The sequence below is a fragment of the Pseudophryne corroboree genome, chromosome 6 (genome assembly GCF_028390025.1).
Source record: "Pseudophryne corroboree isolate aPseCor3 chromosome 6, aPseCor3.hap2, whole genome shotgun sequence".
NCBI lineage: Eukaryota > Metazoa > Chordata > Amphibia > Anura > Myobatrachidae > Pseudophryne > Pseudophryne corroboree.
In genome coordinates, this window is record NC_086449.1 from 66,906,297 (window position 1) to 66,978,385 (window position 72,089).

The 72,089-nt window shown below is 45.6% G+C and overlaps 2 pseudogenes; both read left to right on the forward strand.

The window, feature by feature from the left end:
* Positions 1–25,879: 25,879 nt before the first annotated feature.
* On the forward strand, positions 25,880–25,998 carry LOC134936922 (5S ribosomal RNA; annotated as a pseudogene).
* A 5,265-nt stretch (positions 25,999–31,263) lies between these two features.
* Positions 31,264–31,382, forward strand: LOC134936923 (5S ribosomal RNA; annotated as a pseudogene).
* Positions 31,383–72,089: the final 40,707 nt, after the last annotated feature.

The window sequence follows — 72,089 nt, forward strand, 5'->3', positions numbered from 1 at the left end:
AGCGCTCTGTCAGCGGTTTTCATTCCGGGAGTGGACAACTGGGAAGCAGACTTCCTCAGCAGACACGATCTCCATCCAGGAGAGTGGGGACTTCATCAAGAAGTTTTTGCAGAGATAACAAGTCATTGGGGACTTTCTCAAATAGACATGGTAGCGTCATGCCTCAACAAGAAGCTTCAGAGGTATTGTGCTAGGTCAAGGGACCCTAAGGCAGTAGCGGTGGACGCCCTAGTGACACCATGGATGTTTCAGTCTGTGTTTGTGTTCCCTCCTCTTCCTCTCATCGCAAAAATATTGAGAATCATAAGACGACAAAGAGTGCAGACGATACTCATTGTTCCAGATTGGCCTGGTATTCAGATCTTCAGGAAATGCTTACAGAAGATCCGTGGCCACTTCCTCTCAGGGAGGATCTGTTACAGCAGGGGCCCTGCGTGTTCCAAGACTTACCGTGGTTACGTTTGACGGCATGGCGGTTGAACGCCGAATCCTAGCTGGGAAAGGTATTCCGGAAGAAGTCATCCCTACTCTGATAAAGGCTAGGAAGGAGGTGACGGCGAAATATTATCACCGTATCTGGAGGAAGTATGTATCTTGGTGTGAAGCCAAGAATGCTCCTATGGAATATTTCCATCTGGGCCATTTTCTCCACTTTCTACAGACAGGAGTGGATATGGGCCTGAAGTTAGGGCCGAAATCTGTACCTTAATGGAGCCTATCTGTATTCTTTCAGAAGGAATTGGCTTCTCTCCCAGAAGTCCAGACTTTTGTAAAAGGAGTGCTGCACATCCAGCCTCCTTTTGTGCCCCCATTGGCACCATGGGACCTTAACGTGGTGTTGCGGTTCCTAAATTCTCACTGGTTTGAACCTCTTCAAACGGTTGAATTAAAATTTCTTATTTGGAAGGTGGTCATGTTATTGGCCTTGGCATCTGCTAGGCGGGTGTCCGAATTGGCGGCCTTGTCTCACAAGAGCCCCTATTCGATTTTCCATGTGGATAGGGCAGAGTTGAGGACTCGTCCTCAATTTTTGCCTAAGGTGGTTTCTTCATTACAATTGAACCAACCTATTGTGGTGCCTGTGGCTACGGCTGACTTGGAGGACTCCAAGTCTCTGGATGTAGTCAGGGCCTTAAAAATTTATGTAGCCAGGACGGCTCGGGTTAGGAAAACATAAGCACTGTTTGTCCTGTATGCAGCCAACAAAGTTGGCGCTCCTGCTTCAAAGCAGACTATTGCTCGCTGGATCTGTAACACGATTCAGCAGGCTCATTCTATGGCTGGATTGCCGTTACCAAATTCTGTAAAGGCCCATTCCACTAGGAAGGTGGGCTCTTCTTGGGCGACTGCCCGAGGCGTCTCGGCTCTACAGCTTTGCCGAGCAGCTACTTGGTCGGGTTCAAACACTTTTGCAAAGTTCTATAAGTTTGATACCCTGGCTGAGGAGGACCTCGCGTTTGCTCAATCGGTGCTGCAGAGTCATCCGCACTCTCGCGCCCGGTTGGGAGCTTTGGTATAAACCCCATGGTCCTTACGGAGTCCCCAGCATCCTCTAGGACGTAAGAGAAAATAAGATTTTAAACCTACCGGTAAATCTTTTTCTCCTAGTCCGTAGAGGATGCTGGGTGCCCGTCCCAGTGCGGACTAAATCTGCAAGGCTTGAATATAGTTGTTGCTTACATAAGGGTTATGTTACAGTTGAGATCAGTCTTTGACTGATACTGTTTTGTTCCTACTGTTAACTGGTTGCATATATTCCATGTTATACGGTGTGGATGGTGGGGGCTGGTATGAATCTTGCCCTTAGATCAACAAAATCCTTTCCTCGTATTGTCCATCTCCTCTGGGCACAGTTTCTCTAACTGAGGTCTGGGGGAGGGGCATGGAGGGAGGAGCCTGTGCACACCCATTCTAAAAGTTCTTTGTAGTGTCCATGTCTCCTGCGGAGCCCGTCTATACCCCATGGTCCTTACGGAGTCCCCAGCATCCTCTACGGACTAGGAGAAAAAGATTTACTGGTAGGTTTAAAATCTTATTATATGTAACAAATGTCTCAAATTCTATTACCAGATAGGTTCAAGTATTGTTACAGTTATTAATCAGTGTGCTGGAGGGATACCAGGCTGGAAAAAGTACTCCCCTTTCTGTTTGCTGTGACCCTCCCATTTCAAGCACCTGATCAGACGATAAAAATACAGACTATGGTTTTTACGATAGAAGTAAGAAGGTCATTAGCCTGGTGGCTTCAGACATCCCATCTGAACAAGGAAAGACCCTTTTGGATATCAGATTGGGAAATTCTGACAACGGATGCCAGTCTCCAGGGCTGGGGAGCTGTGTCAGGGCAATGGACCAAGGAAGAAGGTTGCCTGCCAATAAATATATTGGAACGTCAGGCCATATACTTGGCACTGATTTAGGCAAAGGACATCCTTGGGGGAAAACCAGTTCAGATCCACTCGGACAATGCGACGGCAGTAGCGTACCTCAACCATCAAGGAGGAACTCGCAGCCAAAAAGCTATGGAGGTAAGTCACACACTAAGGTGGGCAGAACTTCATCACCCAGCCTTGTCCGCAGTGTTTGTTCTGGGAGTCCTAAACTGGGAAGGGGATTTTCTCAGTCGACACGCCATTCAGGAAAGCGAATGGGCTCTACATCCAGAGGTCTTCCAGACCCTATTCGACAGGTGGGGGTTGCCAGAAATTGACCTCATGGCGTCCCGTCAGAACAATGTACTCGCATATAGGGCAAGAACATAGGATCCCAGAGTGATCTTTATGGATGCCCTGTCGGTGAGATGGGACTTTCATCTGGCCTATGTTTCCTCCAATCACCTTATTACCCAGGGTGGTGAGAAAGATAAAGCAAGGAAGGGGCGCCGTGATACTAATAGCTCCGGTTTGGCCCAGAAGACATTGGCACATGGATCTGCAGAGGATGTTGATGAATGCTCCATTCTTTCTCCCTCAACGTCCAGTTCCACAGTCACAGGGTCCTTGCTATCACAGACATCTGGATCGACTGTCTCTAACGGTGTGGATCTTGAGACCTCTATCCTGAAGTCGAGGATTCTCACAACAGGTAATTCAGACAACACTCAGAGCAAGGAAACCCTCCTCAGCTTGCATTTATCACCGAATAATCACTAACACTCCTTTCCCTCTCTCTGATCACAACCTGATCACCTTCACAATCTCTTCTATTACTTTAAATTCTAGGACACTAAAACCAAGCAAGCCTCCTCTAACCCGCAGAAATACTAACAATATACATTTTCAACAACTTTCCACTTCTCTGCAACAACTGCTCTCACCAATCTCGACATTTACTACACCTGACACTGCTGTATCACACCTGCACCAGACCCTAGAGAGTGCCCTTGATGAAGTGGCTCCAGCTACCCATCACACTCCACGTAGGCTTAGATGCCAACCATGGCACTCTAAATCAACAAGACACCTACAAAAACTGTCACGTAAAGTAGAACGTCAGTGGCGGAAATCTCAGAATCCAAGTGACTTTCTCACATATAAGACTACCTACCACTCCTATCGTCAGGCCCTGGACACTGCCAAACAAACATATTTCCAATCTCTCATCTCTTATCATGCCAACAACCCCAAGCGACTTTTTAATACATTTAAATCACTTCTTTACCCTCCCTCACCTCCCCCTCTAGCTACTATCCGTGCACAAGAACTTGCTTCCTACTTCAAGGTTAAGATTGATAAAATCCGAGATGAAATGGTATGCTCTAACTCAGCCAGTGACCTGCTCAATTCCCTACCTGAACCCTCTGGCACTTTCTCTTCATTTGATCCCACAAGTGAAGATGAAGTATCAACACTCTTTTCATCCTCCTACTCCACTCCCTCTCCTCTTGATCCTATACCCTCACAGATCAGTAAAACTTTGTCTCCTGTGCTTATCCCAACCTTAACTAAAATCTGTAATCTCTCTCTCTCTACTGGTATCTTTCCCTCTCTGTTTAAACATGCAGTCATTACTCCCATTCTAAAAAAACACAACTCTGACCCAAACACACTCTCTAACTACCGTCCCATTTCTCAGCTACCCAGTCCCTCCAAGCTACTTGAGAGGCTTGCCTACACTCGCCTTACACACTTTCTTAACTCGCACAACTTATTGGATCCACTTCAGTCAGGCTTTCGTGCCCAACACTCCACAGAGACGGCACTGACCAAAGTAGTGAATGATCTAGTCACTGCTAGATCAAAAGGCCATTACACACTACTTATTCTTCTAGATCTCTCTGCTGCTTTTGACACTGTTGACCACTCTCTTCTCATACAAACACTACAATCCCTAGGTCTTCAGGACACTGCCCTTTCTTGGTTCTCATCCTACCTATCTAATCGCTCTTTCAGTGTTCACTTCTCTGATTCTACCTCCTCTTCTCTACCTCTATCAGTTGGAGTACCGCAAGGCTCAGTCTTAGGTCCTCTGCTTTTCTCAATCTATACCTCCTCTCTTGGTAAACTAATCAGCTCCTTTGGATTTCAGTATCATTTGTATGCTGATGATACTCAAATCTACCTATCCTCCCCAGATTTGTCACCACCAGTATTGGCTCGTGTCACTGGATGCCTGTCTGCCATTTCATCTTGGATGTCATCTCGCCACCTCAAACTCAACATTTCCAAAACCGAATTAATTATTTTCCCACCAGCTAAGAGTAGTTACCAACCTGATATCTCTATAACTGTTGACAATGCAACTATCCACCCCACCCCACAAGCTCGTTGCCTAGGTGTCACCCTTGACTCTGAACTGTCCTTTGTTCCACACATTCAATCTGTCTCTAAATCATGTTACATGCACCTTAAAAACATATCCAAAATACGCCCTTATCTTACACAAGACACTGCAAAAACTCTAATCCATGCACTCATCATCTCCCGCATTGATTATTGTAATAGTCTCCTTACTGGTCTTCCCAAACATAGGCTATCACCACTTCAATCCATTTTAAATGCAGCTGCGAGGCTAATCTTCCTCGCCAGACGTTCTTCATCTGCTGATCCGCTCTGTCAGTCCCTCCATTGGTTACCGGTATTCTACCGTGTCAAATATAAAATACTTTTACTTACATACAAGGCTATTAACCAAACTGCACCATCATACATCTCCTCACTCATCTCAAAATATCTCCCTACCAGACCTCTCCGCTCTGCACAAGATCTGCGTCTCTCATCCACATGCATTACCTGTTCCCACTCAAAATTACAGGACTTTACCCGGGCTTCATCCACTCTGTGGAATGCACTCCCACGCACAATAAGACTCTCCTCTAGTCTCCAAACCTTTAAACGTTCTCTGAAAACTCATCTCTTCAGACAAGCCTACCAAATTTCAGACCCACACACATAACCTTCACAGCTTCCCTATCAAGTTACATCCCCTCTGTACAGTCCACATAAACTCACATTTTGTCTTCCAACATTGCTGGGTGATCATATCATATAAGAACCTAGCAACCTGGGGAACCATTATGTGACAGGTAGCATCTATCCTTGTGTATCAATGCCTATTTCCCTATAGATTGTAAGCTTGCGAGCAGGGCCTTCCTACCTCTGTCTGTCTGTCTTTGCCCAGTTTTGTTCTATAATTGTTGTTCTAATTGTAAAGCGCAACGGAATATGCTGCGCTATATAAGAAACTGCTAATAAATAATAAAATAATAAATGAATATGGCAAGCCTATATTCAGTGGTGCAGTGAACGGAATGCTGACCCTAGGTCTTTCAGAGTTTCCAGGGTCTTAGCATTCCTTCAGACAGGAATGGATAAAGGTGGCTTCCTTGAGAGTTCAAGTGTCAGCATTGACAGTATTGTTCCAGAATAAAATTGCCAACATACAGGATGTGCACTCTTTTTTTCCAGGGAATGATGCGCATTCAACCTCCTTTTGTTCCTCCTACAGTGCCTTGGGACTTAAGTTTAGTCTTAAAGGCCCTACAAGTTGCCCAATTTGAACCACTTAATAGAGTGGATCTTAAATGGTTGACAGTTAAAGTTCTATTTCTACTGGCCATGGCGTCGGCCAGAAGAGTGTCAGATTTAGGGGCATTGTTATGTAGCCCTCCATTTCTGATTTTTTTTTATCCAGATAGAGCAGTTCTCAGAACTAGATCTGGGCATCTTCCTAAGTCGGTGTCTAAATTCCACCTTAACAAAGAAATTGTAGTCCCGGCTTTCCAGGTACCGGACCTTTCTGCGGGAGATGCATCGCTGGATGTGGTCCATGCCTTAAGGTTCATACCAGTGCCATCAGAAAGACAGATTATCTCTTCGTTCTCTACGGATTTCACAAGAGAGGATGGCCTGCTGATAAGCAGACACTGGCAAGGTGGCTTCGGATGACGATTTGAGAAGCATATGGTCAAGCTGATCTCCCTGTTCTAGCTAATATGTCTGCTCACTCTACTCATAAGGTAGGTCCATCATGGGCAGCACAACGTGCTGCTTCAGCAGTACAGATATGTAAGGCAGCCACATGGTCTTCCATTAACACATTCATTAGACATTATGCCATGGATACCTTTGCCTCTCAGGACACTGAATTTGGGCAAAGGGTTCTCCTGTCTAATCAGGAGCGTCCCGACCACTAAATTGCTTTGGGAAATCCCATTGTTAACCTGTGGACCCTGCCGTTATGGTAAGAACTTATTGTTGATAACGGTATTTCTCCTAAGTTCACAGGATCCACAGGGATCCCACCCTGACACACCTGATTTTGAGGATCCTTTTACTCACCAACCTCTTCCTTCTTGTACGGAAGGGTGTGCATGTGTGTTCTTCTCGCCTGATTAGGGCTATCTATGATGCTCCTGCCTTGAGCTTTGGGAAAACAATTGATTTGCCTGAGCCAAGAGGCGGGGATATATGGACGGGCCCGTTGCATGCTGGGAGGCCGAAAAGCTTTGACCGATTGGTGCAAATCCAATGTCGCTTCATCATATCCCAATGTTATCCTGTGGACTTATCAACGGTAAGTTCTTACCATAACGTATATATTACTGCTGAAGACAGTTCGCTGATGTCATGAAATTACACTGATGGTACTACTGTACAGGGTGATAAAGCTAAATATTTATCTTATATAATACCCTTTATGAGGTCTAAGAACACTGTACGCTATCTACGTATGAAGTACCGTAAGGGTACGCACGTTGCGTAACAATCGCTTAGCCGTAGTCGAGACGCTCAAGCGTCACGTTCGCTCACGGCCAAGAGATCACGGGCAGGCACGCTATTGGCTGCTGACTAACTTAATGATTCGCTATAGCGTAGCGGACGCTCGGGACCACGAGGAGATCACCAGCGGCGCTGACGCTCACAATGTTAAACTTTTGTATCTAAACCATAAACAGTGTATTGTGCAGTAAAACCTTAGTGTAATGATAGAGTGTAAATGCAACACAGTATAACCTTATTACCTTTAAAGCTGTTCTAGCGTCACCGACGCTCTGAGAATACTTAACACTATAAGAAATACACAGATACCGTGCTCAGGGTCCAACGCCTAATATATATATTATGAATGATATACTTGCAAAAGAATTAATACAAATACAAATCATACACTACAATATAACATAGACTACCTAACCAGATAACTACACAGGAAATACAATACAATTACTATTTAAGGGAAAATAAGAGAGAAAGAGGAGAAGAGAGAGAGAGAGAGAGAGAGAGAGAGAAATTGGCCCACAATAACAAGAAGATCAATATAGTTGCGGAGAAACACTTACGCACAAGGGGAAACGATCGCATGCGCCTCGATATCCAGCTCCCGATTATCAGCAATGAGAACCGTTGAAGAGAGTGAACTGGATATGGTCGGCCTGCCTATTTATGCCCCACACACAATACAATTCAATGGTCCCTACAATCTCATTGTTCATTGGACACAGGAATTCGGCTTCGCATTATAACAAAAGGTCATAGGTTGATTCATACAGGTGGGCTGTGACTGCTTCCAACTGTTCAGGTGGGTGGGATACTGGGTTTCCCGCCGCATGACTAAATAAGAACAAATAATAGTAAATGGACATAAACTTCTTATGTCCATAACTATTCGCACGAGCGATTAATCCGCTCCAAACCAACACCGGAATATTGCTAATTAAATACTCTTCCGATGGGTACTAAACACCACTGTATGACCCCTGTTAGACCCTTCGTACAATACAAAGAGGGATCTCTCTGTTCAGGAACATGCTATGTTAACCAAACTTTCAGAATCTATCAAAGGGACCATGATCTACAAAATACATTATATAGTGAAAATATGTAATGATTGAGTCGCACGCTACGATCACATAAACTCTACCGTAAATACGCATACCGTGCGCCTGCGGGTGCCCGCGACTGTGAGTATGCGCACGTACGGGAGAGCTCACGCATGCGCAGCACGGACCTGTGTGAGGTGCAAATATGGTAGTGTGCATAGAGATATTTTTCTGACTTTGACAGTCCACCCTTTGGCAGTCAACATTAACTGCCACCTTCTAAAACATTTCAAAAAGAGAAAAATATATGTCAGGGGTTAATACATTTACATGGTTGGGTAGGGTAGAAGAGGAGAAGGTAGGAAAAGGGTATGACCTAGTGAGATAGCAGAAGCATGTGTGTATGAATCCGTGCTTGGGGGTCATGTATCATCGTGCCGTACGTGTGGTACATCAAGCTTCGAGGTATTGCGAAGTATACATTTGAATTCCTTCTTATCCCGTGGTACGGGTCTGTGGATGGGCTGTCAAACTTTACCGAGCTCTTTTCGGCTTTGGTTGTAACAAAATGGGGGAGCACATTTTAGTTGATGATACATGAATGGGGGAGATATGTGATTGCTGATATCTGTGCCTGTATTCCCTATCGACTATGTGTGTCATTACCTGAGGGTTGTAGAAATGAAGAAAAGACATAATTACGGTAAGTACGGTGGTATTCTATGTCAGGTAAATGTACATTCGTCGATTGAGGTCTTGTTTGGTGTCTGTTGAATGCAGTCTTCTTTGTGCTTTTGCCCATAAGGTGCGAGCAAAAGCTGTCAATGTCCATAGATTTACAAAAGTGTTGGGCTAGCGTAATTTTAAAATTTCTAGGGAAACTGGGGATCCATGGCATAGTTCATCAAAAATCTGTGTATCAGGTTGTCAAAACTTCTTCTTTAATCCATCTGTTGTCTGTATATCGGCTCATCAAATTCCTCGTCCAAGTGGGTCTTTTTACCTTGGAGGAAACGGAAAAACAGGTGAAAGAAACGGACCGTAGAAATCGCATTTTCATCACATCATTGTTTCTACATTTGGGTCATAAATCAAGTCCATTGGAATTACAGTTTCCTCACTCCTTAAACTCATTACCCTAGTACGACGATTGCACCTCATTAAAGCCTGACCGCATCTAAATATCAAACCAATCGTTATGATAACACCTAAGATACATAGGAGAAACTTCCCAACATCCATTATGACTCCTTGAGCCCAGTCTCCTAAACCAGAGAACCAATTTCGCGGGTTCAACCATGACACCCAACCAGTCAGCTCATTACCTACAGCAGCAAGAGTGAGATTGTGTCTCCTGCGAAATTCCCACTTCAGTTGGAGAATATCGTCCATCTTTTGGTCTATGACCTCGACCGGGTCCTCGGTGCTATTCGTAATATATGTGCAACATTTCACGCCGTATTGTGTTGCCAGTGTGACACAATATCCGCCTGTCACTGCTGTGAGGTAATTAAGAACCATTCTATGCTGTACCAGTTCTGTTTTATAAGCCTGAAGTTCTCTTCCAGTATACCTAAACGTGTCATCATACATTTCAGTGATATTATCTAACAAATTGGCGAGCGCAGATATGTATTTATAATTCAACACTCCTCTAGCGGTGCGAGTGATATCTAACGCGATTAGAAACTGAATCCCGGTGGATTCATGGATCATGTCAGAGGCCGGATGCTCTGTTCTTTCTATCAGGTGCCGTTTAACTACGTGCTCGTAATGGGTGTGAGTATAAGGAGTTTGGGCAACACGGTGTATGTCTTTCATTTTGTCATGTGATACAGTCATTTCTTCAGGCAGTACTTTTCCAATATAACACAATCCTTCAGAGTTTGGGGCAAGCCACTTATACGCCTTTCTCCCGCATATGAAATATGCATCATCGGGGAGAACATATGGGACGGAGTAGGACATAACCATATTACACACCTTCCATGTGAAATCTCCTAACCATAATTCTTCCATCTGCTTAGTACACGTATCAGGTTGTACGATATGTGCACAGTATCCTGGTGATACCTCTCCAACTCTCGTAATCCTATTTCCTAAGGTATACCTATACCGGAAAGATTTTCCTCTACTGGCTATGTGGCGTATAAGCTCTGTATCTGTAGGCATTCTATCTGCTCTATGTGAAAAGGTCATGGTTTGATTACTCCATGACACTTCCCAATTTCCCGGCTTTCGGGGATTGGAGATGTTAAAGCATAATAGGGACCTATCCACATGGTATTGGTGGAGCTTCAAACTAGGAGGGCTGGAGATATTAAACCTCCTGTCCACCGGTCTCCCACCACTTAACTCAAGTACCTCCCCTAACGTTAAAGGAAATGGTACTAGCCCTGATTTGCTATGACCTTGAGGTACTTGAGAGCATACCCAACAATCTGTTTTATTTAACACACTACCCACTAAGGAGTGATAGTCACTCAATGGATGCCGGTCCATATGGATATTAAAACTGGATTGGCATTTCTTTATGCACCCATCCTCAATGACATTGTTACAGAGCCGACAGATACAGTTTTCTTCAGCTAACAATCCTTCACAATTCCTTCTATGGTCAATGCTATCGGATCGTTTCCTGATACTCGCCTTTGCTTGTTGATTATGTTGTTCTTGGAAAACTACGCCTCCATCTCTGTCATCAGAACCCATTCCAGAACCTCTCTCGACCTCCATGGTACTCTCGCCGGAACAGACTGCTCTGGTCAACATCATGGTCAACAGGAAAATCCGGATCACAGTCTCTTGGGGCAAGTCCATCTTGTAGGAGGAAACGGAGAAGAATGAGAAGGGGGAAAAAAAATAATTTGAGGGAGAGGGGATGGGAAGTTGGAGAAAAACAATAAAAGGGAACAGGGGATCGACAACTGCTTTTGGTCTTGTGATTTTCAATGCTCAGGTGCCGCCTCAATCCTCCTGGAACAGACACTCCAGTGATACAACCTCTACCGTCTGTTCCTTATCACGGGACCTCGCTGGATCAGCAACCTTTTTACAGTGGGACGAATGAACCCAAGTCTCTCTCTCAGCAACCTTCAATGCTGTAGTGCTAGTCAATAAGACCTGGTATGGTCCTTCCCATCTGTCAATAAGGCAACCTGAGCGTAGAAAATTCCGTATCATTACATAATCCCTAGGTTCAATGTCATGACAATTACTATCTGGTAAATCAGGAATCACCAACTTCAGATTATCATTTTGATTCCTTAACTGTTTACTCATGTTAATCAAGTATTTTACAGTCACTTCATTGTTACACTTCAAATCATCCTGAGGGTTAATCATAACATGCGGTTGTCGACCAAACAAGATTTCAAAGGGAGACAGATTAAGAGGGGACCTGGGAGTGGTTCTGATGCTGTACAGTACAATGGGTAAAGCTTCTCAATCCTGTCTCTGCCATCACTTACTTATTTTTAATAGTGCTGTTCACACTCTTTCGCACTCGCCTGTGGACGGTATGGAGTGTGCAGCTTGCTATCAATTCCCATCAGTTTACACATTCCTTGAAAGACATCACCTGTAAAATGGGTACCCCTATCACTTTCGATAATTCTAGGGATACCATATCTACATACAAATTCCTGCACAATTTTCTTAGCAGTAAACATAGCGGTATTTGTGGCCGCTGGAAATGCTTCGACCCAATTTAAGAAAACATCTATACAAACAAGTACATATTTCAAATTTCGACAAGGGGGTAATTGAATAAAGTCAATCTGTATTACCTGGAAAGGGCCGCCTGCAGGTGGGATATGAGATGGTTCTGTAGGTATTGCCTTTCCGATGTTCTTTCTCAGACAGGTAAGGCATGACATTGCCCTTTTACTCGCATGAGATGAAAATCATGGGGCACACCAATATGCTCTTACCAACTTGCACATCCCTTCCTTGCCCAGATGAGTCAGCCCGTGAGCTGCCTCAGCTAAACATGGAAGGTATGCTCTGGGGGCCACTGGTTTACCGTGTCCATCCGTCCAGAGTCCTGAGGACTCCTGGCCATATCCTTTTGCCTTCCAGACTGCCTTTTCCTGTGTGGAACACAAATTTTGCATCTCACACAACTTCTGTGTGTTGATGGTATTAAATACCATCAGTTGTGTGGTGTCTGTCTGTCTGGGTGTACCAGCTGCTAACTTAGCAGCTTCATCTGCTCGGCTGTTACCAAGTGATACTGGGTCTTGGCTATATGTGTGTGCTTTACACTTGATAACAGCCACTCTGTCGGGTTCCTGTATCGCTGTTAGAAGCCTTTTTATGTGAGCTGCATGCGCTACCGGTGTACCAGCTGCCGTCATGAAATTTCTGAGGCGCCATAGGGCTCCGAAATCATGGACTACCCCGAATGCGTATCTAGAATCGGTGTAGATATTGGCTGATTTGCCCTTAGCCAATTTACATGCTCTGGTTAGGGCGACCAGTTCAGCAACCTGGGCTGAGTGAGGTGGGCCTAGCGGTTCCGCTTCTATGGTGCCTTGGTCATCTACGACTGCGTATCCAGTACACAAGTCTCCCGAGTCTGACTGTCTATGACAACTACCGTCCGTGTAGAACGTAAGTTCTACATCTTCCAGTGGGTTGTCACTGATGTCAGGCCTTGCAGTAAAATTTTGGGTCAAATATTCCATACAATCATGTGTGTCTTCCTTTGTATTAAATTCTCCTTCCCCACCACTCTCATCCTCCACCCTTTGTGCCTGTCCAGGCACACCTGGGAGATATGTTGCAGGATTTAATGCACTGCATCTCCTTATGGTGATGCAGTGCATGTGGTGTATGAATTGTGAGGTTGTGACCTAGCACGACGTCTTCGCTTTTCGTTACTAGCAATGCTATCGCAGCAACGCTTCGCAAGCATGTGGGGAGGGATCGCGCTACCGTATCTAGCTGAGCGCTGTAATATGCTACCGGCCTGCTGGCATCACCGTGCTTTTGGGTTAGTACGCCTGCCGCGCAACCAGCACTTTCTGTTCCGTATAGTTCAAAGGGTTTCCCATAGTCTGGCATACCTAATGCTGGTGCCTGCGTTAGGCACTGTTTAAGTCTCTCAAATGCGGTCTCAGACTCGTCTGTATGCGAAATCCGATCAGGTTTGTTTGAGGAGACCATCTCCTGCAAGGGTAACGCTAGAATGGAAAACCCTGGGATCCAGTTACGGCAATACCCACACATTCCTAAAAATGTTCTGATCTGTTGCTGGGTTTGTGGCAGAGTCATGTCTCTAATTGCTTGAATTCTATCAGCGGTCAGGTGTCTCAGTCCTTGTGTTAGACAGTGTCCCAAATATTTTACCTTAGTTTGGCATAATTGCAACTTGTCTTTGGAAACCTTGTGTCCTGTGTCTGAAAGATGAAACAGGAGCTGTTTCGTATCCTTCAGGGATGTTTCCAATGAATCAGAACACAGTAGTAGATCATCCACGTACTGTATTAATACTGATCCACTCACTGGTTGGAAAGACTGTAAAGAATCATGCAAAGCCTGAGAAAATATACTTGGGCTATCTATGAATCCTTGTGGTAATCGAGTCCATGTGTATTGGACTCCTCTGTATGTAAATGCAAACAAATATTGACTGTCAGGGTGCAGAGGTACCGAAAAGAAAGCGGAGCAGAGGTCAATAACAGTGAAAAATTTCGCAGTGGGAGGGATTTGCATTAGGATGACAGCTGGATTTGGCACTACGGGGAACTGACTCTCAACTATTTTGTTAATCCCCCTTAGATCCTGCACTAGCCGGTAACCCCTCCCCCCACTCTTTTTAACAGGGAAGATGGGACTATTGGCAGTGCTGGACGTTCTTACCAGAATGCCCTGTTGTAGCAAGCGCTCTATTACGGGATACACTCCTAACTCCACCTCTGGCTTCAGAGGGTACTGTGGGATTTTTGGAGCTATCCTACCATCTTTTACTTGTACAACTACCGGAGCTACGTTTGCCATTAATCCAGTGTCCTGTCCATCTTTAGTCCAAAGTGACTCTGGTATCTGAGATGTCATTTCTTCTACTTGGGAGGGAGTCCTATTTATCATAATGGTATGTGACATTAATTTTGACGGGGAGTCTAACATGTCTCGCACTTCCTGAGCGTGATTCTCAGGTATGTCCAAGAATACACCTTCAGGAGTACAATAAATGACGCACCCCATTTTACACAGTAAGTCTCTTCCCAGGAGATTAGTCGGTGCCGATGCAGCCAGCAAAAAGGAATGCTTGGTATGTAAAGGCCCTATTGTAATCTCGGCTGGTTTGCTAACAGGGTAGTGCTGGACTACTCCCGTTACCCCTATGGCTGGAATTGTCTTACCAGTGGTTCTCATGCCCACTGTCGAATTTATCACTGATTTGGCCGCCCCTGTGTCTACAAGAAAGTTTAATGATTTACCAGCTATATTGATTGCAATTTCTGGTTCACTTCCAAGGCTTGCAATCAATTTTACTGGCTGCAGATTACAGGTATGGCCACACCCCTATTGGGTATGGTGACCTCCCTGAATCCCGCTGGCAGCAACTACTTGTGATGGAGTTAATTGGGAGCTACCAGAGGCTTGCCAGTCTCTGTTCGGGGGATATCTTTTTGTTTCCCCTGTATGTGGCTCATAACTCCGTTTCTGCGGACCCTGATCCCAATGTCGTGTGTCGTGTCGTTGTCTAGGGGGTTGGTATGAGTTTCGTGAATTCTTCACTCTACAATCTCGTGCCATGTGTCCCTGTTTATGACAAGAATAACAAGTAACCACATTTGACTTACCCACAGGGTTTGGTGATATAAACAAAGGCTGCCTTGTGGTCAGGGCCTGTATACTTACTGCCATTAACTTATCACCTTGTTGTTCCCTGTGTCTGGTGATGTTCCTATCGTGATCAATAGCAGCCTCTCTCAAAGTAGCCACAGACAGACCTCGCCAACATGGTTGTGTGGTCTGTACCCTAGTCTTCAATGACTCTTTTAAACCATCCATCAGTACCGATACTGCTACTTCTCGATGGTTTATGTTTGTTTTAATGTCCTCTATGCCTGTGTATTTTGCCATTTCTGATAATGCTCTGTGAAAATACTCTGCAGCTGTTTCTGACTCCTTCTGTTTAATGGAGAATATTTTGTTCCATTTAACTACGGCTGGGAAATACTCCTTTAGCTGTAAACTTATTCTTTTTACATTGTCTTTGTTGTACACTTCTGTAAGAGGTACATCCTGATCTAATCCACAGTCAGCTAAAAATTGAGCTGCGTCGACATTGGAGGGTAAACATGCTCTCAGCAATATCTGCCAGTCTTTATTGTTGGGCTCTACCGTGTTACCTAGGTCTCTGATGTATTTTTGGCTGGCAACTAAGTCTTTTCTAGGGTCAAGGAATTCAGACACTATGGTCCTTAATTCCATTCGGGAAAATGGGCTGTACATGGCAATGTTCCTAACAGGAGTGACTCCTGAAGTGTCTGTTTTCCCATTTGGAACTACTATTACCTTAACAGGATTAACTCTAACAACCTCATTCTGTGTAGATTCTACAGGCTGTGGTGAAATAGTTTCAGCATAGTGTATGGTGCCGTACTTACCCGTTGATACGACCTCACCTATCCCTCCGCTAGGGGCCTTTGTTACTAATCTCGGGGGTGGAGCTGTGCCTACTGTGGTCTATGCTATGGTGGCTGCTAGAGAGAGCGCTGAAATTGTTGCCGATTCGTCCTCTTGATCACACTCCTGAGGAAAGTTCAAAACAGGGTACAACTTGCACGGGTTAATACTTGCATTGGTTAATTGGTTAACATTATCTTTAACATTTACACAGTTGCTAAGTGTTTGTTTGTTACACCTTAATGCGTCATTCTCCACAACCAATTTTTCTCCTGATATATATGGTGGCGGTGGGGCCGTGGCTATCAGTTTTCTGATCGAGCCAGATCCCGCCGCCTGAGCCAATCCTCTCTGTATGTCACCCTCCTGTTGCCACAACTGTAAATAATCATAATGCTTGATTCGTCTCTTTGCTGATTTAATGAGACATATCCTTCTCCTTAAATTCGTTAACACTTCTGTGCTGAAGCTACCTACTCTTGGGAATTTCTCCCCGTCATGTACCGTCATTCTCTCCCATTCATCACATAAAGCTTCTGTGTGACTTCCGTATTTCTCACACATTACGTACCTTGCCGACCCGACTGGTCGGTTCACTGAATCAACCCGAACCGAGGTTGATCGCCCCCTACCTGAACAAGTGGCCCCCATTGTTCGAAGGTGTTGCTTTATTCAGCCAACCCTTACGCAAACCAAAATGTTCAAAATAGGCTGACGGTGGCGGTTTACCGAGTACCCCACTCACTCGCCCACGCCGACCAATACGACCTGATCACACCGATATGGTGCTGGCGTACTCGACCCAGGGCCCCTGCGACCTGAACCTCTATTTACTGGAACCTGTGAGGGTGATCCGAAGAACACTTACTCTTTCCAGTAACTATTGGTTGTTGGATAGTTCCTGAGTGAGCAGCGAACCTCCCTTAAAATAAAAAAAATTACACAAATCACGTTAGAATGTACAAATAGCGTTTATGACCTTCGTACACAAATAGTACCGGTCAGGTTTACTAATGTACACAATTACGTGCGGTACAATCGTTCAGCACATAAGCAACTAATCTTATGTACGGAGCAACCAGTGGAATCGAAAATTACGGCTGCGAATTCCTTCAGCCAGAGCTTGTATGGCCTATATGGGTGTTGCACCAACCCTTTCTTGGTGTTGTGCCTGTGGACTGTATAGCGGACTTCCTTGTCTGCTGTACCTGAACCTGCTGGTCTGCTATGACCTCCTGGTCTGTTACAGTATGACCTCCTGGTCTGCTACACTCTAATGCTCAAATTGTATGTTTTAACCAGGGATGCCTCCCTAGCCACCATGTACGTCACTTACACGCATGTACCTCACGAGAACTCGACTTTTCTTGTGGTTCAACCTCAAAAATTGTAAAAACAAACACTCACTCACCACATATACACTTTTGTTTCTATTTCTATTTCTGCGCAGAAATTTTCTTTAGACCAGATGTGTTACCAATTAGGAGACGGATCTGTTAATTTAAATTTCGAATGTTAAAATAGATTTGCGCGATTTATCGCCTTGCGTTATTTACCGCGTTGCGCTATTTATCGCGTTGAAAAAATTTAACACTTGTGATTTGAGTTACGTGGGCGTACCCGTACGCTCCGTTGCGTAATATACGCTGCGTGCGTCGGCCCTTGGGTTGCGTACGCAAGTCTCAGTCCTTTGTTAGAGACACGTGTACGCAAAGCAAAGATCCACCGTAACACAATTTATACGTTTATCAATGTAGATGATCCTTTATCATCTACCACGCACCACACTGACTTCGCCTTGTCTCTCAGGCACAGCTGTGTTTGTCTATACTTTAACTATATTACCTTTTTACTCTTAAACTATGAAATAGCGGCAACTCTCTCTTAGCACGTTTATCAACTATAAAACTGGCAAACAGGAGAGTGATATACGAAAATACACAAATGAAAAAAAGAAATGCAGATATATATGTGTGCGTGCGTGTGTACGCAAGACAGAAAAATAAACAGTTTTAAAAGGACACTATCGTTTTGTTCTTACCTCCGGTCCCGGATTCCTTCAGCACCCTTTACTAAGAGAAGCTGACGCTTATCCAAACAGCACTACGAGGAATATGATCTCCCGCCCTTTGCTGCTGGATAATGTCTGCTGAAATTACCTAGTGCAGATGTGTGAAGGACAGGACGAGCCCGCAATTGATAAAGCTAAATATTTATCTTATATAATACCCTTTATGAGGTCTAAGAACACTGTACGCTATCTACGTATGAAGTACCGTAAGGGTACGCACGTTGCGTAACAATCGCTTAGCCGTAGTCGAGACGCTCAAGCGTCACGTTCGCTCACGGCCAAGAGATCACGGGCAGGCACGCTACTGGCTGCTGACTAACTTAATGATTCGCTATAGCGTAGCGGACGCTCGGGACCACGAGGAGATCACCAGCGGCGCTGACGCTCACAATGTTAAACTTTTGTATCTAAACCATAAACAGTGTATTGTGCAGTAAAACCTTAGTGTAATGATAGAGTGTAAATGCAACACAGTATAACCTTATTACCTTTAAAGCTGTTCTAGCGTCACCGACGCTCTGAGAATACTTAACACTATAAGAAATACACAGATACCGTGCTCAGGGTCCAACGCCTAATATATATATTATGAATGATATACTTGCAAAAGAATTAATACAAATACAAATCATACACTACAATATAACATAGACTACCTAACCAGATAACTACACAGGAAATACAATACAATTACTATTTAAGGGAAAATAAGAGAGAAAGAGGAGAAGAGAGAGAGAGAGAGAGAGAGAAATTGGCCCACAATAACAAGAAGATCAATATAGTTGCGGAGAAACACTTACGCACAAGGGGAAACGATCGCATGCGCCTCGATATCCAGCTCCCGATTATCAGCAATGAGAACCGTTGGAGAGTGAACTGGATATGGTCGGCCTGCCTATTTATGCCCCACACACAATACAATTCAATGGTCCCTACAATCTCATTGTTCATTGGACACAGGAATTCGGCTTCGCATTATAACAAAAGGTCATAGGTTGATTCATACAGGTGGGCTGTGACTGCTTCCAACTGTTCAGGTGGGTGGGATACTGGGTTTCCCGCCGCATGACTAAATAAGAACAAATAATAGTAAATGGACATAAACTTCTTATGTCCATAACTATTCGCACGAGCGATTAATCCGCTCCAAACCAACACCGGAATATTGCTAATTAAATACTCTTCCGATGGGTACTAAACACCACTGTATGACCCCTGTTAGACCCTTCGTACAATACAAAGAGGGATCTCTCTGTTCAGGAACATGCTATGTTAACCAAACTTTCAGAATCTATCAAAGGGACCATGATCTACAAAATACATTATATAGTGAAAATATGTAATGATTGAGTCGCACGCTACGATCACATAAACTCTACCGTAAATACGCATACCGTGCGCCTGCGGGTGCCCGCGACTGTGAGTATGCGCACGTACGGGAGAGCGCACGCATGCGCAGCACGGACCTGTGTGAGGTGCAAATATGGTAGTGTGCATAGAGATATTTTTCTGACTTTGACAAGGGACAGACATATCACCTATACATTTTATCATTTGAAAAAAAGCTTGATGTATTTAGCACTCAAATTAGTAGTTCTCTAACAAAAGATAAAAACCTTTTGATATATTTACATATATATATATGTATATATACACAGATTGTTATTTGAAAACAATTATCCACGTATCTCAATAGAAGGCATGGACTGCTACATTATAACAACATACTAATTCATGAACTGCTCAGATATTAACAAAAGTTGTGAAAAAAGCTACTAAATACACTGCAAGATAAGGCTTTGTTATTGCTACTTACCTTATGTTGAGATACGTGGATAATTTATGGACTCTAGTAATGCATGATTCACCTGATTATTAATCGAAACAGCTGAATATATAGAAACTGTTCATGTAGTAAAACAAATGCACGGATACAGTTCCATCTTTTTAAAGGATCTAAGAGGAGCTTTTATTTTATTGTGTTTATGTATTTTATGTGATACTGGCCAGTATCAACACTGTGTATGTGGATTATTTGTCTGTATATTAAAATCAACAACAGATTGAATAAGCGCATTCTCGTTGTTTTATCATTTTTTGGCTTTGGTATATAAGGGGTTATAACCAATTACCTTTGAGAATTGCCGATTTCAATTCTGATCAATCACAGCGCCAGGAGAGCTAGGTTGAAGTATTTAAAGTTAAATTTTAATTATCAGTTGAATAATACCACAGTGCCCTGCAAAAGAGAGTTCTTTCTACTGTACTTCTGTTTTTGATAATACACTACCATAGTCCCTAAAGCTTCTCGGTGGGGCCTAAACAACTCTTGGCCATACAGTTTCAATTTTCCAGCCATATTGAGGTTTTACCTTTCTCTCATGCTTCCCATATTTGTGTTTCCAGTATGTGTGTCAGTACCAATATAAGAATATAGGCAGTATCTGAAATAAGTTTTATAGTGGTGACATTTTTCTTTTAATATCCCCTGGACACCATTATACCTAGCAGATCCTACGTCAGTGGTAAGGAACCATCTCACAGTTGCTCCACCTAATGAGAAGAGAAGGTGGTGTTACAGGAAATACAAGTTTCACCACCTCCATAGGACATCTTGAAGCACTGTGTATAAAACTGCACATCTCACATCATTACAAATATAACAAGGGATCCATAAAAGTCTCCTTCCTCTGGTATTGATAGAGGATTAGAAATTCCATCCAGAAACGTACCAAACTGGTTGTATATGCACACCCCAGGGCAAGGAATCCAACCAATGCAATAGCGGAAATCTAAATTGCAGTGTAAAAATAAAGCAGCCAGTATTTACCCTGCACAGAAACAAAATAACCCACCCAAATCTAACTCTATCTGCAAATGTTATATCTGCCCCCCTGCAGTGCACATGGTTTTGCCCAATTGCTAACAAACTTGCTGTTGCGAACAACTCAGAATTACCCCCATTGTTATTTCCAATTGTAAAGCGCAACGGAATTTGCTGCACTATATAAGAAACTGTTAATAAACAAATTATTCTTTTGAGGGTTTTTTGTTGTTGTTGCCAGATTGCCATCATTACATGATCACCTCAGTATCTCTCCTGGTTCAGCCTTCTTAAATGTAGAAGAAAGTACAAAGTTAGGTAATATTAATAAACCAATACTCCAATAAAAAAAATACTCCAATAAAATAAAAAAAAATAAAAAACAGAATCACACTTATCCAGATCAAGTTTTATTTAACAAATGTTATGGGAACAGCTGGCATTAACAAAAAATAAGATTTTACTCACCGGTAAATCTATTTCTCGTAGTCTGTAGTGGATGCTAGGGACTCCGTAAGGACCATGGGGAATAGACGGGCTCCGCAGGAGACTGGGCACTCAAAGAAAGATTTAGTACTACTGGTGTGCACTGGCTCCTCCCTCTATGCCCCTCCTCCAGACCTCAGTTAAGGAAACTGCCCGGAAGAGCTGACATTATAAGGAAAGGATTTTGGAATCCAGGGTAAGACTCATACCAGCCACACCAATCACACTGTACAACTTGTGATAAACTTACCCAGTTAACAGTATGAACAACAACTGAGCATCAACAATGGATGCCAACTTAACATAACCCTTTATTAAGCAATAACTATATACACGTATTGCAGAAAGTCCGCACTTGGGACGGGCGCCCAGCATCCACTACGGACTACGAGAAATAGATTTACCGGTGAGTAAAATCTTATTTTCTCTAACGTCCTAGTGGATGCTGGGGACTCTGTAAGGACCATGGGGATTATACCAAAGCTCCCAAACGGGCGGGAGAGTGCGGATGACTCTGCAGCACCGAATGGGCAAACACAAGGTCCTCCTCAGCCAGGGTATCAAACTTGTAGAACTTAGCAAATGTGTTTGTACCCGACCAAGTAGCTGCTCGGCAAAGCTGTAATGCCGAGACCCCTCGGGCAGCCGCCCAAGAAGAGCCCACCTTCCTAGTGGAATGGGCTTTCACTGATTTTGGATGCTGCAAACCAGCCGCAGAAAGAGCCTGCTGAATCGTGCTACAGATCCAGCGAGCAATGGTTTGCTTTGAAGCAGGAGCACCCAGCTTGTTGGATGCATACAGAATAAACAGCGAGTCAGTCTTCCTGACACCAGCCGTCCTGGCTACATAGATCTTCAAAGCCCTGACTACATCTAGTAACGTGGAATCCTCCAAGTCACGAGTAGCCGCAGGCACCACAATAGGTTGGTTCAAATGAAAAGATGACACCACCTTCGGCAGAAATTGCGGACGAGTCCGTAATTCTACCCTGTCCATATGGAAAACCAGATAGGGGCTTTTACATGACAAAGCCGCCAATTCTGACACACGCCTAGCTGAAGCTAAGGCCAATAGCATGACCACCTTCCACGTGAGATATTTTAACTCCACGGTCTTAAGCGGCTCAAACCAGTGAGATTTCAGGAAACTCAACACCACGTTAAGATCCCAAGGTGCCACTGGTGGCACAAAAGGGGGCTGAATATGCAGCACTCCCTTTACAAACGTCTGAACTTCAGGTAGAGAAGCTAGTTTTTTTTTAAAGAAAATGGATAGGGCCGAAATCTGGACCTTAATGGACCCCAATTCTAGGCCCAAAGTCACTCCCGACTGTAGGAAGTGAAGGAAACGGACCAGCTGGAATTCCTCTGCAGAGGCATTCCTGGCCTCACACCCAGCAACATATTTTCGCCGTATACGGTGATAATGTTTAGCCGTCACGTCCTTCCTAGCCTTTATCAGCGTAGGAATAACCTCATCCGGAATCCCTTTTTTTCTACTAGGATCCGGCGTTCAACCGCTATGCCGTCAAACGCAGCTGCAGTAAGTCTTGGAACATACAAGGTCCCTGCTGCAACAGATCCTGCCCTAGAGGCAGAGGCCATGGGTCCTCTGTGAGCATTTCTTGCAGCTCTGGATACCAAGTCCTTCTTGGCCAATCCGGAACAATGAGTATTGTTCTCACTCCTCTTTTCCTTATGATTTTCAGCACCTTGGGTAAGAGAGGAAGAGGAGGAAACACATAAACCGACTGGAATATCCACGGTGTCACCAGTGCGTCTACAGCTATCGCCTGAGAGTCTCTTGACCTGGCGCAATACCTCTGTAGCTTTTTGTTGAGGTGGGATGCCATCATGTCCACCTGTGACAGTTCCCACCGACCTACAATCTGCGCGAAGACTTCTTGATGAAGTCCCCACTCTCCCGGGTGGAGGTCGTGCCTACTGAGGAAGTCTGCTTCCCAGTTGTCCACTCCCGGAATGAACACTGCTCTCAATGTGATTACGTGATTCTCCGCCCAGCGAAGAATTCTGGTGGCTTCTACCATCGCCACCCTGCTCCTTGTGCCGCCTTGGCGGTTTACATGAGCCACTGCGGTGATATTTTCTGACTGAATCAGAACCGGTTGTTCGCGAAGCAGGGTCTCCACTTGACTTAGGGCGTTGTATATGGCCCTTAGTTCCAGGATATTGATGTGAAGGCAAGTCCCCTGCCTTGACCACAGCCCTTGGAAATTTCTTCCCTGTGTGACTGCCCCCCACCCTCGGAGGCTTGCATCCGTGGTCACCAGGAACCAGTCCTGAATGCCGAAACGGCAACCTTCGAGAAGGTGAGCACTCTGCAGCCACCACAGGAGAGACACCCTGGCTCTGGGGGATAGGGTGATTAACCGATGCATCTGAAGATGTGATCCGGACCACTTGTCCAGTAAGTCCCATTGGAAGGTCCTCGTATGGAACCTGCTGAAGGGAATGGCCTCGTATGATGCCACCCTCCTTCCCAGGACTCGAGTGCAGTGATGCACTGACACCTGTTTTGGTTTTAATAGATTCCTGGACCAGTGTCACAAGCTCCTGAGCTCTCTCTATCAGGAGATAAACCCTTTTCTGGTCTGTGTCTAGGATCATGCCTAGGAGAGGCAGAAGAGCTGTAAGAACCCACTGCGACTTTGGAATATATAGAATCCAGCCGTGTTGCCGTTACACTTCCAGAGAAAGTGATACGCTGTTCAGCAACTGCTCTCTTGATCTCGCTTTTATGAGGAGATTGTCCAAGTACATGATAATAGTGACACCTTGCTTCCGCAGGAGCACTATCATTTCCGCCATTACCTTGGTGAATATTCTCAAGGCCGTGGAGAGACCAAACGGCAACGTCTGAAATTGGTAATGACAATCCAGTACCGCGATTCTGAGGTATGCCTGATGAGGTGGATAAATGGGGACATGAAGGTATGCATCCTTTATGTCCCAAGTCACCATAAAATCTCCCCCTTTCAGGCTTGCAATGACCGCTCTTAGCGATGCCATCTTGAACTTGAACCTATTCAGGTATATGTTCAGAGATTTTAAATTCAATATGGGTCTGACCGAACCGTCTGGTTTCGGGACTACAACATGGTCGAATAATAACCCCCTCTTTGAAGGAGGGGAACCTTGACCACCACCTGTTGAAGATACAATTTGTTTCCCTCTCGTGGGGGGAAGCCGGCAGGGCTGTCGGTGAGGGGGCATCTTCTCAAAGTCCAGCTTGTATCCCTGAGACACAATATCTATTGCCCAGGGATCTAACAGGGAGTGAACCCACTTGTGGCTGAACTTACGAAGGCATGCCCCCATCGGGCCTAGCTCCGCCTGTGGAGCACCAGCAACATGCGGTGGATTTTTGTAGAGGCCGGGGAGGACTTCTGTTCCTGGGAACTAGCTGTGTTGTGCAGCTTCTTTCCTCTGCCCCCGCCTCTGGCAAGAATGGACGCACCTCAGACTTTCTTGTTTCTTTATTCGAAAGGCTGCATTTGATAATGTTGTGCTTTCCTAGGCTGTGCAGGAATATAAGGCAAAATATCAGAATTACCAGCTATAGCTGTGGAGACCAGGCCCGAGAACCCTTCTCCACACAATCCTCAGCCTTCCATATGCCTCTTAAGTCGGCATCATCTGTCCATTGCATATTCTACAGGACACGTCAAGCAGAAATCGACATAGCTTTGACTCTAGGACCCAGTATACTCATGTCTCTTTGGGCATGTTTTATATATACATATCTCTTAAGACAGCATCTTTAATATATATATATATATATATATATATAGTAAGCATCCTTTGACCACCCTGAAGTACCGTATGATTGATCACGTACCGGCCTCTATCCGAGGTGGTGATCGGGATGGTAAACTGTTGAGATTGGAAGCACTATCAGATTAAACAATTCATTAATTGCAATACCATGTCAGTAATATACCTTCTGGAGTGTCCATGTAAACTGAAGTATATAGGGAAAACTAAAAGACCCCTTAAAATACGTATCCAGGAACATGTTAGGAATATCAAGAACAAAGTCCTCACCCATGCGGTTTCCAAACATTTCCACCTTTTCCACAACTCGGATCCAGAGACATTAACATACAAAGGCATTGAACTAGTAGCACTGGGAGCCAGAGGTGGAGACCTTTCCAATCTCCTTTCTAGGAGAGAGATGTATTGGATATACGAACTCAACACTCTACATCCGGAAGGTTTTAACGAAGGGTACGAGATAGCACCTTTTTTGTAATATAAGCTTCTCCCACCCTCACGCTCTTCTATACTCTCACTCCGCTTGATTATCACCACTTTGGTGGGGCACATCTGATCTAATGTTAATAACTCGCAATGTCTTTCACATGTCTATGAGCTCACCAGAGATTATCAGTGGAGAGATAGGCACCACTTTACTTATTACTCACCATCATGAGTCAATTTTACAACCTTTACTTCGAGCCCTCACATCTCCCACCTTGCCAGTTCCTTTGAGTCACCCCTCCATATTCCTATGAATACTGGACAAATATTAACATCATATGAACTGAGAGGACTATGTTTCCAACCTAGCCATAAATATTACAACCATACCTCCTTGGGGACGCCCAACACCGTCCGATCTTGGAAGCTAAGCAAGGATGGGCCCGGTCAGTACAAGGATGGGAGACCTCCTTGGGATACCGGGTGTTGTAATCATATAGGCAAAACAGGGGAAACTTCTGACAAACTCTCAGTGGACTACATACATATATGATTTTATTTGTTCCTTAGTACTTATTGACCTATTTTCACTGTCGGTAGCTATAACGTCATTACCCCTTCATCCACACCAGCATTCTACCTGGTTCCCTAAGGACTTACTACAGTTGCCAGTCCCATATCCCTCCCCTTGCCTTCCATTCACTCATATCCTAATTTCCTATCGTATATTTCACTTGAGCATTATATTTATATACATTTTTCATCTTTATTTTTATTTTCATGTTTATTTTTATTTTTATTTTTACATACTTGTATTTACATTTTTTTCATTTTTTTCACATTTTTTTCATTTTTTTCAATTTTTTCTATTTTATTTTTTATTATTTTTTTATTTTTATTTTTATTTTTTTCATTTTTCAGCTGCTCCTGTCCCTATACAAATGTCTACATGTGTAATATTTCATTCATCCTCTCTCATATATGCATCTGCTCGTTCGCATCTATATTCCTTATAAATAGGTTTTAGCTATTTCTCCCCATATATACAATTTATTTTTATTGTCCTCCGTTTTTATTGTTATCTGAATTAAGCATCTCTTTTCCCTCCATGTACCTGATGGGGAGCCACAACGCCTTTATAGACGCATTCACGTCTTTTGAAGTCAATTTCTCGGAAGCAATGTGACGTATTTCATATAACTAAACAAAAAGATGGCCGCCGCTCCAAGTAAGAAGCACTGTGACGTATTTCATATAACCAACCGAAAAGATGGCCGCCGCTCAAAGCAAGAAGAAAATGCAATAATTGTGTTCATCACGTCTGTGCCCACCAGGCGCATGCGCAGAAGCATTTCAAGGCCGCCGGACGTGGGGCGGAAGTGAGGCGGACTTTGGGGCGGATGTTGTCAGCAACAGCCTCCGGACCGGAAGTGGACTCATACACATGTTATTGATGTTTTAAACCATAATCAGGTCTCGTTTTAATTAGAAAATACATTAGCTATGGTCCCCACCTTATCCTCTTCAAACTTACCCGCACAGATTTGCATTTTTATCATAGACATGTTGTTTTCAATTAACTCAACAGGAAGTGATGTCAGCATCACTTCCCTAGTCTCAAGGCATAAATAGGTTCTGTCTCTAGCATTACAGTACCCTTTGATGAAGTCCATGAGGGACGAAACGCGTTGGGTGACATTCTGATCTCATCTTAAACCCTGCTAAGATAAGCTACTTCTCCTCACCTTTTCCTGCATTTTATCCTATGCATTTTTGCTTTTTTAAAGATTTTTTTAATGTTATTATGTACTTTTATGAATTTTTGATACATTTACTCTTGCTGTATTTTTTAGTCTAAACCTCCTCCCCTTTTACTTCTTTTTATACCAACCCAGCTACATTTTTATTATATTGTATTGCATGTTACCCCCCCTTTTTTTAGTGCTTTGTATTCCCATTATTAAATCTCACTTTTTTTATATAGTACCTGTTTTTCTCAATTATTGATTAGACACCTTGGTCGCTTGAATTACCTCATCCCCCCCCCCCTCCACCATTTTAGGAACTAGTAGGCATATATACCAGTGCTTACAATTTCTTTGAGGTACCTGAGCTGACGCCCTAAATTGCATAAGGGAGTGTCCAACAGGTGTTGTTCTGTTATTTATCACAGAGCTTATTTATTATTCCTATACTGTTGTCTATAAACTTAGATACTGTATTTGTGGCGCTGCCAGCTTCTTTTGCACACATCTTTCTCTTTGGTATTATTGCTTCCAGCTGCCTGGAGTGAACCAGTATTGAACACAGTATGTTTGGAATAAATGAACGCACTAATAAAAGGAGTAACCTCTGCCAAAAGATCTTCAATGAGACTCTTATCCCCGAAACTGTACCCACCTCTAATGACTTGGATAGTATGTTCTGGAACATTGAGAGACTACTGACCAAGGAGGTTAAAGCATGGTGGGACATTAGGGGGTTGGAACATTATGTTAGTGTCAATAGAGTCCCTAGGGGGCTCAGGATCACAAAACAGCCCACCTTTGGGAAGGATAACCAAGAATTCGTACAAGAATGGGACAAGACTCTACATAATTGTTCTATATCGCTCATGAAACTATTGATCACGGAGAAGAAACGCATTATCTCAGACCTAGAAGCTGACATTAAAGAGGCTGAGAATAAAATGGAAGTACATAAAGACAAGGAGGACTTCAGGATTAACGAAAAGGTGTTGAATAAAAAACTCGATCGCATTGAAGATGAGGTCATTAGAAACAAAGAAAAGAAATTCGCTAGAGACAGACACGACTATGAAAATAACATGATTAAGAATTGGAGCCGTTTTTCTGGAGGAGGCCACATGGCTCCCCAAGGCAGAAGGGAATATTGGAAAACGGTTCCCAGGAAACCCAATGGTCCTAGGAACAAAAACAAGGAGACTCAGGAATCTCATCATTTTGAAACTAGTAACAAATTCACAACACTACGGAGACTCGATTCCAACACTGAGGAGTCTTTTTTATCGAAAGGTACGAACCACCACCACCGAGATACCAAAACACCGGCAAGAACGAAGAATACGTCACCACGCAAAAGAAGACTGGAAGACGAAGAGGATGTCGGGGAGGTAGGAGGGTCAAGACTGTACAAAAGACGAAATCTAGTCTAGAACAACCCTCACCCAAGGGCATCTTCAATTTGTCCAGCCATAATTTGACAAATCATGAGACCACACTGCTTAATAAAGGCCTTTCATTCGCACCTACAAAGGGTATGAATAAATTCGAGGTTTTTATCGATCTTAATAAATTCATAAGGAAAATTACCCTTAAACGACACTTTCTGAAAAAAGAAGATGCGGTGATACAAAACTATGAACAATCGAAATCAGGCTTGAAACCCACATCTAAATTCTACCCGTTGGAATCAAAAGGTCACCATGTGGGTCTATTTTATGAGTTGGTTAAGAAGGATCTGTGTGATGCTAACATTCCATCTATAAAGGAGAAGAATCTCTCCAACAGGGAGACGGAAGCAATTAAAAAGTTACAAGAAAATCACAACGTAGTTATAAAATCTGCTGACAAAGGGGGGGGGTTGGTCATTATGGACAGAGAAGCATACGTCACTGAAGCACTCAGACTATTAGGGGATCAGACATCTTATGTGCCACTGTCCTGTGATCCGAAAGAACAGTTTGTGGAAGATCTGAGGGAAATGCTTCTAAAAGCCTTCAGAAAGGAGATACTTACGAAGGATGAATACCAGTATCTCCTTAATTCCAACCCCACTACCCCCATATTTTATTTTCTCCCGAAAATACACAAGTCTATGGACAAACCTCCTGGTAGACCAATTGTGGCTGGTATTGACTCTTTGACATCACACTTGTCGGAGTACGTGGACATATTCCTGAGGAAGTATGTAATGGAATTACCGGCCTTCCTGAAAGATACTACATCTGTCTTGAACCTTTTGGAAACATTACAATGGAAGGACACATACAGGTGGGCCACAATAGACGTGCAATCCCTGTACACCTGTATAGAGCATGATAAGGGTATTGAGGCATGTAACAATGTTCTTTCTTCGGATCCTGAAATTACAGAAGACCATAGACTGTTTTTATGCGAGCTCATGAATTTTATACTCAAACACAATTATTTTACCTTTTTAGATGTGTTTTATCTTCAAATATGCGGAACCGCCATGGGCACGATCTTTGCACCCAGCTTTGCAAATTTGTTCATGGGGCATTGGGAAAAGGAATTCATTTTTAACAATCACCCATACCAACGAAACATCATTTTTTACAAACGCTACATAGATGATATCATTTTAATATGGGAAGGTGACCAGTTATGTTTTAATGAATTTTTAACGTATATTTCAACTAATACCATGAACCTCAAGTTCACTGCCAATGTAGATACAGAACGTATTGAATTCCTGGATCTAATTTTAACACACTCAGGAGAGGAAATCATCACAAGTAACTTCATAAAGAAGGTAGACATGAACAGCTACGTTCACTACAAGAGTAATCACCGCAAACAATGGAAAGACAATACCCCCTTATCCCAATTCACAAGAATAACACGCAACTGCAAGAAGACCGAGGACAGGGATCAACAACTTGAAGTGTATAAAGGAAGATTCAAAGACAAGGGGTACCCGATCCGACTCTTGGAAGAAGCCACCATCAAGGCTAAAGCTGCAAAAAGAACTGATCTTCTCAAGTACAAATCCAAAAACACCAAGGAAGACACAGTGAAATTCGTCACAACATACAGCAGACACGAGAATCTCATTAAGAAGGTCCTCAAGAAACATTGGAATGTACTCCTCATGGACCCCATACTGAAGAATTACCTCATCAAAGAGCCACAAATGGTCTTCCGCAAGTCTCGGAGTCTTAAAGACACATTAGCTCCTAGCATGTTGAAGAATCCACAAGCCAAAAGCATAATGCCGAAATGCAAAGGAAGCTTCAAATGTGGGAGATGCAACATATGTAGATACCTCCATCCAAACAGAAAGTCCTTCCAAAATACCCAAACCCAAAAAGACTATCAGATTAAACAATTCATTAATTGCAATACCATGTCAGTAATATACCTTCTGGAGTGTCCATGTAAACTGAAGTATATAGGGAAAACTAAAAGACCCCTTAAAATACGTATCCAGGAACATGTTAGGAATATCAAGAACAAAGTCCTCACCCATGCGGTTTCCAAACATTTCCACCTTTTCCACAACTCGGATCCAGAGACATTAACATACAAAGGCATTGAACTAGTAGCACTGGGAGCCAGAGGTGGAGACCTTTCCAATCTCCTTTCTAGGAGAGAGATGTATTGGATATACGAACTCAACACTCTACATCCGGAAGGTTTTAACGAAGGGTACGAGATAGCACCTTTTTTGTAATATAAGCTTCTCCCACCCTCACGCTCTTCTATACTCTCACTCCGCTTGATTATCACCACTTTGGTGGGGCACATCTGATCTAATGTTAATAACTCGCAATGTCTTTCACATGTCTATGAGCTCACCAGAGATTATCAGTGGAGAGATAGGCACCACTTTACTTATTACTCACCATCATGAGTCAATTTTACAACCTTTACTTCGAGCCCTCACATCTCCCACCTTGCCAGTTCCTTTGAGTCACCCCTCCATATTCCTATGAATACTGGACAAATATTAACATCATATGAACTGAGAGGACTATGTTTCCAACCTAGCCATAAATATTACAACCATACCTCCTTGGGGACGCCCAACACCGTCCGATCTTGGAAGCTAAGCAAGGATGGGCCCGGTCAGTACAAGGATGGGAGACCTCCTTGGGATACCGGGTGTTGTAATCATATAGGCAAAACAGGGGAAACTTCTGACAAACTCTCAGTGGACTACATACATATATGATTTTATTTGTTCCTTAGTACTTATTGACCTATTTTCACTGTCGGTAGCTATAACGTCATTACCCCTTCATCCACACCAGCATTCTACCTGGTTCCCTAAGGACTTACTACAGTTGCCAGTCCCATATCCCTCCCCTTGCCTTCCATTCACTCATATCCTAATTTCCTATCGTATATTTCACTTGAGCATTATATTTATATACATTTTTCATCTTTATTTTTATTTTCATGTTTATTTTTATTTTTATTTTTACATACTTGTATTTACATTTTTTTCATTTTTTTCACATTTTTTTCAATTTTTTCTATTTTATTTTTTATTATTTTATTATTTTTATTTTTATTTTTTTCATTTTTCAGCTGCTCCTGTCCCTATACAAATGTCTACATGTGTAATATTTCATTCATCCTCTCTCATATATGCATCTGCTCGTTCGCATCTATATTCCTTATAAATAGGTTTTAGCTATTTCTCCCCATATATACAATTTATTTTTATTGTCCTCCGTTTTTATTGTTATCTGAATTAAGCATCTCTTTTCCCTCCATGTACCCGATGGGGAGCCACAACGCCTTTATAGACGCATTCACGTCTTTTGAAGTCAATTTCTCGGAAGCACTGTGACGTATTTCATATAACTAACCAAAAAGATGGCCGCCGCTCCAAGTAAGAAGCACTGTGACGTATTTCATATAACCAACCGAAAAGATGGCCGCCGCTCAAAGCAAGAAGAAAATGCAATAATTGTGTTCATCACGTCTGTGCCCACCAGGCGCATGCGCAGAAGCATTTCAAGGCCGCCGGACGTGGGGCGGAAGTGAGGCGGACTTTGGGGCGGATGTTGTCAGCAACAGCCTCCGGACCGGAAGTGGACTCATACACATGTTATTGATGTTTTAAACCATAATCAGGTCTCGTTTTAATTAGAAAATACATTAGCTATGGTCCCCACCTTATCCTCTTCAAACTTACCCGCACAGATTTGCATTTTTATCATAGACATGTTGTTTTCAATTAACTCAACAGGAAGTGATGTCAGCATCACTTCCCTAGTCTCAAGGCATAAATAGGTTCTGTCTCTAGCATTACAGTACCCTTTGATGAAGTCCATGAGGGACGAAACGCGTTGGGTGACATTCTGATCTCATCTTAAACCCTGCTAAGATAAGCTACTTCTCCTCACCTTTTCCTGCATTTTATCCTATGCATTTTTGCTTTTTTAAAGATTTTTTTAATGTTATTATGTACTTTTATGAATTTTTGATACATTTACTCTTGCTGTATTTTTTAGTCTAAACCTCCTCCCCTTTTACTTCTTTTTATACCAACCCAGCTACATTTTTATTATATTGTATTGCATGTTACCCCCCCCTTTTTTTAGTGCTTTGTATTCCCATTATTAAATCTCACTTTTTTTTATATAGTACCTGTTTTTCTCAATTATTGATTAGACACCTTGGTCGCTTGAATTACCTCATCCCCCCCCCTCCACCATTTTAGGAACTAGTAGGCATATATACCAGTGCTTACAATTTCTTTGAGGTACCTGAGCTGACGCCCTAAATTGCATAAGGGAGTGTCCAACAGGTGTTGTTCTGTTATTTATCACAGAGCTTATTTATTATTCCTATACTGTTGTCTATAAACTTAGATACTGTATTTGTGGCGCTGCCAGCTTCTTTTGCACACAATATATATATATATATATATATATATATATAGTAAGCATCCTTTGACCACCCTGAAGTACCGTATGATTGATCACGTACCGGCCTCTATCCGAGGTGGTGATCGGGATGGTAAACTGTTGAGATTGGAAGCACGTTGGATTTACCGGTTAGGTACCATCTATCCAAGAGGACTCAATAAGTCCCAGGGACTTAATTGTTTTCTATAAAGAATATAGCCACTTTAGCCTCCCTCTCTGTATATTTAGTTCGCCATTATAGCTAGCCATACGTGTTTGTTTTCAGACGTAATTGTTACTGCTGCTAATTCAACCAGTACTTTTGATTTTGCACCATCATAGACTAAGTATTAATATTATTCTGTGAGCATATATAAAAACTAATATTTCTTTAAAACAAGGGAGCAATAGGCAAGAGCATGAGCATGCAGGGCCCAATATATACCTCTAGCACTTTAGGTACCATTATTGTTCTTTTGGACACCATGTTATGTTCTATTTGTGTATGGTGTTGATAGTATTATAACTTGTCTATATGCTAAAACGATGTACTGCTAACATTTTGTTTCAAGTATAAATGCCACATTGGATATTGAGAACTTATCCATTCTACACATTATATATATATATATATATATATATTGTAGCCATAGATGTACATCGATTACGACTTATTTATGGTATTTGTATCCGCCGGCAGCACTTGTTATTTCAACTTGTTCCTTTGGCAACCCGCCTGTTCTGTAAATGTAACTATGGTGATGGTGTGCACACACGGGGTAAGTGACGTAGGGTGACGTCACTATAGCTGCTCCAGACGGAGCGGGCGGCGTCCCGCCCGCCACACGCGGCATGAGCACAGGGTGATTAGTAGTCCTTAAAGGTAAGACTTTTTTGTATGTGTTTAAAACCTGAGGAAAATGCCTTAAAAATAAAACGGCATTGAAACGTTGTTTTACTAAACTGCCTATCTACGAGATTTATTTAACAAGACTCCAGGAGTGCCACGTTCGTTGGTTGTGTATATATACATATATATATATATATCTATATGTATACTAGGGTCTCAATCTCCGCTGATAAGGTACCTGTCCACGCTGCCACAGCGCTATAAACCCATGCCGGCATAATCGCCGGTCTGAGTAGTGTACCAGAATGTGCACGCTATCTGCAGGATCCCTGAGAATAGCTAGGGCTACCTTCTGGGCAAACGTGACACCCTAGGGGAAGATTCCCATCACATCCTGGCCCTAGTGGGGAAAGGATATTGCCTGAGAATTCTTTGTGGGAAGCTGCAGTCTCTTGTCTGGAGATTCCCGCTTTTTCCTCATGAGAGGAGGGAAATTTACCTCAGCTTTCTTCCCCTTAACATGTGTACTCGTGTCAGGGACAGAGGAGTCATCAGTGATATGCAAATCATCTTTTATTACAATAATCATATAATGAATACTTTTCTGCCATTTTGGCTGTAACTTTGCATTATCGTAGTCGACACTGGAGCCAAACTCCGTGTCGATATCAGTGTTTATTATTTTGGATAGTGAGCATTGTGAGACTCTGAAGGTCTCTGTGCCATAGGGACAGACATGGGTAGATTTCCTGTCTGTTCTCTAATCTTTTGTGCAATAAATTCACCTTAGCACTTACACATATCCAAACAGGTGTCAGCGTTGTCGACGGAGACACCATCTCACACACATATTTGCTCTATCTCCTCCTTAGGGGAGCCTTTTACCTCAGACATGTCGACACACACGTACCGACACACCACACACACAGGGGATGCTCTATTTGAAGACAGTTCCCCCATAAGGCCCTTTGGAGAGACAGAGAGAGAGAGTATGCCAGCACACACCCCAGCGCTATATGACCCAGGAATCACACAGTAAGTGTTAACCCAGTAGCTGCTGTATATATTGTTTTTACGCAAATTTTATGTGCCCCCCCTCTCTTTTTCACCCTCTCTATCGTGCTTCTGCAGGGGAGAGCCTGGGGAGCTTCCTTTCAGCGGAGCTGTGGAGAGAAAATGGCGCTGGTGAGTGCTGTGGATGAAGGCCCCGCCCCCTCAGCGGCGGGCTTCTGTCCCGCGATTTTGTGTAAAAATAATGGTGGGGGCTCATGCATATAACAGTGTCCAACTGTATATATGCTGCTTTTGCCAGGAGGTACTTAATTGCTGCCCAGGGCGCCCCCCCCTGCGCCCTGCACCCTACAGTGACCGGAGTGTGTGGCTTAGTGTGGGCGCAATGGCGCACAGCTGCAGTGCTGTGCGCTACCTCATATGACAGGAGTCTTCTGCCGCCGATTTTGACGTCTTCTTGCTTCAACCCGCCGGCTTCTGTCTTCTGGCTCTGCGTGGGGGACGGCGGCGCGGCTCCGGGAACGGACGACAAGGTCAGGTCCTGTGTTCGATCCCTCTGGAGCTAATGGTGTCCAGTAGCCTAAGAAGCGCAACCTAGCCGCAGTTAGTAGGTTTGCTTCTCTCTCCTCAGTCCCACGTAGCAGAGAGTCTGTTGCCAGCAGAAGCTCTCTGAAAATAAAAAACCTAACTAAAATACTTTCTTATTAGCAAGCTCAGGAGAGCTCACTAAAATGCACCCAGCTCTGTCTGGGCACAGATTCTAACTGAGGTCTGTAGGAGGGGCATAGAGGGAGGAGCCAGTGCACACCAGTAGTACTAAATCTTTCTTAGAGTGCTCAGTCTCCTGCGGAGCCCGTCTATTCCCCATGGTCCTTACGGAGTCCCCAGCATCCACTAGGACGTTAGAGAAAAGGTTTATAGAGATATTATTTCAACACTATCCTCAGGTGGTATTCATGTGACCGGCAGTTGGGAGACCGACGGTCACATGACCTCCACCAACCTCCACGCCCCCTCACTATCACGATGGTCAGCATGTCGACCAACAGGGACTACTTCCACTCGTAGGTTTCCACGACACCCACTCGCCCCTCCCCGCTAGGATCCCGGCGTCGGTATGCTGACCGGCAGTCTCCTGAATGCCGGTCAGCCATACTACACCCCTATCCTCCAGTCTACATGCAGGATAGATCTCTCCGAGTATATACTATGTCATAATTACTATCACGTTTAATTTTACTTTGACATTAGTTTAATTTGTATGAAGGATGTTTGTTATTAGCCTGGTAAACAATGTGATCTCCCGGGGACTTATTTAATAACATGGCGTGAAGGACAAGTATGTGCTGTAACCTATAGCAACCAGCTATTATAATGTATAATACATTGTGGCTCTTGAACGGTTGTGAAACTACAAGTCCCAGCATGGACTCTCACAGATTTGCTAATAAGGAATGTTAATACTGTGGTAGGGTATGCTGGGATGTGTAATTCTACAACCGCTAGAGAGCCACATGTTGGCCAGGCCTACTCTTCTGGATAGAAATATCTTTCTTGTACTAGTTTCAGCACCTGCATGGGCAGAAGTGCTGCCTATTACAGAGCTCAGTAGTGGAAGCACCATCACCATTGTCTGTTATTATATTGCAGCACTAGTTCCAGGGAGAATGTGCCCCCAAGTCAACTTGTCAGACCTCTTCTGTCTTTATCAAGATTGATTTATATGAAACACTTGTCACATTCAGAAAATAAAAACGGACTCCCTTGAAAGGGTATTGTCATGATAGACGTTAACTTATGAACTGTGCTACAATCAAGATCTCTAAGCGACTCTGCATATGGGTGGTCATTCCGAGTTGTTCGCTCGTTGCTGATTTTCGCTATGCTGCGATTTGCTGCTTAATGCGCATGGTACGCAGCGCGCATGCGCTTAGTTATTTAACTATAAACTTAGCAGTTTTGCTGTTGTTCGTGCGGCGCATTTCAATCGCACTGCTAATCGTGAGTGATTGACAGGAAAGGGGCGTTTCTGGGTGGTAACTGAGCGTTTTCCGGGAGTGTGCTAAAAAAACGCAGGCGTGTCAGGGAAAAACGCAGGAGTGTCTGGAGAAACGGGGGAGTGGCTGGCCGAACGCAGGGCGTGTTTGTGACGTCAAACCAGGAACTAAACGGACTCATCTGATCGCAATCTAGGAGTAGGTCTGGAGCTACTCAGAAACTGCAGCAAATTATTTAGTAGCAGTTCTGCTAATCTTTTGTTCGCTATTCTGCTATGCTAAGATACACTCCCAGAGGGCGGCGGCCTAGCGTTTGCAATGCTGCTAAAAACAGCTAGCGAGCGAACAACTCGGAATGAACACCCTAATTAATACATATTTATCACTTGCTTTATTCAGAACATTTAAATTGATTCTCTCCTGGGTGACTTCTCTGATGTCTATCAAGCTGTTCCTTCCAAGTAAAACACTTACTACATTCAGAGCATTTATATGGTCTCTCTCCTGTGTGAATTCTCTGATGTCTGTCAAGCTGTATCTTCAAGGTAAAACACTTGCTGCATTCAGAGCATTTAAATGGTCTTTCTCCTGTGTGAATTCTCTGATGTCTGTCAAGCTGTATCTTCAAGGTAAAACACTTGCTACATTCAGGGCATTTAAATGGTTTTTCTCCTGTGTGACTTCTCTGATGTGTAATAAGATGGAACTTGTCCGGAAAACACTTGCTGCATTCAGAACATGTAAATGGTTTATCTCCTGTGTGAATCTTCTGATGACTAACAAGTTGGATCTTTTGGGTAAAACACTTGCTACATTCAGAGCATATAAATGGTCTCTCTCCTGTGTGAGTCATCTGATGTGTAATAAGATGAGACTTCTGAGAAAAACACTTGCTACATTCAGAGCATATAAATGGTTTCTCTCCGGTGTGAGTCCTCAGATGTATAATAAGTTGGACCTTGTCAGGAAAACATTTGCTACATTCAGAACATGTAAATGGTCTCTCTCCTGTGTGATTCCTCTGATGTCTGACAAGATCTGATTTACGTGTAAAGCATTTGTCACACTCAGAGCACAGATGTGGTTTCTCTCCTGTGAGACTCATCGTGTATTAGATGAGAAAGACTTAGCTGTAGAAGGTTTCTCCTATACAGAAAATGAACATAGCCTGTATGTTTACTCCAGAGGTGGTACAGTTGACGTCTTTAGTTGGTCTCTTTTCACAACTTCTAATCTTGCTCAATTGTCCTGTAGTAGAGTTAAGTAAAAATAGGTAATTGAGCTTTTATGATAGAAATATTATATTATATAAGGAACATGATGTATTTTTATTATACAATTACAACCATCACTAAATCACTGACCATTGTGCTTGATAACAGACTAGCAGTAGCAGACACGCTGACCGAAGGAATGTGATATGCAACACTAATCAGCTGTGTCATATTAATTATAAACTACTACTAAACAGCAACAATTGTAACCAAATAGTGCAAAAGTGAATGAATAAAATGCGAAGCACAACATGTGATGCTTCAAAACGGAATGATGTGTCTAATCATGATATTGGGAAACACACTAACCCTATCAGAAATTAACAGAGCACAATGAGATACACAAAGCATTGTGTCTGGTTGCAGGACATTACCTGAGCTCTGCTATACACCAGTGACCAGTGGAGCGGACTAGTATATGATAGGGGAGTCACAGATCAGACACTGCATATATGGAGGATCTCATGTTAGGCGATTGTTCATGTAAGAAACATTCATCTTCTGAACGCTGAAAAAAGGAGATTTATGGTAGACTTACCATGGTTAAATCTTTCTGCGAGGTACACTGGGTTCCACAGGGAATACATTGGGGTGTAGAGATGGTTTTTGATCCAGAGGCATTAACAGGCTAAAGCTTTAGACTGTCCCATGATGCATTGCGGTGCCTCCTCTATATAACCCCGCCTCCAGGCACTGTGAGCTCAGTTTTAGTTAGTTAACCAGTCCAATGCAGGTAAAAGAGAAGGCAGATGTTAGTCACATAAAACCACGTTCTCACGACAGGAGAAGGGACCAGCGGCTAATGTCATACAAACCCAAAGAAGCTAAGTGCGTCAGGTGGGGCACCCTGTGGAACCCAGTGTACCTTGCAGAAAGAGATTTGACCATGGTAAGTCTACCATAAATCTCCTTTTCTGCAGCAGGGAATACATTGGGGATGTCCTAAAGCGGTTCCTCAAGGGATGGGACTCACCTTATCGGGTATGAGAACCCGGCGTCCAAAGGAAGCATCCTGGGAGGCGGATGTATCAAAGGCATAGAACCTAATGAACGTATTCACTGAGGACCACGTAACCACCTTGCACAATTGTTCTGCGGACGCGCCACAGTGGGCCGCCCAAGAAGGTCCAACAGACCACGTAGAATGGGCCTTATAAGCAGCAGGAGCCGGGAGCCCAGCCTGCGCATAAACTTGTGCAATCACCATTCTAATCCATCTGGCCAAGATTTGCTTATTCGCCTGGCAGCCACGTTTGTGGAAACAAAAAAGTACAAAAAGGGTATCTGACCTGCTGATAGAGGCAGTCCTCTTCACATAAACACGGAGAGCCCTTACAACATCCAAAGGCCGCTCTTTGGAGGATAAGTCAGAAGAGATGAAGGCCGGAACCACAATCTCTTGGTTAAGGTGAAAAGATGACACCACTTTAGGCAAGTAACCTGGGCGAGTTCTCAGAACTGCCCTGTCACGATGGATTATCAGAAAGGGTGGATGACAGGACAAAGCGCCTAAGTCCGACACCCTCCTAGCTGAGGCAATGGCCAGCAGAAACAGGACGTTGGCTGTGAGCCATTTAAGGTCTACCGACTAAAAGGTTCAAATGGAGACTCTTGCAAGGCATTCAGGACAACAGACAGATCCCATGGAGCCACAGGAGGGACATAGGGAGGCTGAATCTGCAGTATGCCCTGGGTGAATGTATGAATGTCAGGAATAGACGCAATTTTCTTCTGAAACCACACCGACAAGGCAGATATGTGAACCTTGAGGGAGGCAAGTTCTAAATCCAGGCCTTGTTGCAAAAAAGACAGAAGCCTGGAAGTACTAAACTTGAAAGCATCGTAATTCTTAGCAGCACACCAGGTGAAGTAAGAATTCCAGACCCTATAATAAATACATGCAGAAGTCAGTTTGCGGACCTTTAGCATAGTTTGGATAACCGCCTTGGAGAATACTTTGGCCCTCAGGAGTGAAGCTTCAAGAGCCATACCGTCAAAGCCAGTCTGGCCAGGTACGGGTAGACGCAAGGGCCCTGAAAAAGGAGGTCTGGGCATTGAGGAAGTAGAAGAGGACGCTCTATCAATATAGACCCTACAGGTCTGAGCACAAATGCCATCGGGGGCCACGCTGGAGCGACTAGAAGTAGTATTCCTCCTTCTTGCTTGAACTTCCATAGTACCCTGGGCAGGAGTGACACTGGAGGAAACATGTAGGGCAGCCGAAAGTTCCATGGAATTGCCAGTGCATCCACGAACGCTGCTTGAGGATCCCTTGTCCTTGATCCGAAGACCGGAACTTTGTGATTGTGTCGAGACGCCATCAGGTCTACATCTGGTAGGCCCCACTTGTCCACTAGGAGTTGAAAGACTTCTGGATGAAGACTCCACTCTCCGGCGTGTACGTCCCGATGACTGAAGTAGTCTGCTTCCCAGTTGAGGACCCCCGGAATGAACACTGCCGATATAGCTGGCAGATGACGTTCTGCCCAATAAAGGATTTTTGATACTTCCATCATTGCCATGCGGCTTCGAGTGCCGCCTTGATGATTTATGTAAGCCACCGTGGTGGCATTGTCTGATTGTACTTGAACAGGCCTGTTCTGTATCAGAGGAAGGGCAAGAGTCAAAGCATTGAATGCTGCCTGCAATTCCAGAATGTTTATCGGGAGGAGAGATTCCTCCCTGGTCCACCGACCCTGGAGAGTGTTGCTCCAGCACCGCACCCCAACTCCACAGACTGGCGTCCGCAGTAACGAGAACCCAGTTGGGAATCCAGAAGTGACGGCCCCTGCTCAACTGTTGGTCCTGTAGCCCCAGCTCAGTGAGAAACGAACCTCTGGAGTCAAGAAAATAATTTGAGACCTGATCAGATGAGGCAGGCCATCCCACTTGTAAAGGATTAACCTCTGTAGAGGGCGGGAATGAAACTGAGCATACTCTACCATGTCGAACGCCGACAGTTTCAGGACTTTCTCTGAAGACAGAAACAGTCTTTGGCTGTGTGTGGCCAGCAGTGCCTCCAGGTGCACCATGCTCCGAGCAAGGACCAGAGAGAACTAGTTCCAGTTGACGAGCCACCCGTGGGCTTGTAGGAAGTTTACAGTCAGTTGTAGATGACTGAGAAAGACATCTTGGGAGTTCACCAGGATCTGCAAGTCTTCCAGATATGGCAGGATCCCGATTCCCTGACGACGCAGATAAGCAGTCATCACAGCCATAACCTTGGTGAAGATCCGAGGTGCTGTGGCCAGTCCAAACGGCAGAGCCCGGAATTGATAAGGAAGGTTGCAGATATTGCTGATGCGACATGACAATAGGTATATGCAGATAGGCATCTTGTATATCCAGGGATACCGTATAATCTCTGGGTTCATGGCCAGTACAACTGAGTGCAGCGTTTCCATACTTGGACACTCTCACAAATTTGTTCAGTGATTTGAGGTGGAGTATAGGCCAGACAAACCCATTCGGTTTTGGGACTAGAAACAGGGTCGAGTAGTATCCTCTGCCTCTCTGGGACAGGGGGACCGGCACTATCACTCCTGTATCCAGGAGGGAACGCACAACCAGGTGTAGAGCTTGCGCCTTCAATGGATCCGAAGAGACAACCATCGGTCGTAACTGGCGAGGGGGATGTCCTTGAAAGAGACTGCGTATCCGTGAGATGACTTCTCGCACCCATGCGTCTGAAGTGGTCGTTAACCAGACCTGGGTGAATTGCAGAAGTCGGCCCCCCAGCCTGGTATCCCACAGGGGGAGGCCCACCCCGTCATGCAGCAGGCTTGTCTTGCTTGGAAGCAGGCAGCCCAGGATTGTTTTGCTTTGGGCTTTTAATGGATTTGGGAGCACGAGCATATCTCGGGTATGCCTCACCTTTTGCTTTCCCTTGAGGTCGAAAGGAACAAAAAGTGGTACTCTTTGCCTTCTGTGTAGAAGGATTCGTTTTTGGGAGAAATGCAGTCTTAGCAGCCGCTAAGTCAGTCACAATCTTATTCAGATCCTTCCCAAACAAGACGTCTCCCTTAAAAGGGAGTACCTCCAAGGTCTTTTTGGAGTCTAGGTCCACCTTCCATGACCTCAACCACAGAATTCGATGAGCCAGGATGGACGTAGTTGATGCCTTGGCCGCTGATACACCTGCCTCAGAGGACGCCTCCTGAGTGTAATGGGAGGTGGTGGAAATACGAGACAGATATTGTCTGGCAGTGTCAGATATATCCTGAGGCAGCTCTTCCTCTAGTGCCTGAACCCATGCTTCAATTCCTTTTGCTGCCCAGGAGGCTGCTATAGTGGGTCTATGTACAGCACCTGTAAGGCAGTAAATAGACTTCAGACATCCTTCGACACGCTTATCTGTTGGTTCCTTCAGTAAGGCGACAGTTGTGACAGGCAGAGTAAATGACACCACAAGACGGGTGACATGGGAATACACTGGCGGTGGATTTTCCCACTTGTTACACAACTCAGCAGAGAGAGGATAACGAGCTAGCATCTTTTTAGACAGGGAGAATTTATTTCCTGGAGAAGACCAGGGTTTCTGATGTATGTCTACCAAATAGTCAGAATGTGGTAAGACTACTTTACTTACCTTCTGACGTTTAAATTTATCAGGCTATACCAGGTCGGGGACATCAACTTGCATTGTAGTTTCCTCGTCAGAAGCGACTGTATCAGTGTCTGATGGATCAGTATACTCCCCATCCTCATCAGAGGTATCATCTGAGATATTAGTGGATTGTGATGAGGAGGAGGAGGCCCGCTTAGATGACCCCTTGACCGCAGAGGCACGTGAGGTAGGTTTTTGTCTAACCAAAGATTGATTCAATTGTTGTATCTGGGTTGACAGAGTATCCGCCCAGGGCGGATTAACCATAGGAACAATATGGGCCTGCCATGGCACAGGGGGTCCCATAGGGGGCGTAAAGAGTGTCACAAGCGTATAAAGCATATTGGAGAACAAAGCCCAAGGTGGCTCCTGATTGGTTACAGGATCAACGGGCTGACTGGGAGATATATGGCACATATTACACAGACCATCATTCAAAGCTTCCCCCTCAGGCAAATCCCTGGTGCATGTGCTGCATGATACAGGAGCATCCACGGATTTCCCGCCCTTTGTGTTAGACATTGCAGTGAATGTAACCGCAGAGCGTATGAGTATGAAACAGCCAGAGTACAAAACCTGCGAATAAATCCCCTAGTATGCGACAGCGCACACAGTAAACAGCACAAGCGTCTAAATCCGGTACTATGGGACTGCGTACACAGTACACAACACCAGCGAATAAATCCGGCATGATGTTACTGAGTACACAGTAGAATACACTTAATGGTAAATACTGTGCAGCACTATATATGAGACCTTGACATACCTGGTCCTAGGATACAGAATACAGTGATAGATATAGCTGGGATACACTGAAAGTGAAAATCACACAGCAGATACAGGCACACACATTCACAGTGACAATGCAGATAATTATTTTAGTCAGACAACAAAACTGCACTGGACTAGATATATAACAATGCGCAGTCTGAGACCAGATGTATATCAGAATACTCGTACAATATATTCTGGTAGCGGTACATTTGTTCTTTACTAACGCTGTCTTAAAATGACATGTAGAATACATAAGTGTCTGTAGAATCAGTGCTGATAAATCAGGTGGATTTACAGAGGAGACCTTGCCCTGCAGTCCCGGAGACCAGTCACAGCTACTGTGAGAAGATGGCGCCCAACGTCTCAGTCAAGAAGTAAGGGAGAGAGTGTGAGGCAGCCCCAGGGCGGGAACACCAGCAGTAGATGGCGCCCGCAGCTCGGGAAGGGGCTACAGGTCAAGCGCCTTATCCCCTATGCTGGTCCTCACCACCTGGTACTATGGAGCCTTATTAAAAGGAGATTTATGGCAAGACTTACCATTGTTAAATCTCTTTCTGCGAGGTACACTGGATTCCATAGGGAATAACATCGGGGTGTAGAGTTGGATCTTGATCTGAGGCACCAACAGGCTAAAGCTTTGACTGTTCCCAGGATGCACTGCACCGCCTCCTCTATATCCCCGCCTCCAGGAACTGGAGCTCTGTTTTGTTAACCAGTCCAATGCAGTAGCAGGTAAGAGACACGGTAGATGTTAGCCACAGAGAACCACGTTCTCACGACAGAAGGTACCAGCGGCTAATGCCACACAAACCCAAAGAAGCTAAGTGCATCAGGGTAGGTGCCCTGTAGAATCTGGTGTACCTCGCAGAAAGAGATTTAACAAAAGGTAAGTCTTACCATAAATCTCCTTTTCTGCAGCGGGGAACACTGGTATTCCACAAGGAATAACATTGGGGAAGTCCTAAAGCAGTTCCTCATGGGAGCGGATGCACTGTAGCGGGCACAAGAACCCGGCATCCTGGGAGGCGGAAGTATCGAGGGCATAGAACCTGATGAACGTGTTCATTGAGGACCATGTAGCCGCCTTGCACAATTGTTCTACGGACGCGCCACAGCGGACCGCCCAAGTAGGTCCAACAGACCGAGTAGGATGGGCCTTAATAGCAGCAGGAGCTGGAAGACCAGCCTGCGCATAAGCTTGTGCAATCACCATTCAAATCCATCTGGCCAAAGTTTGCTTATTCGCAGGCCAGCCATGTTTGTGAAAACCAAAAAGGACAAAAACAGAATCTGACCTCCTGATGGAGGCAGTCCTCTCTACATATACTCGGAGAGCCCGTACTACATCCAAAGACCGCTCTTTGGAAGACAAACCAGGAGAGATAATGTCCGGAACCACAATCTCTTGGTTAAGGTGGAACAAGGACTGGATATCTTAGGTAGATATCCAGGGCGAGTTCGAAGAACTGCACAGTCACGGTGAAAAATCAGAAAGGGCGAACGACAGGACAAAGCGCCTAAGTTCAACACCCTCCTAGCAGAGGCAAAAGCCAGCAGAAACACAACCTTAAGGGTAAGACATTTAAGGTCCACAGTCTCAAGAGGTTCAAATGGAGACTCTTGTAGGGCATCCAGAACAACAGACAGATCCCATGGAGCCACAGGAGGGACATAGGGAGGCTGAATCCGTAAAACACCCTCAGTGAAAGTATGAATGTCAGGAAGAGACGCAATTTTTCTCTGAAACCACACCGACAAGGCAGAAATAAGAACCTTGAGGGAGGCCAAATGACGGCCTAAGTCCAGGCCTTGTTGCAGAAAAGCCAAAAGTCTGGCAGTGCTGAACTTGTATGCATCATAATTCTTATTAGCACACCAGGGGGTAATTTACTAAGATGGGAGTTCTATTTAAGATGGGATGTTGCCCATAGCAACCAATCAGATTCCAGGTATTATCTTCTAGAAGGTGCTAGATAAATCAGAAGTAGAATCTGATTGGTTGCTATGGGCAACATCCCATCTTGAATAGAACTCCCATCTTAGTAAATTTACCCCTAGGTGAAGTAAGAATTTCGGACCCTTTAATAAATCCGAGCTGAAGCTGGTTTACAGGCTTTCAACATACTTTGAATGACCACCTCAGAGAATCCTTTGTCCCTGAGGAGTGAAGCTTCAAGAGCCACACCGTCAAAGCCAGTCGAGTCAGATCCTGGTAGACACAAGGGCCCTGAACGAGGAGGTCTGGGCGTTGAAGTAGAAGAGGACGCTCTATCGAGAGACCTTGCAGGTCTGAGAACCAATGTCGTCTGGGCCACGCTGGAGCGACTAGAAGTAGTACTCCTCCTTCTTGCTTGAACTTACGAATTACCCTGGGCAGGAGTGACACTGGCGGTAACACGTATGGCAGCCGAAAGTTCCATGGAATTGCCAGTGCGTCCACGAACGCTACTTGAGGATCCCTTGTCCTTGCTCTGAAGACCGGAACCTTTTGATTGTGTCGAGACAACATCAGGTCTACATTTGGTAGGCCCCACTTGTCCACTAGGAGTTGAAAGACATCCGGATGAAGACTCCACTCTCTGGCGTGTACGTCCTGACGACGGAGGAAGTCCGCTTCCCAGGTGAGGAACACCCCCCCCGGAATGAACACTGCTGTTATGGCTGGCAGATGGCGTTCTGCCCATTGAAGAATTTTTGACATTTACATCATTGCCATGAAGCTACGCGTGCCGCCTTGATAAATTATGTACGCCAGGAGAGATTCCTCCCTGGTCCACCGACCCCGTAGAGAGTGTTACTCCAACACCGCGCCTCAACCCCCCAGACTGGCATCAGTCTTCATGAGGAATCAGTTGGAGATCCAGAAGGGACGACCCCTGATCAATTGCTGGTCCTTTAACCACCAAGTCAGTGACAGACAATCCACTGGAGTCAAGGAGATCATGTGAGATCTGATCCGGTGAGGCAGGTTGTCTCACTTGGAAAGGATTAACCTCTGCAGAGGGCAGGAATGAAATTGAGCGCTCTCTACCATGTCGAACGCTGACACCATAAGGCCTAGTACTTGCATCGCCAAGTGTATCGACACTCTTGGGCGAGAAAGGAAGTATCTTATCCTGTCCTGAAGCTTCAGGACCTTCTCTGAAGACAAGAACAAACGTTGGTTGTGCGTGTCCAGTAATGCCCCCAGGGGCACCATGCTCTGAGCAGGGACCAGTAAGGATTTCTTCTAATTCATGAGCCAGCCGTGTGCTTGTAGGAATTGGACCGTCAGTTCCAGATGACTGATGAGAACCTCTGAGGAGTTCGCCAGGATCAGCAAGTCGTCCAGATACGGCAGGATCCCGATACCTTGCCGATGGAGAATGGCCGTCATGACTGCCATGATCTTTGTAAAGATCCGAGGAGCTGTAGTCAGTCCAAAGGGCAAGGCTTGTGTCACAACTGAGGGCTGGTGACTGAATGGAAGCCTCGGTTGCAGGGGCTGACGGGTACCGGAATGTCGGAGGTACGAGAGGACTTCTGGACATACGTAGAAGCTGTATACCAAATGCCCGAAGGCGTGACCACGACAACAGGAATATCTTTAAGTGCTTTTATTAAATGAAAAGTCAGATAATGTGCAACCAAACGTAACAGTAACAAGTGAGTCTCTGAAATATTACTGGTTGTGACCAGTAATCTGAAGTAAAAGTGGTATGCACTATTGTACTTAGAAGCATAAAGTGAAGCTGTGGTTCGCAGATAGAAATGCAGGTGAAGCTGGAGAGCGGCTGCTGGAAAACCAGAGTTCAGACACATGTGAATCAGGGTAGGCTGTAGAGGGTTAATCACTGGAGAGTCGGGTTACACTGCAGAGTGTAATCACCAGGGAGTCAGGCTGTACTGCAGAGAAAGTTCACATAAGAACTGCACACTGGAATCACTGAAGACAATTGAAGCACTGACATCTTTCCAGCCCAGGAACAGGATATTTATACCTGCTGGGAAGCAGGGATTGGCTGGCTGATTAAGCAGAGTTTAGAGTGCAGCTGCTGGATAATTAGGCTGAGACCAGAGTGCAGCTGGTAGGCTGAAAGGTGACATGTGACCAGGAAAACATGGCTGCGCCCATATTAGCTTTTGGAGTGAAAGACTGTTTGTAACTTGCATGTGAGTTTTAACCATGCAGCTGCGAGAATCACAGTAAAGAGACTTGAGACAATGAGATGCAGCGTGCTGCATGCAGACAGTGCAGATGGAATCCAGGCTTGGAACACTGGGACAGTCTCAAGAGGCATTTGGAAGGAAAATACAGATAAGGAATTACCTGGATCATGACAGCTTGGAATTGATAATGTAGGTTGCCAATAGCAAACCGCAGATACTGCTGATGCGAAATGGCAATAGGTATGTTTAGGTAAGCATCCTGTATGTCCAGGGATACCATATAATCCTTGGGCTCCAAAGCCAGAACAATAGAGCAAAGAGTTTCCATACGGAATTTGGATACCTTTACAAATTTGTTAAAAGATTTGAGGTTGAGAATGGGCCGGGAGGATCCATTCGGCTTCGGAACAGCGTTGAATAGTACCCCCTGCCTCTCTGAGACAGAGGCACCGGTACTATCACTCCTGTGTCCAGGAGGGATTGTACAACCAAATGTAGAGTTTGTGCTTTTAACGGATCCGAAGGCATAACAGTCGAGTAAAACTGGCGAGGGGGACATTTCTTGAAAGAGAAATCCATGAGAGACGACTTCCAGCACTCAGGCGTCTGAAGTGGTCAGTAACCATACCTGGTCAAACTGTAGGAGTCGGCCGCATACCCTGGGGTCCCCCAAGGGGGAAGCCCACCGAGTCATGCAGCAGGCTTGTCTGATTTGGAAGCAGGCTGACGGGCAGCCCAAGAACGTTTAGGTTTGGGCTTAGAGGATTTGGAAGCGCAAGCTTGTCTCGGGTACGCCTGACCCTTTGCTTTACCTGGAGGTCGAAAGGAACGAAAAGTTGTACTCAGCCTTAGGTGCCGAAGGATTAGTACTTGGGAGACACGCAGTCTTGGCAGATGCCAAGTTAGTCACAATCTTGTTCAGATCTTCCCCAAATAGTATATCTCCCTTAAAAGGGAGCACCTCCAAGGTCCACCGACCATGACCGTAACCACAGAATCCGGCGAGCCAGTATGGGCATAGTAGACGCTTTGGCCGCCATAACACCTGCATCAGATGCCGCCACCTGAATATAATGGGAGGCTGTGGTAATAAATGATAGACATTGTCTAGCATTATCAGGATAATTCAGAAGTAGCTCTGCCTCAACTGCTTGAACACAGGCTTCAGTACCTTTTGCAGCCCAAGAGGCCACCATAGAGGGTCTATGTACAGCACTTGCAAGAGTGTAAATAGACTTCAAGCAGCCCTCCACACGCTTATCTGTCGGTTCCTTCAGAGAAGTGACGGTGGTGACAGGCAGAGTAGATGACACCACAAGACGGGCTACTTGCGAGTCCACTGGTGGTGGTGTTTCCCACTTGGTACTTAACTCTGCAGAGATAGGATAACGAGCTAGCATCTTTTTAGACAGGGAACATTTCTTTCCTGGAGACTCCCAGGATTCTTGACGTATGTCAATTAAATGGTTAGAATGTGTTAAGACTAATTTAGTAACCTTCTGACGTTTAACCTTATCATCAGGATTCTTAGACGTATCTGGAGGGTCAGTCTCGTCATCAATCTGAAGAATCAGCTTGATAGCCTCCACTAGGTCAGGAACATCAACCTGTATTGCAGATTCCACATCAGAAGCAGCTGTATCAGTGTCTGATGGATCAGTATATTCCCCATTCTCAGTGGATGAAGTATCCGAAACATGAGCAGATTGTGAGGAAGAAATGGCCCACTTTGATGACCCTTTGGTCCCAGTAGGGCGAGGGTTAGGCTTTTGTTTAACAAAGGACTGATTTAATTGCTGTAATGGAGTTCACAGACTATCCGCCAATGGCGGATTGACTACTGGGATAATATGTGACTGTAATGGCACAGGAGGTCCCACAGGGGGTGCAAGTCGTGTTACAAGCGTAGTCAGCAAAGTTGAAAAAAAAGCAGCCCAAGGTGAGTCTGTGTGCCACCGGTGCTGCAGGCTGGCCGAGGGGTTACAGAACACCCAAAACCTGGACCCTCAGCTGGAATCTTTTCCTCAGGTAAATCCTTGGCGTCAGCACTACATGAAGCAAGAGCGTCCACGGAGTTCCCACCCGCTGCAGCAGACATTGGGGGTCATTCCGAGTTGATCGCACGCTGCCGATTTTAGCTGCGCTGCGATCAGGTCTCTACTGCGCATGCACCGCAATACGCACACGCGTCGTACGGGTGCAATGCGGATTGTTGCTGAGCTATGGATTTAACGAAGAATCCATATGCACTGCCGATCGCAAAAAGTTTGAAAGAAAGAGGGCATTTATGGGTGTCAATTTACCTTTTTCTGGGAATGGTAGGGAAAACGCAAGCGTGTCCGGGCGTTTAGAGGGCGGGTGTGTGACGTCAATTTCGGCACCAAAAAGACTGAAGTGATCACAAGGGCTGAGTAAGTTCAGACCTACTCTGAAACTGCACAAAATGTTTTTGCAGAGCTCGGCTGCACAGGCATTCGCACACTTGCAAAGCGAAAATACACTCCCACGTGGGCGGCGACTATGCATTTGCATGGCTACTAAAACAGCTAGTGTGCGATCAACTCGGAATGACCTCCATTATTGGGAATCTAGCTTTAGGGCGTAACAGTACAATATAGCCAGACAAGCACTATACCTGACAAAAAAAACCTGTGTTATGTGACCGCAAATACAGAGCACAGAGGATTCAAGTGGTATGATGTGACTAAAATACACTGAGAAAAATACAAAACAGTATTTCCTGTGGAAAACTATATGGTATATGAGACCCTGATGCACTTAGCCCCCCAGGGTACAGAATATAGTGATAGCAATATGTGTGAGATGCACAGAATGGAAACCACACAGCAGCTATAGGCACACACAGTCACATGTACAATGCAAAATTATCAGATATAACAATAAAACTGCACTGGTCTAGCAATATTACATTATATATATATATATATATATATATAAGAATTTACTCACCGGTAATTCTATTTCTCGTAGTCCGTAGTGGATGCTGGGGACTCCGTAAGGACCATCGGGAATAGACGGGCTCCGCAGGAGACTGGGCACTCTTAAGAAAGATTTAGGACTACCTGGTGTGCACTGGCTCCTCCCCCTATGACCCTCCTCCAAGCCTCAGTTAGGACACTGTGCCCGGAAGAGCTGACACAATAAGGAAGGATTTTGAATCCCGGGTAAGACTCATACCAGCCACACCAATCACACTATATAACTCGTGATAGGAACCCCGGTTAACAGTATGATAACAATGGAGCCTCTGAACAGATGGCTCGCAATAACAACCCGATTTGTGTAACAATAACTATGTACAAGTATTGCAGACAATCCGCACTTGGGATGGGCGCCCAGCATCCACTACGGACTACGAGAAATAGAATTACCGGTGAGTAAATTCTTATTTTCTCTAACGTCCTAGTGGATGCTGGGGACTCCGTAAGGACCATGGGGATTATACCAAAGCTCCCAAACGGGCGGGAGAGTGCGGATGACTCTGCAGCACCGAATGAGAGAACTCCAGGTCCTCCTCAGCCAGGGTATCAAATTTATAAAATTTTGCAAACGTGTTTGCCCCTGACCAAGTAGCAGCTCGGCAAAGTTGTAAATCCGAGACCCCTCGGGCAGCCGCCCAAGATTAGCCCACCTTCCTTGTGGAATGGGCTTTTACAGATTTAGGCTGCGGTAGTCCCACCGCAGTATGCGCCAGCTGAATAGTGCTACAAATCCAGCGCGCGATAGTCTGCTTAGAAGCAGAAGCACCCAGCTTGTTGGGTGCATATAGAATAAACAGCGAGTCAGTTTTCCTGACTCCAGCCGTCCTGGAAACATAAATTTTCAGGGCCCTGACTACGTCCAGAAACTTGGAATCCTCCAAGTCCCTAGTAGCCGCAGGCACCACAATAGGTTGGTTCAAGTGAAAAGCTGATACCACCTTCGGGAGAAACTGAGGACGAGTCCTCAACTCTGCCCTATCCATATGGAAAATCAGATAGGGGCTTTTACAGGACAAAGCCGCCAATTCTGACACACGCCTGGCCGAAGCCAGAGCCAACAACATAACCACTTTCCACGTGAAATATTTTAAATCCACAGTCTTAAGTGGCTCAAACCAATGTGATTTCAGGAACCCCAAAACCACATTGAGATCCCAAGGTGCCACTGGGGGCACAAAAGGAGGCTGAATATGCAGAACTCCCTTGACAAAAGTCTGAACTTCAGGCAGTGAAGCCAGTTCTTTCTGGAAGAAAATCGACAGGGCCGAGATCTGGACCTTAATGGACCCCAATTTGAGGCCCAACGTCACACCTGCTTGCAGGAAATGCAGGAATCGACCCAGTTGAAATTCCTCCGTTGGGGCCTTCTTGGCCTCACACCAAGCAACATATTTCCGCCAAATGCGGTGATAATGTTTTGCGGTGACATCCTTCCTGGCTTTGATCAGGGTAGGGATGACTTCCTCCGGAATTCCTTTTTCCATTAGGATCCGGCGTTCAAACCGCCATGCCGTCAAACGCAGCCGCGGTAAGTCTTGGAACAGACAGGGTCCCTGCTGCAGCAGGTCTTGTCTGAGCGGCAGAGGCCAAGGGTCCTCTGCAAGCATCTCTTGAAGCTCCGGGTACCAAGCTCTTCTTGGCCAATCCGGAGCCACGAGAATAGTTCTCACTCCTCGCTTTCTTATTATTCTCAGTACTTTGGGTATGAGAGGTAGAGGAGGAAACACATAAACCGACTGGTACACCCACGGTGTCACTAGAGCGTCCACAGCGATCGCCTGAGGGTCCCTTGACCTGGCGCAATATCTTTTTAGCTTTTTGTTGAGGCGGGACACCATCATGTCCACCTGTGGTTTTTCCCAATGGTTTACCAGCATCTGGAAGACTTCTGTATGAAGTCCCCATTCTCCCGGGTGGAGGTCGTGCCTGCTGAGGAAGTCTGCTTCCCAGTTGTCCACTCCCGGAATGAACACTGCTGTCAGTGCTAACACATGATTCTCTGCCCATCGGAGAATCCTTGTGACTTCTGCCATTGCCCTCCTGCTTCTTGTGCCGCCCTGTCTGTTTACATGGGCGACCGCCGTGATGTTGTCTGATTGGATCAGTACCGGCCGGTTCTGAAGCAGGGGTCTTGCTTGGCTTAGGGCATTGAAAATGGCCCTTAGCTCCAGAATATTTATGTGAAGCGAAATCTCCTGATTTGACCACAGTCCTTGGAAATTTCTTCCCTGTGTGACTGCACCCCAGCCCCGAAGGCTGGCATCCGTGGTCACCAGGACCCAGTCCTGTATTCCGAATCTGCGGCCCTCTAGTAGATGAGCCCTCTGCAGCCACCACAGCAGCGACACCCTGGTTCTTGCCGACAGGGTTATCCGCTGTTGCATCTGGAGATGGGACCCGGACCATTTGTCCAACAGGTCCCACTGGAAAGTCCTTGCGTGGAACCTTCCGAATGGAATCGCCTCGTACGAAGCTACCATTTTTCCCAGGACTCGTGTGCATTGATGCACCGACACCTGTCCCGGTTTTAGGATGTCTCTGACTAGAGATGACAACTCCTCGGCTTTTTCCACTGGAAGAAACACTCTTTTCTGGTCTGTATCCAGAATCATTCCCAGGAACAGAAGACGTGTCGTCGGGACCAGCTGTGACTTTGGAATATTGAGAATCCAGCCGTGCTGTTGTAGCACTTCCCGAGAAAGCGCTACCCCCACTACCAACTGTTCCTTGGACCTCGCCTTTATCAGGAGATCGTCCAAGTATGGGATAATTAAAACTCCCTTCTTGCGAAGGAGTATCATCATTTCGGCCATTACCTTGGTAAAGACCCTCGGTGCCGTGGACAACCCAAACGGCAGCGTCTGGAACTGATAGTGACAGTCCTGTACCACAAATCTGAGGTACTCCTGGTGAGTAGGGTAGATGGGGACATGGAGGTACGCATCCTTGATGTCCAGGGAGACCATGTAATCCCCCTCGTCCAGGCTCGCAATAACCGCCCTGAGCGATTCCATCTTGAACTTGAACCTTTTGATATAGGTGTTCAAGGATTTTAGATTTAAGATGGGTCTCACCGAACCGTCCGGTTTCGGTACCACAAACATTGTGGAAAAGTAACCCTTTCCTTGCTGAAGGAGGGCTACCTTGACAATCACTTGCTGTGAATACAGTTTTTGAATAGCCACCAACACCGCCTCCCTGGCAGAGGGAGTTGCCGGTATGGCAGATTTTCGAAAACGGCGGGGGGGACGTCTCGAATTCCAGCTTGTACCCCTGAGATATTACTTGAAAGACCCAGGGATCCACTTGTGAGAGATCCCACTGAGCGCTGAAATTCCTGAGACGGGCCCCCATCGTACCCGGGTCCGCCTGAGCAGCCCCAGCGTCATGCTGTGGACTTACCGGACGCGGGGAAGGACTTCTGCTCTTGGGAACTAGCTGTGTGTTGCAGCTTTTTTCCTTTACCTTTGCCTCTCGGCAGAAAGGATGAGCCTCTAGCCCTCTTGCTTTTCTAGGGCCGAAAGGACTGTACCTGACAATACGGTGCTTTCTTTTGCTGTGGGGCTGCCTGTGGCAAAAAGGTCGATTTCCCAGCAGTAGCTGTGGACACGAGGTCCAAAAGGCCATCCCCAAACAGTTCCACCCCCTTATAGGGTAAAACTTCCATGTGCCGCTTTGAGTCGGCATCACCAGACCATTGCCGAGTCCATAACCCCCTTCTGGCGGCAATGGACATAGCGCTTATTCTTGATGCCAGTCGGCAAATATCCCTCTGTGCATCACGCATGTATAAGACTGCATCTTTTATATGCTCAATCGTCAGCAAAATATTGTCCCTATCCATGGTATCAATATTATCCGACAGGGAATCTGACCACGCAGCAGCAGCACTGCACATCCAAGCTGATGCAATCGCTGGTCGCAATATAATGCCCGTGTGTGTGTAAATAGCTTTTAGGGTAGCTTCCTGCTTTCTATCAGCAGGTTCCTTCAGGGTGGCCGTATCCGGAGACGGTAGTGCCACCTTCTTTGATAAGCGTGTCAGCGCCTTATCTACCCTAGGGGGTGGTTCCCAACGTGACCTATCCTCTGGCGGGAAAGGGTACGCTGCCAATAACCGTTTTGAAATTATCAATTTCTTATCGGGGGAAGTCCACGCTTCCTCACACACCTCATTTAATTCCTCAGATGCAGGAAAAACTACAGGTAGTTTTTTCTCACCAAACATAATACCCTTTTTTGTGGTACCTGGGGTATTATCAGAAATGTGCAAAACATTTTTCATTGCCTCAATCATGTAACGGGTGGACCTATTGGAGGGTACACTAGTCTCATCATCGTTGACACTGGAGTCGGTATCCGTGTCGACGTCTGTATCTGTCACCTGAGGTAGCGGGCGTTTTAAAGCCCCTGATGACATTTGAGATGCTGGAACAGGCACAAGCTGTGTAGCCGGCTGTCCTATGTCGTCAAACCTTTTGTGTAAGGAGTTGACACTTTCACGCAATTCCTTCCATAAGTCCAACCACACAGGTGTCGACCCCGCAGGGGGTGACATCACATTCACAGGCATTTGCTCCGCCTCCACATCATTTTCCTCCTCATACATGTCGACACAGCAGTACCGACACACAGCAGACACACAGGGAATGCTCTTACAGAGGACAGGACCCCACAAAGCCCTTTGGGGAGACAGAGGGAGAGTATGCCAGCACACACCAGAGCGCTATATATCACAGGGATATCACCTATAAATACGTGTTTTCCCCTTATAGCTGCATAATATATTATACTGCGCCTAATTTGTGCCCCCCCTCTCTTTTTTACCCTTTTCTGTAGTGCAGGACTGCAGGGGAGAGCCAGGGAGCTTCCTTCCAGAGGAGCTGTGAGGGAAAAATGGCGCCAGTGTAATGAGGGAGATGGCTCCGCCCCTTTTTCGGCGGGCTTTCTCCCGCTATTGTAAAAGTTCTGGCAGGGGTTAATAAGCACCTATATAGCCCCTGGGGCTATATATGGTGCCAGTTCGCCAGCCATGGTGTTAATATTGCTGCTCAGGGCGCCCCCCCCCCAGCGCCCTGCACCCATCAGTGACCGCAGTGTGTGGTGTGCATGAGGAGCAATGGCGCACAGCTGCAGTGCTGTGCGCTACATTGGAGAATTATACTAATTAATGTTCTAAACAAAACATTAAAGGAGCGCGGTTTACAAATAAAAATCATTTATTGGTAAATATGGTGGAAAAACCACCTAAATAATAAAAATAGATTTGAGAAAACACACAATGCAAATATAATCACATGTAAAAAATTGGCAGTAGGTTAACTGTGATCGATCTAGGCGCCAATTATATATAAAAGTCCACAGTAATATATTAGGCTGGTGGCATCCGTACTGATAAAGCGATTTGAAAAAATTGTCTCAGCAGATAAAAAGCTGTTATTGATTTTTGTAGGCAATGAGATATTATTTGTATTTGCTATGTCTCACCCCTCTCGTTCAGGACCGTTCTCATCCGTAGTAATAATGCTGATTCCCGTCTGTAGCATTTAGCGGAGGTGACTCACGGTAGCCGTCGGCGGCTATATCAGGTTTGTCCGGCAGCAGGATCGTAGTTATTGCTTAGCACCTCAGCAGAACGGGGCTTTTCAAGCACAGCAGTGGAGATGTAGTTACGGTAGGTCCGGTTTAGTGAAGGTGGTGAGAAAATATCTCAATTGCTAGATACCAGCAACGGAAGATCCATAAAGTCTCCAGCAGTGGACAAATTCGTATGCTGACCCTCTACGCGTTTCTCCGCCCACAGCACCGGCGGTTTCTTCAGGAAGTGTGAATACCCATTTTGGCAGGTGTAGGTGTATTTAAATGAACAACAGCCAATCAGCTGTAAAGACTCTTTCTTCACACCTGAGAGTTATAATTGGGTTTCACACTATGCTGGGTCCTTTGCTCGTGTTTCCTTCACTTGTTTGTAATCTTTAATCAGGTGTTTAAATTACATAAGTTACAAATAAATGCACATATAAAAATGTAAAGAATAATAAAATATCAAACACATTATATTGCCGCGCTCGGCAGAAACAATGCCAGATAGATAGATATAGATAATCTCATAATTTATGATGGTATATATAAGAGTCTATACTGCATAGTGAGATCCAGCTCAAAAATGAGTTTAAATCACCTGTAGTGTAGATTATAACAAATTTAGCATCAAGCATAATATATCTTTCATATTTGGCCCCATTCAATAAGTCATTATTAAAATTAATTAGAATATTGTTATTTTTATTGTTATTTTTATTTTTATTATATATTAATCAGCATTGTTTCGCCATTCTTATAGCAACAGCGGCCATTAGCATAGATATGGGTATGGCATAGACCAACAGCCCGCACTGATTCCCCCAGCTGCAATAGCACAGCGGATAGAGACATGGACCACGACCATAGGGTCCCCGGTTCAAAACCAGAGACGAGGAATCAAATTTACAAGCTGTATATTTTTATATATATATCTCATTAGTTTTATAAATAGATAGATAGAGGAAATATAGTACTCCATGAGGAAATTAAGGTGCAAATATTCCATTATAATTGTTCAGAGCCCAAGTTCAACCAAAGTTACTTCTTCTCAAGGGACAAATAAAAAGGGGAGGGAGGGGGGGGGGAGGGGAAGGGAAGAGGCAAATTTTAGGAGAACAGAGAGTTATTATTTCAAACATATTCTGAATCTCAGCTTCAATGTTAAATTTAGCTAAGGTATAATTCATATTTAGACCTAAGATTATATAAATATCAGGAAGGTATATAGCCAATCCATCTATGTCCAATATATGTGTGGGTGTCAATAACTGCAGACACACGTATATATATGGGTCCACTTCACATTACGGCCCACAGGTATATATATATTAGACCCCACACACATATTGGAGCCCACAAAGAGAGAGGAGTTAAATGCCATTGAGTTCAATATTTTCGTTAAGGCCTATGGGATGTAGAGTTTCCAGATTACAGATCCAAAAGGCTTCTCTATTACAGAGATAGTTGTATCTATCCCCACCCCGTGGGGTCGCAGTGATATGTTCTATTCCCTGTAGAGATAATGCTCTGCAATCCCCACCATGTAGGGAATTAACATGTCGGGGTACACTATGTTTCGTGGACTTGTTCAGAACTAGTCTTCTATGTTCTGAGAACCTTGTGCTGAGTTGTCTAATGGTCCTGCCAACATACTGTATCCCGCACATGCAAGTGATGAGATATATTACAAAAGTCGTTTGGCAAGTGATTAAGCCCGAAATCTCAAAAGACTTCCCAGTTTTGGATGAAGAAAAATGATCACTCTCAGTAACGAACTTACACGTCATACATCGAGGTCTATTGCATCTTTGACTTCCTATTTTAGATTTCCTATGTACAGAAGTGGGAACGGATGTCGGGGCACCAGCTACACCTGCCAAAATGGGTATTCACACTTCCTGAAGAAACCGCCGGTGCTGTGGGCGGAGAAACGCGTAGAGGGTCAGCATACGAATTTGTCCACTGCTGGAGACTTTATGGATCTTCCGTTGCTGGTATCTAGCAATTGAGATATTTTCTCACCACCTTCACTAAACCGGACCTACCGTAACTACATCTCCACTGCTGTGCTTGAAAAGCCCCGTTCTGCTGAGGTGCTAAGCAATAACTACGATCCTGCTGCCGGACAAACCTGATATAGCCGCCGACGGCTACCGTGAGTCACCTCCGCTAAATGCTACAGACGGGAATCAGCATTATTACTACGGATGAGAACGGTCCTGAACGAGAGGGGTGAGACATAGCAAATACAAATAATATCTCATTGCCTACAAAAATCAATAACAGCTTTTTATCTGCTGAGACAATTTTTTCAAATCGCTTTATCAGTACGGATGCCACCAGCCTAATATATTACTGTGGACTTTTATATATAATTGGCGCCTAGATCGATCACAGTTAACCTACTGCCAATTTTTTACATGTGATTATATTTGCATTGTGTGTTTTCTCAAATCTATTTTTATTATTTAGGTGGTTTTTCCACCATATTTACCAATAAATGATTTTTATTTGTAAACAGCGCTCCTTTAATGTTTTGTTTAGAACATTAATTAGTATAATTTTATAACTGGCATCCAGGTGCCCTCTAGGAGCTGCTATTATATCTTACTAATTAATTGCTAATCAGGTGTGTTTTTTAAATCTTGTTAAATTTTAGCGCCCGATATATGGGAATACATATTCCTTTTATATATATATTTTTTCTTGTTTAATCTATTTCTACCTTGGAGAAGACAGAAGTCTTCAGCCGCCGATTTTCCGGACCTTCTTGCTTCTGGCTCTGTAAGGGGGACGGCGGCGCGGCTCCGGGAACGGACGACGAGGTCGGGTCCTGTGTTCGATCCCTCTGGAGCTAATGGTGTCCAGTAGCCTAAGAAGCCTAAGCTACCACCACTTAGGTAGGTTCGCTTCTTCTCCCCTTAGTCCCTCGATGCAGTGAGCCTGTTGCCAGCAGGTCTCACTGAAAATAAAAAACCTAACATATACTTTCTTCCTAGGAGCTCAGGAGAGCCCCTAGTGTGCATCCAGCTCGGCCGGGCACAGAAATCTAACTGAGGCTTGGAGGAGGGTTATAGGGGGAGGAGCCAGTGCACACCAGGTAGTCCTAAATCTTTCTTAGAGTGCCCAGTCTCCTGCGGAGCCCGTCTATTCCCCATGGTCCTTACGGAGTCCCCAGCATCCACTAGGACGTTAGAGAAATATATATATATATATACACACACACACATACATACATACATATATATACACATACATATACACACACATACACACACTGCTCATAGGGAACACTTAAACAACACAATATAACTCCAAGTCAATTACACTTCTGTGAAATCAAACTGTCCACTTAGGAAGCAACACTGATTGACAATCAATTTCACATGCTGTTATGCAAATGGAATAGACAACAGGTGGAAATTATAGGCAATTAGCAAGACACCCCCAATAAAGGAGTTGTTCTGCAGGTGGTGACCACAGACCACTTCTCAGCTCCTATGCTTTCTGGCTGATGTTTTGGTCACTTTTGAAAGCTGGCGGTTCTTTCACTCTAGTGGTAGCATGAGACAAAGTCTACAACCCACACAAGTGGCTCAGGTAGTGCAGCTCATCCAGGATGGCACATCAATGCGAGCTGTGGCAAGAAGGTTTGCTGTGTCTGTCAGCATAGTGTCCAGAGCATGTAGGCGCTACCAGGAGACAGGCCAGTACATAAGGAGACGTGGAGGAGGCCGTAGGAGGGCAACAACCCAGCAGCAGGACCGCTACCTCCGCCTTTGTGCAAGGAGGAACAGGAGGAGCACTGCCAGAGCCCTGCAAAATGACCTCCAGCAAGCCACAAATGTGCATGTGTCTACTCAAACGATCAGAAACAGACTCCATGAGGGTGGTATGAGGGCCCGACGTCCACAGGTGGGGGTTGTGCTTACAGCCCAACACCGTGCAGGACATTTGGCATTTGCCAGAGAACATCAAGATTGGCAAATTCGCCACTGGCGCCCTGTGCTCTTCACAGATGAAAGCAGGTTCTCACTGAGCACATGTGACAGACGTGACAGAGTCTGGAGACGCCAGGGAGAACGTTCTGCTGCCTGCAACATCCTCCAGCATGACCGGTTTGGCAGTGGGTCAGTAATGGTGTGGGGTGGCATTTCTTTGGGGGGCCGCACAGCCCTCCATGTGCTCACCAGAGGTAGCCTGACTGCCATTAGGTACCGAGATGAGATCCTCAGACCCCTTAAGAGACCATATGCTGGTGCGGTTGGCCCTGGGTTCCTCCTAATGCAAGACAATGCTAGACCTCATGTGGCTGGAGTGTGTCAGCAGTTCCTGCAAGACAAAGGCATTGATGCTATGGACTGGCCCGCCCATTCCCCAGACCTGAATCCAATTGAGCACATCTGGGACATCATGTCTCGCTCCATCCACGCATCATGTCTCGCTCCATTGCACCACAGACTGTCCAGGAGTTGGCGGATGCTTTAGTCCAGGTCTGGGAGGAGATCCCTCAGGAGACCATCCGCCACCTCATCAGGAGCATGCCCAGGCATTGTAGGGAGGTCATACAGGCACGTGGAGGCCACACACAATACTGAGCCTCATTTTTACTTGTTTTAAGGACATTACATCAAAGTTGGATCAGCCTGTAGTGTGTTTTTCCACTTCAGAGTGTGACTCCAAATCCAGACCTCCATGGGTTAATAAATTTGATTTCCAGTGATAATTTTTGTGTGAATTTGTTGTCAGCACATTCAACTATGTAAAGAACAAAGTATTTAATAAGAATATTTCATTCATTCAGATCAAAGATGTGTTATTTTAGTGTTCCCTTTGTTTTTTTGAGCAGTGTGTGTGTGTGTGTATATATATATATATATATATATATAGAAATAGTCCGGCGGCACTCACGGCAATAAAGACAAAAAGCAGCTCCAATCGGCTGATTGGAGCTGCTTTTTGTCTTTATTGCCGTGAGTGCCGCCGGACTATTTCTATACATGTGTGGGGAACCGTGCAGGTTCTTTATGGAAGGCACCGGCTGTTAATACTTATTTCATCTGGGAAGGAGTGCCGCTTGACTGCTTTACTAATATATATATATATATATATATATATATATATATATATATATATATATAATATAACAATGCACAGTAAACATTGGATGTATATCACTGAATACTTGTACTAAATATTCATATAGTTATGCACTTGTTCTTAACTAACGCTGTCTAAACAACATGTAGAATACTTAAGTGTCCTGTAAATGCACAGCACTGATGAGACATGCGGCTTTACAGAGGAGACAGTGCCCAGCAGTCCCAGGATCAGCGCAGCTCTGTGAAATGGCGCACAAATGCTGACTGGGAGTGAGAGAGAGAGATGCAGCTCCAGGGCGGGAACACCTGCTGTAGATGGCGCCTGGAGCTGGGGGAGGGGCTACAGGTCAGCACCTTAATCATCATTACATCACAAGTATAGTTCCCCTAGTCACCAACTTCACCTGTCCACGCAGGCTCTCTCACCCAGCTACCCACCGCACCTGTTCCATCAGACTCTCTCACCCTGCTACCCACCGCACCTGTTCCCTCAGACTCTCTCACCCTGCCAAACACAGCACCTGTTCCCTCAGACTCTCTCACCCTGCCAAACACCGCACCTGTTCCCTCAGACTCTCTCACCCTGCTACCCACCACACCAGTCCCTGCAGACTCTCAACACACTGCCAAACAGGGCTCCCATCAGAAATTGTGGGGCCCATGACTGCCAGAATAGACAGGGTCCCCCACCCACCTCACCTTCTGCTCTCCCTGCAGCCCCGACAACTAACCAATCTGGGCGCCATTTGCACTCATGGAACATAGCTGCAGAACACCAGGCGATACTCCTAGGCACGACCGTGGTGGGCTGGGACCGCAGCATAGGGAAGGAGTCTGCAGCAGGCAGCCACAGAAGGACAACATCAGCAGTATTTAAAATTTGGAGCAGGCCACGAGCCAATCGGAGTTCACGGACTGGCAGCCAATTAGCAGCTTCCAGTGCAAATTCAAAATGCTGCTGATGCTGCAATTCATGGAACCCTGCGGTGTGATCCAATCCACACTGCTGCCATTAGGGCCCTCTCATGACACACCTGTCTCCTTAGACCAGTGATGGCTAACCTTGACACTCCAGCTGTTGTTGAACTACACATCCCAGGATGCCCTGCATCAGTTTTAGCATGGCCAAATAACAAAACTGTAGCAGGGCATGCTGGGATATGTAGTTCAACAACAGCTGGAGTGTCAAGGTTAGCCATCACTGCCTTAGACTACCTCACTGTTTCAGCCACTACACATGTCCCTGCAGAGTATATTACCTTGTCACCAGCCAGACCTGACCCCGCAGAGCATCTCACTTACCCAGTCACCCACCAGACCTGTACTGGCAGAGCATCTCACCCCGTTACCCACCAGACCTGTACTGGCAGAGCATCTCACCCTGTCACCCACCAGACCTGTCCACACAGTGCATCTTGCTGCCCCGCAAAGCATTTCACTGTCACCCCACCAGACCTGACCCTGCAGAGCATCTCACTCAGTCAGCCACCAGACTTGTCCCCATCAGAGAATATCACTCACCCTGTCAGCCACGGCCACCAAACCTATCCCCACAGCGCATCCCACCACACCTGCCCTGCAGAGCATTTCGCCATCACCCACTAGACTAGAGCTATCTCCCTTTAGAACATCTCATACTGTCACCTACCATACCTGTCCCCGCAGAGCATCTCACTCACCCTGTCACCCACCAGACATGTCCGCAGAGCATCTCACCCCTCTATGTTGTGACATTTATTCGCCGCATATTAATACTGATGACTCCGCTCAGGAACCTTCCGATGAAGAGACGGAAAAGCGGTCACGTGCTGCATTAGAAAGAACTCCCCAAATCAAATCACGTGATGTGTTGTCACAGAGACATCCGAGACGCCGGCTATCTGTGCTGTGGGCGTGGCAATCGCGGGGCATGACGGGAACAGGTGTTTGGGATATTTCTAACTCGTGTTCTGCAGTCTCCCGACCCGTGGGCTCCTTATACTGGTGAGTCACCCTATATACAGTATCCCCCACCTCCTGTTTATTCCGCTCAGTCCCCCTCCTGCCTCTATATACTGCCCCGTCTCCCTGCCACCTCTGTATAAGGTAGATGAGATCCAAGTGGCTAAGGAACATTTGACGTCAGGGGGAGGAGCTAGGCCAGCGGATAGTTCTTCTACTATCCACGCCACCAACTATTAGTTTTAGTAACCCGGTGGACAGCGAGGTAACTTTTCGGGTACCCTGTTCGATCGTAGTTCCTCCCCCTGGTGATGTGGCTCCTCCCCTAGTGACGTCAGAGGTCCCTTCTCCCATTTGGATTTAGTACCAAGTGTACACTGCTCCGTCTCCCTCAATTTCCTCTGTGTGTATACTGCACCGTCTCCCTGCATCCTCTATATACTGCTCAGTCCCCCTGTCTCCCCTGTGTGTAAACTGCTCAGTCCCCCTGCATCTTCTGTGTGTGTCCCCCAGTCACCTCTGTGTGTGTGTATACTGCTCAGTCCCCCTGCATCTTCTATATACTGCTCAGTCTCCCTGCATCCTCTGTATACTGCTGCGTCCCCCTGCCTCCCCTGTGTGTATACTGCTCAGTCCCCCTGCATCTTCTGTATACTGCTGCGTCCCCCTGCCTCCCCTGTGTGTATACTGCTCAGTCCCCCTGCATCTTCTGTGTGTGTCCCCCAGTCACCTCTGTGTGTGTGTGTGTGTGTGTGTGTGTGTGTGTGTGTGTGTGTGTGTGTGTGTATACTGCTCAGTCCCCCTGCATCTTCTATATACTGCTCAGTCTCCCTGCATCCTCTGTATACTGCTGCGTCCCCCTGCCTCCCCTGTGTGTATACTGCTCAGTCCCCCTGCATCTTCTGTGTGTGTCCCCCAGTCACCTCTGTGTGTGTGTGTGTGTGTGTATACTGCTCAGTCCCCCTGCATCTTCTATATACTGCTCAGTCTCCCTGCATCCTCTGTATACTGCTGCGTCCCCCTGCCTCCCCTGTGTGTATACTGCTCAGTCCCCCTGCATCTTCTGTATACTGCTGCGTCCCCCTGCCTCCCCTGTGTGTATACTGCTCAGTCCCCATGCATCTTCTGTGTGTGTGTCCCAGTCTCCTCTGTGTGTACCGCTCAGTACCCTAGTCTCCACTGTGTGTGTACCGCTCAGTCCCTCTGCATCTTCTATATGCTGCTCAGTTCCCCTGCATCCTCTGTATACTGCTGCGTCCCCCTTCCTCCCTTGTGTGTATACTGCTCAGTCCCACTGCATCTTCTGTGTGTGTCCCCCAGTCTCCTCTGTGTGTGTACCGCTCAGTCCGCTGGCAACAGCCACCCTGCTTCATGGCCTAAGGGGGGGAGTAGTGTCCGCCCTGAGGGGTTTTGAGCCACTATCTCCGCTGACAGGATATTAGCTCCTGAGGGTGCTGGTCGTTAGCCGACCCAGGCAAACGCTCACTCTCGCAGCATGCCGCCACCCCCTTACAGAGCCAGAGATTTCGGTGGAGAGTGAGTCACTGGCCCCCCTAGCAAGTGGGGAGCCGTGTGTAGATGGCGGCAACAGGGTTGGAGCGCAGTACTAACTGCGCTACAAGGCTTAGTGATAGATAGTGCGGCGCTGTGAGGGGCGCCCTGAGCCAGCGGCGATACCCTACACTGGTCAGCAAGCCTGTCAGGGACCCCGGTTTCACTGCCAGGAGAAATTCTCAGGCCAGTATAAAATAATGAAGAGCGGGAAGCAGCGCCATGTTCAGGGGCGGAGCTTCTCCTCAGAGCAGACCCAGCAGCGTTCAGCACCATTTTCCTGCCTGCAGTTCCTGTACACAAATGCTGACAGGGAGAGCTGTCCCTCCAAGCAACTCCCTATTATTGAGCTGGAGTGGTTAACATCCATTAAGGGAATGATCTCTCAGATTTCTACTAGGGTAGCACATACTGAGACTGAACTCAGGTGGTAAAGAAATCTATGGCAGTTTGGTCAGGTGATATTCCGGCAAAATCCTCTAGCATGTTCCCACAGAAACGTGCACTTGCCCAGGTTATGCAAGATGACACGGGTACCAACTCTGATACAGCAGACGGTGATGGAGACGTGCTGAGGGGCGCGGCATCCCCTGCAAAGGGGGTGCAGTTCATGATTGAGGCCATTAGAGATGTATTAAACATTACTGACACTCCACCTGAGCAAATTGAGGAGGCTTACTTCACAGACAATAAGAAAGCCTCTCTAACCTTCCCTGCATCTAAAGATTTAAACACTATATTTGAAAAATCCTGGGAAAACCCAGAGAAAAAATTTGAGATCCCCAAAAGGGTTCTGGTTGCTTTTCTCTTCCCTGAGGAGGATAGAAAAATATGGGAAAACCCACCCATAGTTGACGCATCGGTCTCCAGACTGTCTAAAAAGGTGGTTTTACCTGTCCCTGGATCTACCGCATTAACAGAAGCGGTGGATTGTAAGATTGACACTACGCTAAAATCCATATACACTGCTTTTATAAGTGGCATTAAGGCCCACTATTGCCTGTGCATGGATTTCTAAAGCCATAGTAAAGTGGTCAGGCACATTACTAAAGGATTTGGATAGAAGTGACATTGAATTGTTTTTACGTAACATACTGGAGTCGGCGGGGTTCACGGTGGAATCCATGAAGGACCTGGGTTCACTGACTCCACGGATATCTTCCATCTCGCAGGGGACTCTGGCTACGCCTATGGTCTGCAGACAAGTGTGGAGAACCTACCCTACACAGGTCAGGCTCTGTTTGGGGATGCATGGATTTCCATGGCAACCACGGGTAAGTCACCTTTCCTTCCCTCTGCTACACCTTCTACAAAGAAACCATTTTCTTCAGCTGTGTCACAGTCCATTCGGACCACTAAGACAAAAAAAGTCCAAGCCTCCTGCCACCTTCTTTAGAGGTAGTCGTGCAAAATCCAAAAAGCCTGCACTCGCAGACTCCCAGGACCAGAAACCAGCTTTGGTTCCTCAAAATCCTCAGCATGATGGTGGACCACACAGCCTGGAGGACGGCCTGGTAGGGGTGAGACTCAGACATTTCAGCCACGTCTGGGTGGCGTCCAGCCTGGATCCCTGGGTACAGGATATTGTGTCCCAGGGGTACAGACTCGAGTTTCAAGATCTCCCACCTCACCGTTTCTTCAAATCAGGCTTGCCAGCTTTGCTGGCAGACAGGGCTATCCTACAGGAAGCCATCCTAGAATTGGAAAAGTCACAGGTCATTATCCCAGTTTCACCTCATATGCAAAACAAGGGTTAAAACAAGGGTTATTATTCAAACCTTTTCGTGGTACTGAAACCGAATGGTTAGTCAGACCGATTTTGAACTTGAAGTTGTATAAACCCTTATCTGAAGGAGTTCAAATTCAAAATGGAGTCTCTGAGAGCGGTGATCTCTGGTCTGGAGGAGGGAGAGTTTCTGGCATCCTTGGATATCAAGGATGCGTACCTCCACATTCCGATTTGGCTGCTGCACCAGAAGGTATCTCAGATTTGCACTGTTAGATAGTCACTATCAATTTCAGGCACTGCCATTCGGCCTCTCCACAGCACCGAGGGTGTTCACCAAGGTGATAGCAGAGATGATGATTCTCCTCCGCAGACAGGGGGTGAACATAATACCATATCTGGATGATCTGCTGATAAAGGCATCATCCAGGGAGACGCTGTTGCGGTCCATTGTTCTCACGACTCATCTGCTCAGGGAACACGGTTGGATCCTGAACCTTCCAAAGTCACATTTGAAGCCGACAAGGAGATCATCTTTTCTGGGGATGATCCTCGACACGGAAGTGCAGAGGGTGTTTCTGCCGGAGGAGAAAGCGTTGGTGATTCCAACAATGGTCCGGGATGTCCTGAAGCCAACTCGGGTATCGGTTCATCAGTGCATTCGCCTTCTGGGGAAGATGGTTGCCTCCTATGAGGATCTACAGTACGGAAGGTTTCATGCTCGGTCTTTCCAACTGAATCTCCTAGACAATTGGTCGGGATCTCACCTACACATCATCAGAGGATATGTCTGTCGCTGAAAGCCAGGATTTCACTTCTCTGGTGGCTCCAAATGCCTCACCTTCTGGAGGGTCGCAGATTCGGGATTCAGGTCTAGGTACTTCTAACCACAAATGCGAGCCTCCGGGGCTGGGGAGCAGTCACTCAAGGAGTAACCTTCCAAGGATGGTGGTCAAGCCTGGAAGCCGGCCTGCCTATCAACATACTGGAACTAAGAGCCGTCTACAACGGTCTTCTTCAGGCAGCCCCTCTTCTGAAAAATCGGGCCATTCAAGTGCAATCGGACAACGTAACAACAGTGGCTTACATAAACCGACAAGGCGGAACTTTTACTCAAGTTATTAATAAAAACTACTTGGGTGCATTTGAACGAAAAAAGTTTGCTTATAATTATCCTATTTCAAAATAATTTCATACAGCATGTGATGAATAGTACACTTGGGCAATCTATAATTTGTAATTGCTCCAGATAGCATTAATAGAAATTTACAGTTATTGGTTATGGAACCCGATAATTAGTAAATATGCCTCAAAGCCTTTATATTATGATATCTATCAGTGTGTGTGTGTGTGTGTGTGTGTATATATGTATGTATATATATATATATATATATATATATATATATATATATATGCAAAAAACTGCGGCACTCAGAGGCTTAACGGTGCAAATCGTGTCAAGGTGAACAGAAATGACATTTCTGTTCACCTTGACAAAGGGGCGTGCGAGCCCCGAAACGTTGGTGTGATATACTGATGTGAATACACGATTTGCACCATTAAGCCTCTGAGTGCCGCAGTTTTTTGCATATTTGGATAACACTTCTTGGTTTCTGGGGGCACCGGAGCAACTAATTATATATAAGAGGAGTGCCAGTCCATGATCTAAGCATGTGTGTGTGTGTGTGTGTGTGTGTGTGTGTATATATATATATATATATATATATATATATATATATATATATATATATTTATATGTAGTAACAGGAGTCTTACTAGAATGTGCTCTGCTACAAAAATTCCACCAATGACCGACTCCAGGCTTGTGCAAAAACAACAAATACCTTTTATTCAGGTTGCTCAAAAACAAAGATATACATAAAATAAAGATCACTGTCTCTCGTATAATCAACCAGGGAGGTTAGGCCCTGCCTCACTCCCTCTTACTTAATAAGGAACCCTTAAGGTCCCGGCATCCTGACACTAGTGGCCCTGGCCTCCGTATCCCACTGTCCCTAGCAGACCTATTACCTGGACACTAATTGTTGTCAGGATCCCTGACTCGGAGAGACTCTGCTTTAAACCCAGCAGCCAGGTGCTGGCTGATGAAGCAGCTTCTTGGGCTAAGAAGCCTATAAGACCTGGTCTAGGGCAAATGGATGGGAACCCGGTCCATCCACACTTCCCATCTACTCCCAGGACCCGGTGTGTAGCTTACAGGTGGCAAAGTACCTCTCCTGCCACATAGCCTTTCCCTCAGCTTTTCCTGGCTCAGAAAAGCGGCATGTGACATTGGCAAGGTTTCACATTTGCCAATTATTTCGGGCTGATAAATCTTTGGGACATAACTTGGGCCCATACACCTGGGTCCCAAGTTCCTCTCGCAAGTGCACGTCCAAGGCCCTTTTAACTGGCCTTGGAATCTATTCCCATTAAAGGTTGGTGGCACTGACTCCACTGTGCCACCTTTCCTTTCCTTCCACTTTGGCATAGTGGCCAAAGTGGTGGTTTTATTGGACAACTTCCCGTTGCCCACTAAACTTCCCCTCCACTTCTCCTTTCCACCTTTAGGGATGTTTCTCTGACGTCCTAGTGGATGCTGGGAACTCCGAAAGGACCATGGGGAATAGCGGGCTCCGAAGGAGGCTGGGCACTCTAGAAAGATCTTAGACTACCTGGTGTGCACTGGCTCCTCCCACTATGACCCTCCTCCAAGCCTCAGTTAGATTTTGTGCCCGGCCGAGGTTGGATGCACACTAGGGGCTCTCCTGAGCTCTTAGAAAAGAAAGATAGTCTTAGGTTTTTTATTTTCAGTGAGACCTGCTGGCAACAGGCTCACTGCAGCGAGGGACTAAGGGGAGAAGAAGCGAACTCGCCTGCTTGCAGCCGGATTGGGCTTCTTAGGCTACTGGACACCATTAGCTCCAGAGGGATCGACCGCAGGCCCAGCCTTGATGTTCGGTCCCGGAGCCGCGCCGCCGTCCCCCTTACAGAGCCAGAAGCGAGAAGATGGTCCGGAAAATCGGCGGCATGAAGACATCAGTCTTCACCAAGGTAGCGCACAGCACTGCAGCTGTGCGCCATTGCTCCTCTCACACTTCACACTCCGGTCACTGAGGGTGCAGGGCGCTGGGGGGGGGGCGCCCTGAGGCAGCAATAAAAACACCTTGGCTGGCAAAAATACCTCAATATATAGCCCCTGGGGCTATATATGAGGTAAATACCCCTGCCAGAATCCATGAAAAAGCGGGAGAATAGGCCGCGGAAAAGGGGCGGAGCTATCTCCCTCAGCACACTGGCGCCATTTTTCCCTCACAGCTCCGCTGGAAGGAAGCTCCCTGGCTCTCCCCTGCAGACTACACTACAGAAAAGGGTAAAAAAGAGAGAGGGGGGGCATTTATTTGGGTGCAGTATATAGTATATATTAAAAAGCAGCTATAAGGGACATAATTCAGTTAGTCCCTGCCTTATATAGCGCTCTGGTGTGTGCTGGCATACTCTCACTCTGTCCCCCCAAAGGGCTTTTGTGGGTCCTGTCCTCTATTAGAGCATTCCCTGTGTGTGTGGAGTGTGTCGGTACGGCTGTGTCGACATGTTTGATGAGGATAATGATGTGGAGGCGGAGCAGATGCCTTTAGCAGGGATGTCACCCCCTGGGGGGCAGACACCTGAGTGGATGAGCTTATGATAGGAAATGAGTGCACGTATAGACTCATTACATAAAAAATTTGACGACATGCCGACTGTGGGACAGCCGAGTTCTCAGCTCGTGCCGGTCCAGGTGTCTCAAAAGTCATCAGGGGCTCTGAAACGCCCGCTTTCTCAGATGGCACAAGTAGATGTCGACACGGATACTGATACCAGTGTCGACGACGATGAGTCAAATTTAATGCCCATTAGGGCCATTCACTGCATGATTGAGGCAATGAAAGAGGTGTTAAATATTTCTGATTTACATCCAGGTACCACAAAAAAGGGTATTATGTTTGGGGAGAAAAAACTACCCGTAGTTTTTCCCCCGTCAGATGGATTAAATGAAGTGTGTGAAGAAGCGTGGGCTTCCCCTGATAAGAAATTGGTAATTCCTAAGAAGGTACTAATGGCGTTTCCTTTCCCGCCAGAGGATAGGTCACGTTGGGAAACACCTCCTAGGGTGGATAAAGCGCTCACACGTTTGTCTAAAAAGGTGGCACTACCGTCTCAGGATACGGCCGCCCTTAAGGAACCTGCTGATAGAAAGCAGGAGGCGATCCTGAAGTCTGTATATACACACTCAGGCATTATACTTAGACCAGCTATTGCGTCAGCATGGATGTGCAGTGCTGCCGCTGCATGGTCAGATAAACTGTCAGAAAATATTGACACACTAGACAGAGACACGATTCTGCTAACAATTGAACATATCAAAGACTCAGTCTTATATATGAGAGATGCACAGAGGGAAATCTGCCGGCTGGCATCTAAAGTAAGTGCATTGTCCATCTCTGCTAGGAGATGCTTATGGACTCGCCAGTGGACTGGAGATGCAGATTCCAAAAGGCACATGGAAGTTTTGCCTTATAAAGGGGAGGAATTATTTGGGGATGGTCTCTCCGACCTAGTTTCCACAGCAACGTCTGGGAAGTCAGCATTTTTACCCCATGTCCCCTCACAGCCTAAGAAGGCGCCATTTTATCAGGTACAGTCCTTTCGGACCCAGAAAAACAAGCGTGGAAAAGGAGGGTCTTTTCTGTCTAGAGGCAGAGGCAGGGGAAAAAGGCTGCAACAGACAGCAGGTTCCCAGGAGCAAAAGTCCTCCCCCGCTTCTTCTTCCAAGTCTGCCGCATGACGGTGGGGCTCCCCAGGCGGAGCCAGGTACGGTGGGGGCCCGCCTCAAGAATTTCAGCGATCAGTGGGCTCGCTCACAGGTGGATCCCTGGATCCTTCAAATAGTATCTCAGGGGTACAAGCTGGAATTCGAGGTGGCTCCACCCCACCGGTTCCTAAAATCTGCCTTGCCGATTGCTCCCTCAGACAGGGAGGCGGTGCTAACGGCAATTCACAAGCTGTATTCCCAGCAGGTGATAATCAAGGTACTTCTACTTCAACAAGGCCGGGGTTACTATTCCACACTATTTGTGGTGCCGAAACCGGACGGTTCGGTGAGACCCATTTTAAATTTGAAATCCTTGAACACATACATAAAAAAATTCAAGTTCAAGATGGAATCGCTCAGGGCGGTTATTGCAAGCCTGGACGAGGAGGATTACATGGTATCCCTGGACATCAAGGATGCTTACCTGCATGTCCCCATTTACCATCCTCACCAGGAGTACCTCAGATTTGTGGTACAGGATTGCCATTACCAATTCCAGACGCTGCCGTTTGGACTTTCCACGGCACCGAGGGTATTTACC